The sequence below is a fragment of the Erinaceus europaeus genome, chromosome 4, assembly GCF_950295315.1.
Source record: "Erinaceus europaeus chromosome 4, mEriEur2.1, whole genome shotgun sequence".
Classification (NCBI taxonomy): Eukaryota; Metazoa; Chordata; class Mammalia; order Eulipotyphla; family Erinaceidae; genus Erinaceus; species Erinaceus europaeus.
The window spans coordinates 109,432,079-109,504,167 of NC_080165.1; positions in this window are offsets into that span (position 1 = coordinate 109,432,079).

Consider the following 72,089-nt stretch of genomic DNA (forward strand, 5'->3'; position numbering starts at 1 on the left):
AACATCAAAGCAACAGCTACTGTCTCTTTCAATAAGGAAGCAAAGCTAAAAGGGAGTTATTTCATGTTTAGAGGGTTCTAATACTGGTAAAAACTGTATTTAGAAGGTTGTAAACAGGTTTTCTATGATCTAATATTTGATTTATAAATAAAGAATCCTACTTCGTGTTAGAGTCTGGAGTTGAATAACCATGATAAATGAGGGATGACTGTACTACAGAACTATAAAAAGAAGTCAAACCTCTAAATATTTAGCTTCTAAGCAAGGGAACATCAAACTCAGAACTATAGATGAATCCATTTCTGGATTCTAAGAAGGAGTCTTACAGAAAGGGAAAAATACACTTTGCCTAAAAAAAAAATAATAAAAATAATACATTTTCTTGAATATGTGTGATCAGGTCTCTTGCAACAATTCAACACTGAAATTTTAGTAGAAAGTTAAAGACAGTTCATAACAAATATGTGTGGTAGTGTTCCAATGAAATCTTACTGGTACACTGTAAATCTCATGCCATTATCTTGTGATACAGTGAGAGTCATCTGGAACTACATGAATGCCACAATTCTCTATACCCTTTAAATTATTAGTCCCACAAAGAAATTTCCACAATAGGTACCCATTTTATAGGACTTCTAGTATAGGGCTTTACAACATGTGTTTCTTGGTAGGACATTAGGAGTCAGTAGATTGTATTACTTTGATCCCAATCCATCTTCTGGGTTTCTGTTTTATTGAAACAGGTTCATTTTCTTCAGACTAAGAAACTTGCTTTCCAGTATTTGTTTCTGTATAACTCACTTCATAATATGTATCTTGCATAAATTTATCTCATTAAATAGATCACTTGTTTTTTGACTACTCTATTGGTTGATTATTGAGACATATTATTTCTGACTGTCATCTGTATTTACCTAATTTAAATCTTCATGCTAATAACTTCTTTGACCTGTACATATAAAAGGACAACTTTTTAGGGACAGCTTTAGATTGATTGTGGGAATCAATCTAAACTTCACCTGTCAGTTTATTTGCTAAGGTTCTTAGAATGATTCCAGGAGTTTGACAGTTCTGAAACAATTATCACCCTGCTACATAACATAATGATTATATAATGGCATATACAATATTTTTCTCTAATTCTTCCTTCTTTTTTAAATTTTTATTTTTATTTACTGGATAAATACAGTCAGAAATGGAGAAGGAAGGAGAAGATAGGGAGAGAGACAGAGACACCTGCAGCCTTGCTTCACCACTCACAAAGCCTTCCCCCTGCAGGTAGGGACCAGGGGTCCGAACCCGGGTCCTTGAGCACTGTAACATGTGCTCTCAAACAGGTGCACCACCACCTGGCCCCTAATTCTTGTTTCTTTAAGATAAACATAATTAACCCATTTACATTATAGAATTAATGTGTTGAGTATCATAATATACCTGGTTAGCTACATGTTTCTGTTCATTTGCTTCCATTGCATATTAATTTACTATAAACAAATAAAACAGTACACTTTCATAATCTCATAAATTTCTCTAGGACAGAATTAGAGCATGGTGAGCTGGCCTCTTTTCTTTGGAATCCATCAGGCCACAATCCAGGTGTCAATTGGAAGTGAGGTTTCATCAGAGGCTACACTGAAGAATAATCTCCAAGTTATAAGAATTTGGTATCATAGCTCAATATTTTCCTACTGCAGAAATGAAGGTTCTACTTTCTTGGATAGGAAGGTGTTTTCTGCTCCTACAGTCACACTGAGTTATGGCTACTATTTTTAACATAACTCATATCACTTTCTTCTTCAAATTCAGTTATAGTGACAATATAACTTCAGCAGCAGTCTTTTTTAGGGTCAGAAGTCTGATAATTTACAACCAAGTTTTATGTACATAAGAATTTAACTGTAGCTGTTAAAAATCAGTCAAAATATCTATGTCCATTTATTTAGTTGAATCTGGAATAGGAATTTGGAATGTATCATTTAAATATAGATTTATAGTATTTTCATATAAATTATTGATAAAAAGCATATTTGAGGAACAATGAATATTTAGGTAGAATAAAACTGCTTGGAACTTTATATTCTCAATAAAATGTGTATTTAACTTTGTGCCAACATATGTTGAATAATGAATAAGAGATTATCAGAAGATATATAAATACATAGCTTATATCAACATCTCTTATTAATAAAACAGTCATTGTCAACCCACAGAAAATCTAATTGCTCTTTCTAATCTAACAAAATCAAAGAAAATGTCACTCTATAACACAAACAGTAGAAAAATGAAACAATATTGAAATGGGAAAACTAGAATATGTTTTGGTAGGATATAATTGAAAATGTATTTAAATGATGTGTAAACTATTAGTAAATTTCCTAGTCATAATAAAATAACTTTATACTTAATCAAATAAAATTAAACTATGTTTAAAAGCACTAATAAGAAATCAATCAAAGAACTTAAAACAAGGAAATAATTATCACTAAAGATCATAATCATATGAACAAAATACAGGACTATATTCTATACCTGATTATTCAGAGATATACTCAAAGTCATTATTATTGCCCTTTTATCTGACACAGTCAATAATCCTGTTATGTTTAATTTTATAATTTGGCAAGATGATCCATTTCAAGGAGGCCATGTTTCTTTTACTAATATTTTGAAAAGAAACAGATATAATTTAAAAATACATTGTTATCCATTTGGTGAGATATCTAATATCTTCTTCAAGACATTTATATGTAAGATTATGACTATATTTACTGTGCTTTTGTGAGAACTAACTGAGATAACTACATATTAAACTATATGGCTCATAATAAAGCACGCAAAAATATTAGCTCTTGATGGCCTTTCAACATTGTATTCTTCACCTCATGTATTTATCATAACTGGAAAATTCTGGTCGATTTTCACATGTGGTTTTTATTACCTAAAATGGACATTTCCTAACTTCAGTTCTCATCTATTTCTTTTCATTATTTAGTTATAAAATGCAGACTAATTTCTTGTGTATTTCTATCCATGTGAGAATTGTGATCTTGAGAGTTGCCAATATAGTTTCAAGTACTCATATGTACTTATGAGTGTCTAGCTTTATAAAGAAGATTTTATGTAAGATCAGAACCTGTTGAACGTAACAATATATTTGCACTATTTCGATCTAAATCAATGAATAATTGAGCATGAATCAATCAAGATAGCTAAAACAATTTTTTCTTCTGTATAGGATTATGCATATAAGGCTGAGATTATTCCCTGATCTCTGTAATGTTTGCTTATATTTCTAACTGCCCAATTATGTTTTCCTTAGCAATTCAGTACTCTTTTAAAGCTTAAGTTTTACAGTGTGTGTGTGTGTGTGTGTGTGTGTGAGAGAGAGAGAGAGAGAGAGAGAGAGAGAGAGAGAGAGAGAGGTGTAATACTGAGACTTTGCCACTCCAGGTAACAATATAGAGAAGGATGTAGAGAGAAAAAGAGAGGCCACACCATTAAAACTTCCTCCAATGCATTGTGTACCAGGGCTAGGATTATTTGTTACACACATAGCAAAGCAGGTGAACTATCTGAGTAAGATATTTTGTCATCCTGGGTTTTCCTCCACCCTTCTTTTTTCAAAAACACCTTAATGAGGAACTAGTGATTCACAAGACAGTTGTTATGTGAACACAACTTCCTGTTTACTCTTAATGATTTTTGTTCACTTCTTCCACCACTGCAGCCAGATTTTCCTCTGTCACCATGCATTGGGATCTATTTATTTATTTTTAATTATCTTTATTTATTGGATAGAGGCAGCCTGAAATCCTGAAATTGATAGGGAAGGGGTATATAGAGAGGAAGAGAGGCAGAGAAACACTTGCAGCCCTGCTTCACCATTGGCAAAGCTTTCCCTCTGCATGTGGGGCCCAGGGGCTTGAATTCAGGTTCTTGTGCATTGTACCATGTGCACTCTCCCAGGTGAGCCATCACCCAGCCTCTGGGATCTGTCATTTTTAAAAATATTTTATTTTTGAGAGAGATGGAGAGAGAGAGAGAGAGAGAGAGAGAGACTAGAGTACTGGTGGTGTGGGGGATTGAACTTGTGACTTTACAGCCTCAGACTTGACAGTCTGTTTGCATAACCACTATGCCATCTCCCCTGCCTGGATCTGTCATTTTTTTTTCCCCTACAAATCAGAGTCACTGTTCCACTGGACTGTTGGTTCAATTTACTGCTGGCTCCACTCTGATCTGGAAACTTCAAAAATTCAGATACCCAACGCATTCTGAAGATTCTTTGAACTGAGTTTCTGGGATGCATTGGATCGACCTTCCCGTGGTGCATCTCATGAGTACCCATTCATTGGGGAAACTGATGATCCTTCCAAGCCGACTGAATCCACATGGATCCCAGTCACTTTCAAAGCCAGCAACAAGCAGCTCCTGACAGCTTTCAAGCTGTTGGTCCTGCTCTTCGAGTCCTCCAACTTAATGTTGAGGGGCTGTCCTTTGCCAAACGTGTTCTTATTGGTCAATTGGTGATACAGCATCAGGCAGATGTTATCTGCTTACAAGAAACACATATAGCAGTCGATGAAGCTACTCAATTCACCATCAGTGGATTCGATTTAATATGCTATAATCTCCATCCTAAACACGGTCGAGCCATCTACGCCAAATCGTGTCTTGTGGACGTTTACCATATGGCCTCTTCGACCTTCTACGACTCCATTACTATTGGAACTATTCAGCTCGTCAATGTATATAAGCCTCCCAGTGCCTCATGGGATAATGAGGTCCTGCCTAGCCCGAATCACCCAGCCGTTTATGTTGGAGACTTTAATAGTCATCACCAAGACTGGGGATATTCCTCCACTCGTGCTGACGGCTCTATCTTAGCTGACTGGGCTTCAGCGAATGACCTCTCCCTATTATACGATCCCAAACAGCCAGGCTCTTTTCACAGTGCTAGATGGAATAAAGACTCGTTGCCCGACCTGTGCTGGATTAGCACAGTCAACGGCCAAGCCTTTCCCGCTACGAGACAAGTTCTCAAGATCTTCCCGCAGAGTCATCACCGCCCAGCTATCATCCACATTGGTCTCCAGCTCCCACTGATTATGTGCTTGAAGAAACTAAGATGGAACTTTCAGAAAGCAAACTGGCATCTGTTCAGTGATCTTACCAACAAATCTATTCCTGCAATTCCAATTAACTCTATCCCCTCTGAAGATTCCTACAGGCACTTCCACCAAGCCATCTTCAAAGCAGCTTCCCAAGCCATTCCTCGTGGGAGATGTGCTAACTATACGCCTTGTCTTGATGCTGAATGCGAGCAACTACTAAAGCAGTATGATGAGTCGGGCGACCCAGATGTGGCTGACCATCTCATTGCCTCCCTGGATGCAGCACGCCAAGCACGCTGGCAACAACTCACGGAAAGTCTGAACTTCACCCACTCAAGTAGGAAGGCCTGAAAGCTTCTTCACAGACTGGGTGCCGGTAGCCAACCCCCTCCCATCTCCCATCCTCCCGTATCTCCAAACTCAGTGGCCAGTCACCTAACTCAAGTTGGACGTGCTAAGATCAACCCAGTCTGGAAAAGAGAAATTTCCCACGAGGGGTCATCCCACTTCTGGTTATATTGTCCATCTCCAAAACTCTCTCCCTTTACACTGTCTGAACTGGAAGACGCTTTGAAGAGGGTTAAACCGGGAACAGCTGCTGGCTATGATAACATCACCCCAGAACTCATTCTTAACTTGGGCCCTGCGGCAAAGAAGTGGCTCACTACATTCCTGTCCCACATCTTGGAATCCGAATCTATGCCCAAAATTTGGCGTTGTGGGAAGATAATAGCAGTTTTGAAACCAAAGAAAGACCCAACACTGGCCGCCAGCTATAGACCAATTTCTCTCCTCTCTGTGTGTTACAAACTCCTTGAGAGGCTGCTTCTGTCACATATTTCTCATCTTACAGAGAAATTCCTATCACCCGCCCAAACTGGTTTCTGCCCAGGAAGATCTACCTGCGAACAAGCCCTGGCCCTCTCAACTTACATTGAAAATGGATTCCAGAAGAATTTAAAGACGGGTGCTGTCTTTGTTGATCTCACAGCAGCCTATGACACGGTCTGGCACCTTGGTCTCCTAGTCAAGATCTTAAGATGCCTGCCTCCATGGGTGGCCAACACTATATCGTTTCTTCTCCAAAACAGAAGATTCTGGGTGCATCTGGGTGACAAGTCTAGCAGATGGAGACTTGTCTCAAGTGGCCTCCCCCAGGGCTCTGTTCTGGATCCTACGCTATTTAATATTTACATCAATGTCCTCCCAGAAACTTCTTCAAGGAAGTTCATCTACGCCGATGACATCTGCTGTGCAACTCAAGCATCCAAGTTCGACATCCTTGAGGAAACACTCACGAAAGACATGTCTCTGATATCTGATTACTGTAAAAAATGGCGACTAATCCCTAGCACTGCAAAAACGGTATCATCTGTTTTCCATCTACACCATGCCTTGGCCTCGCGTGAGCTTAATGTGCAGCTTGGCAATACGAGAATCCGGCATGAAGCCCAGCCAGTCTATCTTGGCGTTAATCTTGATCGCACTCTGTCATTTCACAAACATCTCATAAAAGCTGCAGCAAAAGTGGGCGCGAGGAAAAACATCATTGCAAGACTGGCCAGCTCCTCATGGGGCAGGAGCGCTTCCACACTACAATCATCATCTCTGGCATTATGCTATTCCACTGCAGAATACTGTGCCCCAGTATGGTTCCGTAGCCCCCATGTCCACTTGGTCGATTCCAAATTATATTCCTCCATGAGGATAATTTCTGGAACCATCTGTTCCATGGCTGCCAGTTCTCAGCAACATCGCCCCACCAGATATTCGTCGGGATGCAGCATCATCTAAGTTCATTTCCCACGTCTACGCTCGACTGGACCTGCCAATATACGCGGATATCTTCGCCCACCCTGTCCAATGCTTGACGTCTCATCACCCAATCTGGTCCCCTATGCCTACACTGAACTTCTCTGTTCCAGACTCTGGAAACAGAGTTGCCAGTCAGCTGAGGTAAAGAACAAACACCTCATCACAGACCCCTGCAAGCATCAACCCGGCTTTGACCTAGCACGTTATGATTGGGCCCTCCTCAATTGCTATCAAACAGGCCATGGCCGGTGCGCCACTATGTTCCATCGCTGGGGAGCCAGAGACGACCCGAACTGCCCCTGCAGCTACAGACAGACTATGACCCACATAGTCAACGACTGCCACCTCTCCAGATTCAAAGGAGGTCTCGAAACTTTACATCAGGCTCAACCTGACGCTGTTGACTGGCTACGGAAGAAGGGCTAACCCTAGAAGAAGAAGAAATGAGTTTCTGCCTCATATTTTGGAAACAATTAATTGTAATCTATATATTTTAAGACAATTGTCCAGTTTTGTGACCTCTTTTTATACAAACTTTTTTTTTTCAACACCACTATGGCTTCTGACATTATTCCCATTTTTCAAACCATTATGATTTGAAATCTAATCTATAATATCTATTGTTAATCTTCTCAAATTATGCTCATTATTCCATTTTAATCCCCACAGATTGATAATAAGATTGATAATTTTATCCTAGTTATGGATAAAAATATGAAATATAGATTGGAATATTACTGAGTACCTGTAACAGTAATTATATTTAGAGGCAACAGGGTTTTCTTCTTGAATTGTATAAGCAGTTCTGACTTACTTTATTCTGTTGTGACCAAAGCTATTATTATAAAAGGCGGGATGCATTGGATCGGCCTTCTCGTAGTGCATCCCGCGAGTACCCATTCATTGGGAAAACTGACGATCCTTTCTAGCCAACTGAATCCACATGGATCCCAGTCACTTTCAAAGCCAGCGACAAGCAGCTCCTGACAGCTTTCAACCTGACGCTGTTGACTGGCTACGGAAGAAGGGAAAATGCTAGAAGAAGAAGAATTATAAAAGGCAACTATATTTTCCTGCATAAAAGATTTTTTATTTTGTAAAATAAAAAATATATATAAAATATATATATGAGGATAAAGTAAACAAAGTTTGAAAAATAAATTATGAAACAATGCAAGACAAAAATAGGAACTATTATGGTCATATTAAAATCTGTAACCTGAAATCTTTGGGTATTTTTATACACAAATGATATGTATAATGTTTTTTGCCTTTATTAATCTATTTTCACATGCTGTTAGTATAAATAATCTTTTCAGGACTGGGTGGTGGTGCCCACGTTACAATGTGCAAGGACCCTGGTTTGAGCTTCAGTCCCCACCTGCAGGGGAAAAGATTTGTAAGTGGTGAAGGATTGTTGTAGTTATCTATCTCTCTTCTTCCCTATCACCCCATTCCCTCTTGATTTCTGGCTATCTCTATCCAATAAATAAATAATGATAATAAAAAATAAATAATAATCTTGTCGGGAGTTGGGCTGTAGCACAGAGGGTTAAGCGCACGTGGCACAAAACGCAAGGACCAGCATAAGTATCCTGGTTTGAACCCGGTCTCTCCACCTGCAGGGGAGTCGCTTCACAGGTGGTGAAGCAGGTCTGCAGGTGTCTGTCCTTTTCTCCCCCTCTCTCTTTTCCCCTCCTCTCTCCATTTCTCTCTGTCCTATCCGACAACAATAATAGCGACAACAATAAAACAACAAGGGCAACAAAAGGGAATAAATATTTTTAAATAAATAAACAAATAAAATAATAAAAAATACTTATTAAAAAATAAAATAAATAATTAATCTTGTCATCTTTGTTTTTATAACCTGCATAGGCTTTTGTTAATGAAGCTAAATGATAGAAGTTTATGACATATACACCTAGTGTATTTTTATATTAAAATTTGGTTTCAAATATAATACTGAAATACTTTATATGTTATATTTAATAACTGGAAGACTGGTACTGTGACAAATCAATTTCTCTCAATATTCAAGGATAACCATGATTCAGATGATGTCCTTTCACTCCCAACAAAACCATGTCTTAACTAAACTGTTAAGATTATAGTGTGTACCATATAACTCCTTTTTACATTTTTAAAAAATATGTATATAAAATGTTACTTGGAATTAGACAAAAGTGTGTGACTAACTTTTTGGAGACTTCCTAATTTAATTTCTTTGGTGGACACATTTGAGTCTTAATCCTTTGCTGAGAAAATATAGACAATGGGATCAGGGGGTAGCACACCTGGGTGAGTGCACAGGCATAAAGACCCAGGTCCAGACCTCAGTCCTCATCTACAAGAGGAAAGCTTTGTGAGTGATGAAGCAATCTTGTAGCTCTCTCTCTCTCTTCTCATTTTAATTTTTTTATTATCTTTATTTATTTATTGGATAGAGACAGCCAGATATTGAGAGGGAGTGGGAGAGAGATAGAGAGAGAGAGAGCTGCAAACCTGCCTTACCACTTGCAAAGCTTTCGCCTTGCAGGAGGGAAGTGGGGGACTTGAACATGAGTCCTTGCACTGTCAATCTTCTCTACTTATACCCATTCTTCAATTTTAATTCCCACAGATTGGTAATATCTTCCTAGTTATGGATAAAATATGTATTGAAATACTACTGTGTACCTGTAACAGTGATTATATCTAGAGACAATAGGGTTTTTCTCTTGAATTGTGTAAGAAGTTCTGATTTATTTTATTCTGTTGTGAACAAATCTATTATTCTAAAAGGCAACCATATTATTCTACATCAAACGTGTGCACCCAATCAAGTGAGCCATCACCCAGCCTCCCTCTTTTTCCCTCTCTACCTCCCCCTTCCCTCTTGATTTTTCTTTCTCTATCCATATAAGTAAATAATATATTTTATTAGTTATTTAATGTTTATTTTTAAAATTATGATATAATAGATTTATATTTCCATACCATTCCCACCACCAGAGTTCTGTGTCCCCATTACATCCATTAGAAAATGCAGTAGTTCTCTCAAGGTCACAAGTATGGGTTGACTATTATTTTGGTAACTATCTATATTTATACATATTTACCAATTTTCCTATAGTATTGTGTTTTTTCCTTTCTAAGTCACACCTACATCTATTAGTATTTCTCAATGTCCTTCATTTTTGTCTCTTCTCTCTCTGGTTCCTGATGGAATGGGAGTTCAGAGCCCTCTAGTCATCTACTTTTAATATTCATCTCCCTTTTAGGGGTATGGACCAGAATTCATTTGGAGAGAGTGCAGAAAATGGGAGTTTTGGTTTCTGTAATTAATTATCCACTGTACATAAGTGTCCGTCAGATTGATCTATAAACCCAGACTATTTCTTAGCTTTTCCAACTGGAGTAGGACTCTGGTCAAGTGAGGTTCTGAAACACATTGATGAGATCATCTGTTTAGCGAAATCAGGAGAAATAGAAATATAAAAATAAATAAAGAGACAAAAACCATTACGGTATATATTTTTAAAAGTAGTAAATTTAAAATTCCTAATCTTTGGTAAGTATTGACCTCATACTTTAAATAAATAGTATTATTAAAATTTAAATATGCTTTTAAAAATAAGAATGCACTCAACTTAAAATTTTATTTTAACATACTCTAAAATATTAATTTGAATAAAATATTCTTTAAATTATACAACATTAAAAAATCATAGCCTCACTAGTAGGATTTGTCATCAGTTCTGAAAAATACTCTTAGTAGTGAATTTTGTTCTGCTAGATCCAATAATGAAATATATGACCTTGTTTCAGCAAACATTTGGTATTATATGACTGTTTTCTTCCTAAACATTAACTTTTAATTTGGTCTTAGGTCCCATATCATTATCTTACTCTATATTCTTTCTTCTCAATATCAAAAATGATCATGCAAATTACAGAAGTAAAATTTAAAAAAATCAAGAGTTAAATTCTATCTACTCAGAAAGAATATACTTCCTATATAAACTTTTCTGAATTTTCATAATTTAGTTGTTTATATACTCATACATTTCTTTTCTAATATTCTTTAAAAGGAGGATTCACACTGCTAATCAATGACCATGTCTTTTCGCTATGCACTAGCTTATTATGTTCTTACCAACTATCAGGACATTCATCAGAGGAATATATAAAGAAAGCAGAATCTAGGAGAATTAGAAGGAACATTGCTGAGAAATTGCTTAGGGATGGTAAAAATATATTTTCTTACCACTCATTTTCAAATTCTAAGTATATTATTCATCTTAAAAGGTTATAAGAATATCACAAACTTATGAATCCAATTACAAAGAAGACTAGAACAAAAATAAACCAATGGGACTACATCAAATTAAAATCTTCTGCACAACAAAAGAAACCAATACACAAACAGACCTATAGCAAAATGGGAGAAGATATTTACATGCCATACATAAGACAAGAGGCTAATAACCAACATATATAAAAAGCTCACCAAACTCAGCAACAAGAAAACAAATGACCCAACCAAAAAAATGGGGAGAGGACATGAACAGAATATTCACCACAGAAGAGATCCAGAAGGCCAATAAACATATGAAAAAAATGCTTCAGGGCAGGGGTAGATAGCATAATGGTTATGCAAAGAGACTTTCATGCCTGAGGCACCAAAGTCCCAGTTTCAATCCCCTCCACTACCATAATCCAGAGCTGAGCAGTGCTCTGGAAAAAAAAAAAAAGTTCCAAGACATTGATGGTCAGAGAAGTGCAAATAAAGACAACAATGAGATACCACTTCACTTCTGTGAGAATGTCATACATTAGAAAAGGTAGCAGCAACAAATGCTGGAGAGGTTGTGGGGACAACAGAATCCTCCTGCACTGCTGGTGTGAGTGTCAATTGATCCAACCCCTGTGGAGAGCAGTCTGGAGAACCCTCAGAAGACTAGAAATGGAGCTACCCTATGGCCCTGCAATTCCTCTCCTGTGGATATATACTAAGGAACCAAACACAACCAACCAAAAAATTTGTGTATTCCCATGTTCATAGCAGCACAATTTGTAATAGCCAGAACTAGGAAACAACCTAACTGTCCAACAATGGATGAGTGACTAACTGTGGGTCACTCTCGGTCCTCTGCCTCCTTGGCCACTGGAGATGGAGGTCAAAATCATCCCTGGATGGTCCAAGGAGAAGACCTGAAGGATGGGGGTGAACAGGCAAAGGAAGTAAGACCACACCTTTGGGAGATGTTTCATGGAACAGCCCATTTATTTGGAGGTACAAGCAGGTAGATATACTCAAGGGTTAGGTTAAGATAATCATCAAGCCATACACACAATACTGTTAAATTGTGATTTATCAGGTGAAATTACCATATAAGGTCTGGTCATGAGCTCACCATGCATAGACAGGCTTCTCTCTAAAGGTAAATCACCAGCACCTTAGGGAAAGGGGGAAAGGGGCAGTTGAGCAAGACCAGGTTATGTGCAGTGGGTTGCAATTGGCCATATACAGTAATTCATGGCCTTTGTTCAGAAAGGAATGAGGAAGCATGTGCATGAGAGTCCCCAGCCTGGAAAATCCCATCATCAACTATGGCTGTCAAATGGGGACCTGCCAACCACCCCTCCTGTTAGGATGGGGCTTGAGGTTGACCCTCTCAGAGTCTTATGGAGATAATGGCCTGGATTTTCCAGATACTGGGCCTTTCCCCACAACTGAGCAAGTTGTATCACAACTGAGTTTTATGCATTTGAAAGTTTGAAACAATCTATTTTCCCCTCTCTTATTGATTATACAGTGATTTATAAGACTATAAGTTAATAGGCATGTATATTAATACCATTCCAGCAACCAAAGGTTTGTGTTTCTATCCTCAGTTCCCTACAGTGGAGCTGAAAATATACCCTCCCCTTCTCCTCAGTTTTTTTTTTTTACTTTGGTGCAAACTCAGTCAAATACTTTCTGCTTTGCATTTTCCTTTCTGTTCTTCTTTCTCAACTTCTATTTATGATAGAGATCATCCCATACATGTCTTTCTCTTTTTGACATACCTCATTTAACATAAATTTTTGGATAAGTGCTTCAATTTTCTTCAAATATGCCATTGGGATTTTGATAGGGATTACACTCAATCTATAGATTGCTTGTGACAAGACAGCCATTATAATGATAATTAGTCTTTCAATTCATGAACAAGGAATGTTCTTACATTTCTTTGTGTCATTCTCTATTTATTTTAGCAATGTTCTATAGTTTTTCATTGTGATAGTCCTTCACCTCCTTTCTAGATTCATTTACTGATTCATTTTAGAGTCTCTTTTTCAGTCCAACTGTAAAATAGGACTGCTTACTTCAATTCTCTTCTTCAGATTCATCATTTGTGTATAGAAGTGCTACAGATTTTTAAATATTTATTTTTATATCTTTTTACTTAACTGAGCTTATTGATGTCCTGAAGTAGGCTTTTGCTTTTGTTTGTTTTAGGTATAGTTTTTGAGGTCCTCTGGATATAATATGCCATCTATAGATAATAGTATTTAACTTCTTTATTTTCATTATGAATTCCTTTGATAGCTGTTTCTTGCCTGATTGCACTGATGAGGATTACTTGGACTATGCTGAATTTTCCCCACTGAGTATGAATGGCATGTGTTTGTCATATATATAACTTTTTTATTAGGTTGAGAAATTTTTCTTCCACTCACAATTTGAGGGTCTTTATCATATATTATTTGTATCCTGTCAAATGCCTGGCCTGCATCCTGATGACATCTGGAACCTGGTGACTGAAAAGAGAGTTAACATACAAAGCCAAACAAATTGTTGAGCAATCATGGACCAAAAGCTTGGAATAGTGGAGAGTAAGTGTTAGGGGGGTACTCACTGCAAACTCTAGTGTACTTCTGCTTTCAGGTATATATTTTGTAGTAGTTTACGGATACGTGTGAATATATGCTCTCTCTCACAGAAACTGGTGTATATCTAAATTTTGGGAATTTGTTAGAAAGTGAACCACCTGATATGAAATTAGAGTATACTATGAAAGGAAAGGTCTCACCCGAGTAATGAAGTAGAAGGGTTGTCATTCCACACGTGAAGTTTCTGGACACAGTCTGAAGTGAAGCATGTTGAGGTGGCATCATTGTGTTGGTTAGGCTGTGATCAGCAGATGCAATATTATTTGATATGGATTGTAGAGGCATACGGGAAAGTGGGCCCTATCCAATGATTCAAGGACTGGGGGAAGTAGAGGCTCTATAGCGGAGAGGTGAGGTTCCTGCCATCTTAGGGTTCAAAAAGAGAATGGATAGTTAATGTTATCATCACATTATTTGGTAATTGGGTTACCTTTGAAAAGTCCTTTTGTAAGGGTTTTCTGTATAGTACCCAGTATCTTGTATATAGCTGTGCTATTGGTTGCTTCTGATCTACTTGATCTAGACTTTTGAGAGAGTCTGCATATCAATTACACAGCCTATATATTGAAAAGATTCAGTTTGTGTTTTGAAAAACTTCGAGACGTACAATTGATTTTCCCCCTCTCATATTAATTAACTAGTGATTTATATGACTACATTTTACTAGAGTGTACGTAAACACCGTTCCCACCACCAAAAGACTGTGACCCATCCCTCCCAACACTCCCATACCCCACTGTCCCAGGAAGCTGCATGTCTACCCCTCACCACTGGGTTTTTACTTTGGTGTCCTACTTACAATTTGGTCAGGTCCTGCTTTTAGTTTCCCTTTCAGATCTTCTTAGTCAACTTCTGTTGATGAGTGGGATCATCCCATACTCATCTTTATCTTTCTGACTTAGCTCACTTAACATAATTCCTTCTAGCTCTGTCCAAGATGGGTCAGAGAAGGTGGGTTCATTGTTCTTGATAGCTACATAGTATTCCATTGTGGATATATACCACAGCTTTCTCAGCCACTCATCTGGTGTTGGGCACCAGGGTTGCTTCCAGGTTTTAGCTATTATGAATTGTGCTACTATGAACATAGGAGTACACACTTCTTTTTGGTTGGGTGTTATGGAGTCCTTGGGGTATAACCCCAGGAGAGGAATTACTGATCATATGGAAGGTCCATGTCTAGTCTTGTGTGAGTTTTCCAGACTACTCTCCACAGAGGCTGTACCAATTTACATTCCCTCCAGCAATGTAAAAGGGTTCCTCTGTCCCCACAACCTCTCCAGCATTTATTGCTGCTGTCCTTTTTGATGTATGCCATTCTTACAGGAGTGAGGTGGTATCTTAGTGTTGTCTTAATTTGCATTTCTCTGACAATCAGTGACCTAGAGCAGTTTTTCATATGTTTGTTAGCCTTTTGGATCTGCTCTGTAGTGAATGTTTTGTTCATATCCTCTGCCCATTTTTGGATGGGGGGATTTGCTTTTTTGGTGCTAAGTTTGCTGAGCTCTTTATATATTTTGGTGATTAGTTTCTTGTCTGATGTCTGGCATGTGAAGATATTCTCCCATTCTGTGAGGGGTCTTCTGTTTGTTTAATAGTTTCTTTGGATGTGCAGAAGCTTTTCAATTTGATGTAGTCCCATTGGTTTGTTTCTGCTTTAGTCTTCCTTGCAATTGGGTTAGATTCATCAAAGATGTCCTTAAGGTATAGGTGGGAAACTGTTTTACCAATGTTTTCCTCTAAGTATTTGATGGTTTCTGGTCTGACATCCATGTCTTTGATCCATTTGGAGTTAGTTTTTGTTTCTGGTGAGATAAAGTGATTCAATTTCATTCTTCTGCATGTTACAACCCAGTTTTCCCAGCACCATTTATTGAAGAGAGCCTCCTTTTTCCATTTAGTGCTTTGGGTGCCCTTATCAAAGATTATATGTCCATAGGTGTGGGGATTTATTTCTGTACTTTCAATTCTGTTCCACTGCTCTGTGTGACTATTTTTGTTCCAGTACCATGCTGTTTTGATGATGATGGCTTTATAATATATTTTAAAGTCTGGGAGTGTGATGCCTCCATTTCTGTTTCTTTTCCTTAAGATGGTTTGGCAATTCTAGGGGTTTTCATGTTCCAGATAAATGATTGTAGTGTTTGTTCTATTCTCTTAAAGAAGCTTGGTGGAACTTTGATGGGTATTGTATTAAATTTGTATATGGCTCTGGAGAGAATATTCATTTTGATGATATTTATTCTTCCAATCCATGAGCATGGGATATCTTTCCATTTCTTGGTATCAGTTTCTATTTCCTTGAGTAGCTACTCATAGTTTTCAGTATATAAGTCTTTCACTTCTTTGGTGAACTTTATTCCTAGGTATTTGATTGATTTTGCTGAAACAGTAAATGGGAGTGATTTCTGGATATCTTCTTCTGCAGATTTAGTATTTGCATAAAGAAATGCCACTGATTTTTGTACATTGATTTTGTAGCCTGATACCTTGCTATATTGCCTAATAATTTCCAGTAGTTTTCTGCTGGATTCTTCAGGTTTTTCTGTGTATAATATCATATCATCTGCAAATAGTGAGAGCTTGACTTCTTCCCTTCCAATCTGTATTCCTTTGATTCCTTTCTCTTGCCTGATTGCTATAGCTAGAACTTCCAATACTATGGTGAAGAGTAACAGTCACAGTGGACAGCCTGTCTAGTCCCCGATCTGAGGGGGAATGCTTTCAGCTTCTGTCCATTGAGTATGATGTTGGCTGTAGGTTTGCTATATATAGACTCCACTATCTTGATGAATTTCCCATCTATTCCCAATTTTTCTAGAGTTTTGAGCATGAATGGGTGTTGGATTTTGTCAAAGGCTTTCTCTGCATCTATTGAAATAATCATGTGGTTTTTGGATTTGCTTTTATTGATGTGGTGAATGACATTGATTGACTTACAGATCTTGAACCAGCTTTGCATTCCTAGGATGAATCCCACTTGGTCGTGATGAACAATCTTTTTGATATGTTGCTGTATCCGGTTGGCCAAGATCTTGTTTAATATTTTGGCATCTATGTTCATCAGAGATATTGGTGTGTAGTTTTCCTCTTTTTGTTCTGTCCCTATCAACTTTTTCTATCAGGGTGATGTTGGCTTCATAGAAGGTGGAAGGGAGTATTCCTGTTTCTTCATTCTTATGGAAAAGCTTAAGAAGTATGGGTACTAACTGTTTCCTGAAAGTTTTGTAGAATTCGTTTGTGAAGCCATCTGGTACAGTACTTTTGTTGTTGGGGAGGTTTTAATAACGGTTTCAATTTCTTTGTCTGTGATTGGTGCATTTAGATTTTGTAGTTCTTCTTGATTCAGCTTTGGAAGGGCATATGCTTCTAGGAATTGTTCCATTTCTTACAGATTCTCTAGCCTGTGGTGTATAGTTCTTTATAGAAGTTTGCAGGATTCTCTGGATTTCTGTGGTGTCAGTTGTGATATCTCCTCCATCGTTTACAATTCTATTAATTTGAGTCTTCTCTCTTTTTTGTTTGGTGAGTTGGCTGGGGGTTTGTCAATTTTGTTTAATCTTTCAAAGAACCATCATTTGGATTCATTGATCTTTTGTATGGTTCTTTTATTTTCGATGTTGTTTATTTCTGCTCTAACTTTTCTGTCCTTCTGGTTGCTTTAGGGTTCCTTTGTTCCTCTTCCTCTAAGTCCTTGAGGTGTGCAGTAAGGTCGTTCATTTGAGCTTCTTCTTGGTGTTTAATATGTGATTGTATGGCTATAAGTTTCCCTCTCAGTACTGCTTTAGCTGTGTCCCAAATTATTTTGATAGGTTGTGTCTTCATTTTCATTTGTTTCCAGTAACATTTGAATTTACTGCTTGAGTGTGTCTCTGACCCAGTGGTTCTTTAGGAGTATGTTGTTTAGTTTCCAAATTCTGTGACTTTTAATGATTTTCTGTTTGTTGTTAAATGTTAGTTTTACTCCACTGTCGTCTGAGAAGATACTTGGTATGATTTCCATGTTCTTGAATTTATTGATGTTGTCTTTGTGGCCTAACATGTGGTCTATCCTTGAGTATGTGTTGTCCGGATTTGAAAATAATGTGTATTCCTGTTTTTTTGGGGTGAAAGACTCTGAAAATGTCCAAGACGTCTTGTCTGTCTATCTCTTCATTCAATTCTCTTGTATCTTTGTTGGTTCTCTGCTTTGTTCTGTCTAAGTGTGAGAGTGGGGTATTGAAGTCTCTCACTATTATTGTATTACTATTGATGTATTTTTGAAATTCTTTCAGTAAGTGCTTGACGTATTTAGATGGTCCTTCATTGGGTGCATAGATGTTAATGATTGTTAAGTCTTCTTGGCTGATTGATCCTCTAATCATTATGCAATGTCCTTGCCTATCTTTTATTACTTTATTTAATTTAAAATCTATCGTGTGTGAGATGAGAATGGCTGTTCCTCCCTTTTTTTTTTTTGTGGTCCGTTAGCCTGTATGATAGTTTTCCATCCATTCACTTTAGGTTGTGTTTATCTTGTTGTGACAGATGGGATTCTTGCAAACAGCATATGGTTGTGTTATGTTTTCTGATCCATCCCCAACTCTGTGCCTTTTGATGGGTGAGTTTAAGCCATTGACATTTATTGTTACTATGGATTTAATGTATCGTAGTGCCATTGTAGGGATGCATTGGATCGTCCTTCTCGTGGTGCATCCCGTGAGTACCCATTCATTGGGGAAACTGACGATCCTTCCTAGCCGACTGAATCCACATGGATCCCAGTCACTTTCAAAGCCAGCAACAAGCAGCTCCTGACAGCTTTCAACCTGACCTGTTGACTGGCTATGGAAGAAGGGCAAACGCTAGAAGAAGAAGAAGTGCCATTGTAAATAAAAAATTTTTTTTTGTTTGCCTTGATATATTGCCAGTATTATAGTAATGTTCTTGTTTATAAGAGGTCTTTTAGAACCTCTTTCAGGGCTGGTTTGGTGATGGTTGCCTCCTTCAACTGTTGTTTGTCTATGAAGGTTTTGATCCCTCCATCTAGTTTGAATGAAAGTCTAGCAGGATATATTATCCTTGGTTGAAACCCTTTTTCATTCAGGGCTCCATAGATATCTTGCCATTCTCTTCTGGCTTTCAGTGTTTGAATGGATAAGTCTGCTGATAATCTTCTGAGTTTTCCCCTTATGTGACTTTTTGTCATTACCATGGTAGTGGTCATCTTATCTATTGTGGGAGGAACGTGTCTCCTTACTCCTAACTCCTCTACAGACTCTCCCCTTCCTTCTCCTCCTACCTAATTAAAAAAATCAAATTAAATTAAATTAAAAATAAAGTAATAAAAAAAACCTTTCCTTTCACTGATCTTTAATTACAGCTATTTTTCTTATCTTTTCCCTTTTCTCTCACTTGTCTCTTTTTTTCTTTTTTTTTCTTTTTCTTTTTTTTCTTTTTTTTTATCTTGTCATACAATTCTTCCTTCCTTCTTCTTTACCTTTCTGAATTGGTGAATTATTTTGGGGGAGAAATGTGACTCAGAGTGGACTCTCTATGTGTGTATCTCTGCTCTACTTCCCTTTCCCATATTGTTACCCCTAGAATATACAGTCGATAGTAGATTTGCATAACTGTCTATTCTTGCTATCCCTTCTTTCTTTTCTCTTTCTTCTTCACTGGGATTTGGTTACTATTTTTGGACTGGAGAAATTGTTTGGCTAACTGGTAGTGATTAAACTGCTTCAATACTTGCTTCAGTTGCTACTGTAATTCCTGAGGTGGGTGAGTGAAATTGTCATAAAGGAATTTAGTACAGTGTTGCTTGTGCTCAAGACACAACAACTGAGGAAAAACAGAGCATAAAAAAAGAAACACATAAATTAAAAAAAAATGGGTAGATCAAAAACAAATAAAACTGCTACTCCAGTGAATGAAGACAAGAGCCCAGAAGAAACTACAAATCAGCCAGAAGTAACCATAGATAAGAAAAGTATGCAAGCAATAATAAACTTATTAATCACAGAAATGAAAACAACATTGGAGGAAAGGAATGGCAGTAAAAGAGAAACAACAGTTGAGACACCCAAGGAAAATACTGATTATCTTGAGGCAATTAAAGAACTGAAAGATACCCTAAGAGTTAATTCTGATCAACCTAAATGGGGGGGGGGGAGATATATGCCTTTATATAATATTAATAATAAAATAGAGCCGGGTAAAAAAAAAAAAAAAAAACCCTGTCACAGATTACCTCGAACCTTGTGATCAGAGGCAGCTGATTGTTAAGAATGAGGAAAAAAAAAAAAAAACCTCAGGACTAGACAAGGATAGCTGAAATAGACAGTTATGCAAATGTACTATCCATTGTATATTCTAGGGGTGGCTAAACGATGAAAGGAAGTTGAGCAGAGGTGCTCACAGTGAGAGTTCACACTGAGTCAGAATTATTCCCCAAAATAATTCCCAAATGTGTATCAGTGAATTCAAAAAGCATACTGTGTGGTGATGTGTGGGCTGGGGCCTGTGGCTTTGGAAGCTGTAGGATTAAGGAAGAAGGGATGACAAGAATGAGAAAAAGAAAAAAAAAAGAAAGAGAGAGAAAAAAGAAAAAGATAAGAAAAAGAACAGTCATAAAAGAGCGGTGAAAGGAGTTTATTTATTTATTTATTTTTAGTTATTTAATTAGGTATGCGGGGTGAGGTGGGGGGGTTGGCTACTTAGAAAGAAAAAAGGCCATAGGTTTCAGAAGGGTATAGACTTAGAATGAGTGATACTCCCTGGTGGGACAGAAAGTCGTTAAAGAAAGAGGCTCCTAGCAGGGGAGCCTGCTAGGAGCTGGTCCCCAGGGACTAGTTATTTTTTTGGGGGGTAAGGGGGCGGAGGTGTGCTTAATAATTAAAAGGAAAGAATTTTTCCCCTTTTTTTCTACTCTATTTCTTAACCCAAATTAAGTTATATTCACCTTCTTGGTGTCACCGCTAGGACCCCTTATTGACTGGCCTACTAAAGGCAGAAAATCCTACCGTTTCCAGATGATGTGGTCAGAGCTCAAGCCACTAGCAGCTTCTCAGTCCGCCATCTTCCGGGAACCCCCTGTCCTTTTGTTTTCTATTTAATTTTTTTTCTGTTCTGGTTTTAACTATTTCCTACCTCTATTTCTATTTTCTGAACACTTTGTTGTTCTTTTCTAATTTTTTCAGGCTTTTAAATGTTGTGACCTCTAGTTGTGACCTCTCTTCTTCTTTATTGTGGAGTTGTATCGCTATGAACTTCTCTCTCAAGACAGCTTCTTCTGCATCTCATATGCACAAGAAATATGCTTGCATATTTTTCTATTTTCATTGATACTGAAATAATTTTAGTTCATTTAGCTCATGTATTGTTCAGAAACATGTTGTTTAATCTCCATGCTTTTGAAATGCTACTTTCTAAGTTTTTGTGCTTGATTTTTAACTCATACAATTTGAGAAGATTTTTTTTATGGTTTTAATATCACATATTTGTTAATGCTTTCTTTATGACCAAGTGCATGGTTAATCTTTGTGAATGTTTCATGTGCACTTAAGAGCATGTATTCAATGGGATAATCCCACTCAAACAGAAGTTGAGGAATAAGAACAGAAAGGGAAAGACAAAGCAGAACTTTTACTGGGTTTAGAGAATTGCATGGAAGTAAAAGACCATGGGGAGGAGGTAGATTCTTAGGTGCAACATACAGGGGTGGGGACACAGACGTTTGGTAAGCCTGGTATTAAACTATGTTTCTATTAGTTTATAATATTATAAATCACTATTCATTCAAAATCTCACAGGAAAAGGAGATTGAGTATATCTCAAGTTTGTTAACTTCCTAGAGCTCATATATATTTATATGAGTATATATATATATATATATATATATATATATATATATATATATAACTCATATATATATGTGAGTATATATTTCTTTAGTTTAAGAACTTAATGTTCAAATTGGTAAACTGAATTCTGACACTGGGATTAAATTATTAAAGCATTTTTAAAAATAACTTTTTTCTTTTTTCAAATTGAGTTGAATTACCTACAACCCTAGAATAGATAGATCAGAATCATATGGTCCTGTCAGTATTTAAGATTTAGTTATTAGTAGAAAATGTTAAATTATATAAATAAAATACAGTAAAATATATGTCAAGTATAGTACAATAAATCCTAAACATGGGATTTCCAAACTAAACTAATCTCCCAAATAACTTGATTATAATAAAAATCATATATTGCCTTTTTAAACTCTAAGGCAGTAAGAAACCATTCCTATTCTCTTTAAAATATTTATTTCTCCCAGTCCTGGAAACTCTGGGACTTTGTTTGTAATGTTTGATACCTCTTCTCTTGACCTCTTACCCTGTTGTACTATCTCTTTTGTTCTTAACTAAATCAAAGCATTCTGTGCAGCCATGTTACTTTATACTGCCACTGCTTTTTCACTTTGGATTGTATTTAGAGATGTCAAGACTGATATGCTGACCTTCCATCTCCAATAATCTGAGGAGACATTGGGCTACCTTGTTCCATTTTAAAACACAAACACTCTAACAAAGCTACAGACCCTACATATAGGCTAAAGCTCACGGGACAGGGGCAACTATATACCTCAAAGTAAAAGTGCTTAGTACTACTCTGTGATTAGACTTACACCTAATAAGTTTGGCAACAAAGTATAAAAGTCTAAGGAAGGCACCAAGGGCTGGGCAGTAGTGTACTGGGTTAAGCACACATACATTGTAAAGCACAAGGACACATCCCAGTTTGAAACCCAGTGCACCACCAGTCAGCCCTCCTTGGGTTTCTTTGCTTTCCTCTTTCTTTGAGCCTAAAGTCTTTCTTATTTCTTCCTCTTTTTATAAGGAAACCGGTTTTATTTAATTAGGGTACTGCTTTTATAATCTCACTGAAACTTATTTACCTTTCTAAAGTACTATTCTAATCAGTCAGTGGGTTGAGCGCACATGGCGCGAAGTGCAAGGACTAGCTGAAGGATCCTGGTTCCAGCCCTAGGCTCCCCACTGGCAGGGGGTAACTTCACAAGTGGTAAAGCACATCTGCAGGTGTCTATCTTTTTCTTGCCTTCTCTGTTTTCCCCTCCTTTCTCCATTTCTCTCTGTTCTATCCAACAACAACAGCAGCAATGGCTACAATAACAAAGGCAACAAAATGGGAAAAATGGCCTCCAGGAGCAGTGGATACTTAGTGCAGGCACTAGTGAAAACCCTGGAGGCAAAATAAATAAATAAAAGGCAAAAACTAACTAAACTAATTTTGAAGAGATTATGTTGATACAGCTAAATATGATCTCAAAGTAAAAAATAATACTATCAAAGAAAAGAGAGGTTGTTTAATAGTGATAAATAAGTCAGTGCATTATTAGGACAATAATTTTATGTCTTAATATTTTTATGGCTTAAGGTATAGATTTTAATGTTTAAAATAAAATTTCCAGGACTACACAAGTTACAAGAACATCACAGTTGTATTAGAGAATTTGATACCCCCTCCAATAATTAATAACACATATGGCAGAAAATCAGATATGACATAGAAATTCTGAGCAATACCATAGACCAGCCTTGCCAAATTGACATCTATAGAACATTTCACACAGTACTGAAATGAAAATTTTTTTCAAATGCACATGGGACACCTATTAAGAGAGACAAATTTGTGTCATAAACAAGTCTCAATAAGCTTAAAAGGACAAAATCATAAAAAGCATGTGCTCTCATTATAGAGGAAATATTTTAGAAATCAATAACTGTCAGCTCTCTAAAAAAACACACACAATATTTGGAAATTAAATCACATAATTTGGAGTAACTCATATATCAAAGAAAAGTTAAATGTACATCTAAAGTTACCACATATTTAAATAAAGAAAAACAAAATATGTCAAAATTCGTGTAATGCATAGAGGAGTTTGGGGAATGTCACCACCTCAATAGAGACAAAAGACTTAAAATAATGATTTTGTTTTGCATTAAAGATATCAATAAGAAATAAATAAACCTAAATTAAATAGTAAATTATAGAAATAAGTTAACTAAGGAACTCAAAAATATTAAGAAAATTGAGTGGAGCAGCAAAGTAAAAATCTCTGGGTAGAGGATGAGGGTAGATTTTTGACTTCACTGGGTTGGGGGGGAGCATGGGATGGGACACAGTCTTTTGGTGGTGGGAATGGTATTTATGTAAACTCCTATTAACTTATAGTCTTATAAATCACTATTTAATTAATATGAGAGGGAGAAAATTGATTGAATATCTCAAACTTTTTAATGTACAGACTATAGGCTCAGTCTTTGAAATGCTGAGTCTCTTAAAAGCTTAGACCAGGGAGAACAGAAACAACTGGTGGCATTACTCTATAGGACATAGCTATATACAAATAATGTCACAGGACATAAATTATGGTGATGTTGTGTATGATACAGCAATTCCTAACAAAGGGATTTTCAAAGTTAACCCAATTTCCAAATAATGTGATTATAGCAATAACTATCTATTGCCTTCTTAAATCCTAAGGCAGTAGGAACCTCCCACTTCCTCTATAGAGCCAATATTTCCCCCAGTACTGGAACTTCTAAGGTGGGGCTCACTTTCCTACATGTCTCTCTCAATTCATACCAAATGATTGCATCTGCTGATTCCAATCTAATCAATGCAATGTGTACTACCTAGGCATGCTTCATGTCAGACTGTGTCCAGAGACTTCAGGCATGGAATGTCAACCCTTCAGCTTCATTATTTGGTGAGACATTTCTTTCATAGGATTCTTTAATTCCATTTCAGGTGATTCACTTCCTAACAAAGTCCCAAAACCTGAATATAGACCAGGTCCCGTTAGAGCATATGTTTACATGTATCCATAAATTAGGGCAAAATATATATCTGAAAGCAAAAGTGCACAGTAGTCTGCAGTGAGTCAGTATATGCACCAAGCAAGTAGAATGATCTAAAAAGACACCATAAAGTTCATAATAAATTAGTTTCTACTTAGACTTAGATACCCTCCTCACCTACTTCCTACTACACTTCCCTCAGTCACTCCAAAGTTAACCTTATCAAAGTAAGGGCTACAAAAGTTGAATAAGGGGAAGAGACTAGAAAACTTCACTATCAGGCCACCCCATCAGCTGGGGAGTCCTGAGATTCCCAAAGAGACATGATGGACCTAGATGTTGAATAGATACCGCTCTCCACTGTTAACTGGACATCTCTATCAGGAACAAAACAATAGACCCCTTTGTGCCCATAAAGTCCCATAGGACTTGCTTTTGATATGGATCAACAAAGGTAGAGAATGTTCCATCTTCCAAAGGGAGGCTGGACAACATACCTTTTGTTCCACCTGCGGAAGATGGGTCCTGAAATTGGGGCAACTTGAAACATTTTTACTCATGACCACAGAATGTGAGCTCAGATCTACAGGGATGCAGAAGTCACATAGACTCCTAAGGGGAATATGGGCCCAAGATCACATCAAATCCATGGGTTTTACAGTCAACAATATTTATACCCTTTTGTTGGATAGTATGCCAGTTCCCCCCGGCTAAAATACCAGTATGTCTGTATAAGATTAGTTTGATCCCACTCAAAGCTGCAGTCTATTTACATAAATCACTTTTACATTTACATAAAGCACCACCTTCCCTCCAGGGCATTGGTGGTTCAGTGGTAGAATTCTCACCTGCTCCGCCCCCTCTCCTTGTCACACCCTGATCTTCCACCAGTCACTTTTCACTCCACCCTCTCTATGTCACATCCTGTTTCCACCCTACTTGGAGAGTATAAATACAGCTGCTCTTCTGATTAAAAACACTTGGAAATTGCTTTCCGGCTCCGAGAGTTCCAGAGTGTATCTCCTGCGAAGTTAGTGCTGCACGAATTCCTGATCCCTCTCCCATGAAGCAGCCTAGATCGGCTCCAGTTGAGTTCTCTCCAACCCAGAGAGCACTAGCTCAGGAAGAAGCTATCCCGGCACCACTTCCCATATTAGGGAGCTATTCTTTTCCCTGATCCAGTTTCATGACATCATCTCCCCAGACAATAACTTGGATTCACCTGCATATCAGATGTCAGGCTCAGGGGAAGAAAAAAAAAAAAAAGAAAAACTAGTATGGACACAGGCCCTTTGGAATATAACTAAAATATGCCTACTAAGTATTGACAAAACGGAAGCCCCCCATCCCAACTCTTCATATGAATCATTCCAGCCTTTAGATTCATGATTAGTCAACAATTTGTTTGGTTCTATATGTTAACTCTTTTTCAGCCACCAGGCTTTAGATGCCAGCATGATGCCAACTGGCCTTCCCTGTCAGACAACCCCACCAATATGTCCTGGAGCCCCACTTCCCCAGATCCTTGACCCACTAGGGAATGAGAGAAACAGGCTGGGAGTATGGATAGACCTGTAAACACCCATGTTTAGCTGGGAAGCTATAACAGAAGCCAGACAGTCCACCTTCTTTACCCTATAATGACCTTGGGTCCATACTCCCAGAAGGATAATGAATAGAAAAACTATCAGGGGAGGGTATGGGATATGTAGTTCTGGTGGTGGGAATGTATGGAGCTATACCCCTCTTATCCTATGGTTTTTTTCAGTGTTCCCTTTTTATAAGTAAAAATTAAAATATATATTAAGAAAATTGGAATTATTTTTTAAATTGATCAGAAAAATTGTTGAATCTATAGAGAGTTATAAGAAAAAAGATGAAAAAAAATCAATATCAGGACTGAGAGAAGTAACAACATAAACTAAAAATTATAGTATGTAAAATAAAAATATATTTTCAATAGATCCATATCAATAAAGGCAATGCCTTATATGAAATGAACATAATTAAAGACAAAAATACTAAAGTTAACAAATATTATATAATAGTTTTATATTAAAATAATATCTAATATCATATACTACATATGACATTATATATAATTATATATAATATATATAAGAATATATATAAGTAGAACATATAATAATGTTTATAGCAAAATTATTACTTATATAGAAAATTGTTGAAATACATGAAATGTTCTGTAGCGTCAGTAAATGAGTTTGTGAAAGATATAAGGGGGGCCAGGTGGCAGAGCACCTGGATGAGTGCACGTTACAGTGAGCAAGGACCTGGGGCTGAGCCCCCAGCCCCACCTGGATAGGGAAAGCTTCACAGGTGGTGAAGCAGTGTTTCAGGTGTCTCTCTATCTCTCTCCCTCTCTATCTCCCTTGTCCTCTCAATTTCTGGCTGTCTCTGTCCAATAAGAAAATAAAGATAAAAAATAAAATAAAAAACAACAGTGTCTTATTAATAAAGATATAAGGCATAAAATTAATATAGAGTATTTTTATAAATATTAATGAAGAAAATTAAAACAAGATTTTAAAATATTCTTTAAAGTAATAATATCAAACTTTTAGGGATATTTGGCAAATTTATGAAACCGCTACAATGAAAACCATAAATTATTACTGAAACAAACTACATGACAGAGTAAATGACAGAGTAAATGTTTAGAAGACTTGATACTGTTACCAATTAATCTATAAATATAATCTAACCCTATCAAAATCTATAAATATTTTATTGGTATTATTGTTTTGAAACTCATATAGAAGGATAAAAACATTCTTCAAAAGCATCACGTTGGAGGAATAAATCTACTTATTTTAAAGACTTAGTCCATAACTATCCTAATGATAGTTTTTTTTTAAATAAACATATTAGTCAAGGGAAGAGAAAGTAGAGAGGGGGCTGGGTGGAGGTGTACCTGGTTGAGCACACATGTTACAGTGCTCAAGGACAGGGGATTTAGCCTCTGGTCCCCACCTGCAGCGGGAAAGCTTTGCAAGTGGTGAAGCACTGTTATAGGCATTTCTCTCTCTCCCTCTCTATCTCCTCTGCCCTCTAAATTTATGGCTGTATCTATACAATAAATAAAAATAATTAAAAATTGAAAAAAGAAAGTTGATAGATAAATTCATTTATCTATGCATAACTCTTAGTTGCATCATGACACATTAATACCTAAGTTGAATGTGATTTTTTTTACAAATAACTAGTGTTAGATCATTTGAATAAATGGAAATTTAACAAGAAATTTCATATATATATATATATATATATATATATATATATATATTACATCACAAACTACTTAAAATTGACTGCACAGTTAAACTAAAGCTTAAATATAGAAGGGATAAACCCTATAAAATAGAAGAAAACATAATTTTCTGGGATAAGACAAAAATGTATAAGATATTATGCTAAAGTGCAATTTTTAAGAGAACAAATAACTAGCTGTTGGGGGGCAGGCAGTGCCATACCCAGTTAAGTGCACACATTACAGTATACAAGGACCTGGGTTCAAGCCCCAAGTCCAAACTTGATGCAGGGGAGCTTCAGGATCAGTGAAGCAGTGCTGCAGGTTTCTCTCTCTCCCTCTCTATTTCCCCTTTCCTTTCAATTTCTATCTGTCTCTACCCAAAATAAATAAACAAAGAAAAATTTAGAAAAGAAAGTAAAAAAAGTCAAATTTACAAAAAAATAATTAGCTCTATTTCTTTTAATTTATGTTTTAAGTCTAATCAAATGAATAATTTTCATGTTCCTAGAGACTCTTAAAATTTTGCATACTGCTGATAGAGACTCTTAAAATTTTGCATACTGCTGATAGGAGTGTAAGATGGAAAAAAAGCACTTGAGAAAACCTGAAAATTCCTTTAAAAAATCATTATGCATTAAACATTGATACCACTAACTTCTTTTCTAAAATTCTAATGAAAAAAAGGTAACACTTGTACATAAAAAGTTTTATGCATAATTATTTATAAAACTTGTTTATAACAGGCCAAGGTTACACCATTTTTTACTATTGATGTAAATCATTCTTTTGGTTTGGGAGAAAGTATAGAGAGGTTAAGAGGATAAGTCTTTTCATGCCCAGGCTCCTAGGACCCAGGTTTATTACACAGCAACAACATATATCGGAGCTGAGCAGTTCTATGGTTTAAAAAAAATAGGTTTCATATTTTTCCATTCTTTTAGAGCTATGCATCAAAAAGAAAAAGAGAATTCAGTATAATGATCTGCAAATTTAAATTAAAAACATATCCCCTATTTTTAAAATAATTAAGCCTACAATACTTCAAAGCTGAGACTTTATGAGGACTGTTGTGAGTGGAAGTGATATAAAATAGTGGCAGCATAACAGTGAAAGTTAATTCATATACTTCACAGAAGAGAAATCTCAAGTGTTAAGTTTTTTATATTGTACAAATATTTCAGAAAGTTGCAAGAGATGGATACTTATAAATTACACTGTATATTGCATAGCTTCCTTTTTGAGCAAAGTCTAAATGAATAAAATGTATGACTGGGAAAAATAAGCTTGAAATAGATATCTTTCAAAGTATGGAAGTAAGGCATGCCTGACATATACTAAATTAGGATATTTTACACAGCAAAATAATGGGTATATAGACTGTCATGAATATATTAGTATGAAGAGTAGCATTTCTTCTCAGTGACCGTATAAGCAAATATAAATTTTGATTAATGTATTCTAAATATATTTACTTTAAATATTGGTGCTTAGAAGAAAAATATATTACCTTGAAATTCAAGAACTTACATGGTAAGAATGGCTACATAACTTCTAATTTCATGTTAAAAATTCTCTTCAAAAGAGAAAAATGTGTTTGATGATAAATTGAATTTAACATGATGGTCATTTTGCAATATTTACCTATTTGCTATGCCTGAAGCTAATCTTATGTGTCAGTTGTTGGGTTGACAGAAAAATAATGGTTCAGTTTTTTCATAGGAAAAAAATAGATAGTTATAGAAATAATAGTCAGGGGGGCAGGCAGTAGCACAGCGGGTTAAGCGCATTTGGCACAAAGTGCAAAGACAGGAGTAAGGATCCCAGTTTGAGCCCCTGGATCCCCACCTGAAGGGGCGGGTCACCTTACCAGCAGTGAAGCAAGTCTGCAGGTGTCTATCTTTCTCTCCCCCTCTCTGTCTTCCCCTCCTCTCTCAATTTCTCTCTGTTGCATCCAACAACAATGACAGGGATAACAATAATGATAGTAACAACAACAACAAGGGCAAAAAAATGGCCTCCAGGAGCAGTGGAATTATAATGCAGGCAATGAGCCCCAGTAACCATGGAGGAAAAGAAAAAAGAAAGAAAGAATAGTCAAAACATATTTTTAGTGTTATTTCCAGTGAAGGGAGTGGGGACACGGAACTCTGGTGGTGGGAATTATCTCATAATTTTGTAAATAAAATGTTAAATCATTAATACAATTAATAAAAATAGAAAAATATGTAGTGATTTTTCTGACATTAAAAAAAAGATGTATGTTGGTTTGGTCTGGGAGGTGACACAGTGAATAAAGCATTGGTTTCTCAAGCATGAGGTCATGAATTCAATCCTTGACAGTACATGTACTAGACTAACGTCTGGTTCTTTTTCTCTCTCTCCCTACCTTTCTCATAAATAAATAAATGAATCTTTAAAAAAAAGATGCATGTAATCAAGTCATAGAAAGTTCATCATTACCACTACCACCACATCAGCAAGTTTATCATTCTTGCTAGACCATATAGTAACTTTAGGTCTTTAAAAAAAAAAAGAAATTATTAGGGGTGAGGTGGTTGCACAACGGGTTAAGCGCAGTGTCAGGATCTCCTTGTTTGAGACCCCCCCAGGGGAGTTGCTTCACAAGTGATGAAGCAGGTCTGCAGGTGTCTTTCTCTCCCCCTCTGTCTTCCCCTCCTCTCTCCACTTCTCTCTGTCCTATCCAACAACAACAACATCAATAACAAGAACAATAATAACTACAACAAATAAAACAACAAGGGCAACAAAAGGGAATAAATAAATACTATAAAATCATCTTTATTTATTTATTTGATAGAGACAGCCAGAAATCAAGAGAGAGGAGGTGATAGGGAGAGAGAAAGTAAGACACCTGCAACATTGCTTCATCACTCAGAAAGCTTTCCCACTATAGGTGAGGACCTGGGACTCGAACCCAGGTCCTTGTATATTGTAATATTTGTGTTCAACCAGGTGAGCCACCACAAGGTCCCATAAGTTTAGGTCTTTACACACCAAACAACCGTTATTTCTTGAATTTTATGAACTTTATTAACATCTCTAATTAAAGAGGATTGAGTCCCAGAGGAAGTTCTTGAATTAAAGTTTTTTGGTTTATTTACTTTTAATTGTCACAAGGATTATTGCTAGGTTGGGTGACAATAGGACAAGTTCACTGATCCTAGTGGCCATATTTTTTCCTTTTATTTTGTTTGTTTTTATTTTGCTTATTGTGATTCATAGGACAGAAAGAAATTGAGAAAGGAGATCGAGATAAAGATGGAAAGTGAAATAACACATGCAACTCTTAATGCTTATGAAACCCCCCGTCCTTCACAGAGAGGACTGGGAAGACTGAAAGCTGATCTGTATTCTTGCTTATGGGATAACATATGCACTCAATCAGATGAACAACCACTTGGCCCTGATAATTTAATTTGATTTAAAGATCAACACCTGGTTAGGATAGATACAGTGGTGAAAAAGAAAGAAAGAAAGAAAGAAACAAAGAAAGAAAGAAAGAAAGAAAGAAAGAAAGAAAGAAAGAAAGAAAGAAAGAAAAAAAGATCCAAGGAAGAACTAAACTTCAACATGAAATTAAGCCTGAAAATAAACAGTAGTTTATTTCTTGTGTTCATGCAAAACTGAAAATTGTCCTTCAGTATTTTTTATTGTTTTTAATTGAGGAGGTTTATACTTTACTGTACAGTAAAGTATAAAGACATATGAGTGAAACTTCATATGCAGTAGTACCCTAAGGCTCTCTTCCATGCTTCCTTCAATTTCTCTCCTTCCCCAGAGTCCTTTGCTTTGATGAAATATACCATTTCCTTGGGGTGTCAGACAGTAGTGCAGTGGGTTAAGCGCACGTGGCGCAAAGCTCAGGGGCCAACGTGGAGATCCCCTGTGGAGCCCCAGCTGCCCCCCTCCCCACCTGCAAGAGGTCGTTTCCCAGGCAGTGAAGCAGGTCTGCAGGTATCTTTCCTCCTCTCTGTCTTCCCCTCCTCTCACCATTTCTCTCTGTCCTGCCCAACAGCAACAACAGCTATGACAACAATGATAACTACAACGAGCACAACAACAAGGGCAACAGAGTGGGAAGCAGTGGTTTCGTGGTGCATTCACCGAGCCCCAGCAATAACCCTGAAGGTAAAAAAAAAAAAAAAAAGAAAGAAAAAGAAGAAAATATATACCGCTTCCATTACATGTGTCTCTTTGTATTTTCCCTCTCTGTCCCTATTTTTTTAAGTCCCATTTATAGGTGAGATCATTTGGTATTTCTAGTTTCCCTTTTTATTACCTCACTTAAAATGATATCCTCTAGTTCCATTCAAGATAACACAAATAGAAGACAATAATTTTTATTAGCTGAGTAATATTACATCATATATATATATATATATATATATATATATATATATCCATTTGCATTTGGCATCTGGATTGCTTCCAGGTCTTGGCTATTACAAATTGTGCTGCTGTGAACATTTCTTCTGATATGTGCCTTTGTTTCCTATGAGTAAATCATCAAGAGAGTAATTGCTTGGGTTATAGGGTGTGTTTGTCGTGTTGAATTAGGTGGGATTCCTGCAGACAATATATGGTTGGGTTGTGTTTCTAATCCATTTTCCTACTCTATGCATATTAATAGATGAATTCAGGCTATTGGCATTTATTGATATCGTAGATTGAAGATATTTTAATACCATTATTGTAAATTTTTAGAGTGTTTGGATATATGGCATGTTTATTGTGAGAACTTCTTTAAGGGAAGGCTTGGTGATAGTTCATTCCTTAAACTGTTGCTTGTCTGAGAAAGTTTTATGCCTCCACCTAGTCTGAATGACAACCTAGAAGGATATAGTAGCCTTGGTTGAAAGCCTTTCTCATTGAGCTCTCAATAGATATCCTGTTATACCCCGCTGGCTTATAGTGTATGTGGAAAAATCTGCTGCTAATTTTATGGGTTTTCCCCTGTAGGTGACTCTGTTTTTCTCTTGCAGCCTTCAAGATCCGTTATTTATCCTTATTCCTTTCCATTCTAAATATGATGTGTCTTGATGTCTTTAAGTCTGAGTAAATTATGTTTGGGACCCTTTGGGCTTCTTAAACCTTTATGTCTATTATGCTGTCTCGACTAGGGAAATTCTCACCTATTATGTCCTGTAGAATGCTTTTTTCCACTCCCTCTCTTTCATCCTCTGGTAGGCCTATAATGCATATATTATTAATTTTGAAGTCATCCCACATGTCTCTGTTGTTTATCTTTTTTTTTATTTATTTAAGAAAGGATAAATTAACAAAACCATAGGGTAGGAGGGGTACAACTCTACACAATTCCCACCACCCAGTCTCCATAACCCACCCACTCCCCTGATAGCTTTCCCACTCTCTATCCCTCTGGGAGGATGGAACCAGGGTCATTGTGGGTTGTAGAAGGTGGAAGGTCTGGCTTCTGTAATTGCTTTCCCACTGAACATGGATGTTGACTGGTTGGTCCATCCTCTCAAGCTGCCTCTCTCTTTCCCTAGTAGGGTGGGTCTCTGGGGAAGCCGAGCTCCAGGACACATCGGTGGGGGCTTCAGTCCAGGGAAGCCTGGCCGGCATCCTGATGACATCTGGAACCTGGTGGCTGAGAAGAGAGTTAACATACAAAGCCAAACAAATTGTTGAGCAATCATGGACCCAAAGGTTGGAATAGTGGAGAGGAAGTGTTAGGGGGATACTCACTGCAAACTCTAGTGTACTTCTGCTTTCAGGTATATATTTTGCACTGGTTTGTTGATACATGTGAACATATGCTCTCTCTCACAGAAACTGGTGTATATCTAGGATTTGGGACTTTGTTAGAAAGTCAACCACCTGAGATGGAATTAGAGTATACTATGAAAGGAAAGGTCTCACCCGAGTAATGAAGCTGAAGGGTTGTCATTGCACACGTGAAACCTCTGGACACAGTCTGAAGTGAAGCATGTTGAGGTGACAATCGTTGTGTTGATTAGGTTGTGATCGGTAGATGCAATATTATTTGATATGGATTGGGAGAGGCATACGGGAAAGTGGGCCCATATCAAAGGGTTTCAGGACTGGGGGAAGTAGAGGCTCTATATTGGAGATGTGAGGTTCCTGCTGTCTTAGGGTTCCAAAAGACAATTGATAGTTAATGTTATCACCACATTATTTGGTAATTGGGTTACCTTTGAAAAGTCCTTTTGTTATGGTTTGCTGTACAGTACCCAGTATCTTGTATATAGCTATGCTATTGGTTGCTTCTGATCTACTTGTTCTAGGCTTTTGAGAGAGTCCGCATATAAAATACACAACCTATATATTAAAAAGATTCAGTCTGTGTTGTAAAAAACTTTGAGACATACAATTAATTTTCCCCCTCTCATATTAATTAACTAGTGATTTATATGACTACATTTTACTACGAGTGTACATAAAAACCATTCCCACCACCAAAAGACTGTGACCCATCCCTCCCACCCACTCCCACCCCCCACTGGCCCAGGAAGCTGCATGTCTACCCTTCACCACAGGGTTTTTACTTTGGTGTCCTACTTACAATTTGGTCAGGTCCTGCTATTAGTTTCCCTTTCAGATCTTTTTAGTCAACATCTGTCGATGAGTGGGATCATCCCATACTCATCTTTATCTTTCTGACTTAGCTCACTTAACATAATTCCTTCTAGCTCTGTCCAAGATGGGTCAGAGAAGGTGGGTTCATTGTTCTTGATAGCTGCATAGTATTCCATTGTGTATATATACCACAGATTTCTCAGCCACTCATCTGTTGTTGGCATCTGGGTTGCTTCCAGGTTTTAGCTATTATGAATTGTGCTACTATGAACATAGGAGTACACACCTCTTTTTGGTTGGGTGTTATGGAGTCCTTGGGGTATAAACCCAGGAGGAGAATTACTGGATCATATGGAAGGTCCATGTCTAGCCTTGTGAGAGTTTTCCAGACTGCTCTCCACAGAGGCTGGATCAATTTACATTCCCACCAGCAATGTAAAGGGTTCCTCTGTCCCCACAACCTCTCCAGCATTTGTTGCTGCTATCCTTTTTGATGTATGCCATTCTTACAGGAATGAGGTGGTATCTTAGTGTTGTCTTAATTTGCATTTCTCTGACAATAAGTGATCTAGAGCAGTTTTTCATATGTTTATTATCCTTTTGGATCTCCTCTGAGGTGAATGTTTTGTTCATATCCTCTGCCCATTTTTGGATGGGGTCATCTGCTTTTTTTGTTGCTAAGTTTGCTGAGCTCTTTATGTATTTTGGTGATTAGTTTCTTGTCTGATGTATGGCATGTGAAGATCATCTCCCATTCTGTGAGGGGTCTCTTTGTTTGTTTAATAGTTTCTTTGGCTGTGCAGAAGCTTTTAAATTTGATGTAGTCCCATTGGTTTGTTTCTGCTTTCATCTTCCTTGCAGTTGGGTTTGATTCATAAAAAAGATGTCCTTGAGGTGTAGCTGGGAAACTGTTTTACCAATGTTTTCCTCTAACTATTTGATTGTTTCTGGTCTGACATCTTTGATCCATTTGGAGTTGATTTTTGTTTCTGGTGAGATAAAGTGGTTCAATTTCATTCTTCTGCATGTTACAACCCAGTTTTCCCAGCACCATTTATTGAAGAGAGACTCCTTTTTCCATTTAATCCTTTGGGCCCCCTTATCAAAGATTAGATGTCCATAGGTGTGGGGATTTATTTCTGGGCTTTCAATTCTGTTCCACTGGTCTGTGTGCCTATTTTTGGTCCAGTACCATGCAGTTTTGATGATGATGACTTTATAATATAGTTTGAGGTCTGGGAGTGTGATGCCTCCATTTCTGTTTCTTTTCCTCAAGATGGTTTTGGCAATTCTAGGTGTTTTCAGGTTCCAGATAAATGATTGTAGTGTTTGTTCTGTTCTCTTAAAGAAGCTTCTTTGAACTTTGATGGGTATTGCAATAAATTTGTATATGGCTCTGGGGAGAATATTCATTTTGATGATATTTATTCTTCCAGTCCATCAGTGTGGAATAACTTTCCATTTCTTGGTATCAGTTTCTATTTCATTGAGTAGCGACTCATAGTTTTCAGTATATAAGTCTTTCACTTCTTGGTGAACTTTATTCCTAGGTATTTGATTGATTTTGCTGAAACAGTAAATGGGAGTGATTTCTGGATGTCTTCTTCTTCAGATTTAGTATTTTCATAAAGAAATGCCACTGATTTTTGTACATTGATTTTTGTAGCCTGATACCTTGCTATATTGCCTAATAACTTCCAGTAGTTTTCTGCTGGGTTCTTCAGGTTTTTCTATGTATACTATCATATCATCTGCAATGGTGAGAGCTTGGCTTCTTCTCTTCCAATCTGTATTCCTTTGATTCCTTTCTCTTGCCTGATTGCTATGGCTAGAACTTCCAATACTATGGTGAAGAGTGACGGTGACAGTGGACTGCCCTGTCTAGTCCCCGATCTGAGGGCGAATGCTTTCAGCTTCTGTCCATTGAGAATGATGTTGGCTGTAGGTTTGCTATATATAGACTCCAATATCTTGAGGAATTTCCCATCTATTCCCATTTTTTGTGGAGTTTTGAGCATGAATGGGTGTTGATTTTTTCAAAGGCTTTCTCTGCATCTATTGAGATAATCATGTGGTTTTTGGCTTTGCTTTTATTGATGTGGTGAATGACATTGATTGACTTACGGATGTTGAACCATCCTTGCATTCCTGGGATGAATCCCACTTGGTTGTGATGGATAATCTTTTTGATATGTTGCTGTATCCGGTTTGCCAAGATCTTGTTTAATATTTTGGCATCTATGTTCATCAGAGATATTGGTGTGTAGTTTTCCTTTTTTGTTCTGTCCTTATCTGCTTTTGGCATCAGGGTGTTGTTGGCTTCATAGAAGGTGGAAGGGAGTATTCCTGTTTCTTCAATCTTATGGAAAAGCTTAAGAAGTATGGGTACTAACTGTTTCCTGAAAGTTTTGTAGAATTCGTTTGTGAAGCCATCTGGTCCAGGACTTTTGTTGTTGTGGAGATTCTAAATAACAGTTTCAATTTTTTGTCTGTGATTGGTGCATCTAGATTTTGTAGTTCTTCTTGGTTCAGTTTGGAAGGGAAAATATTTCTAGAAATTGTTCCATTTCTTCCAGATTCTCTAGCTTGCTGGCATATAGTTCTTTATAGAAGTATGCAGGATTCTCTGGATTTCTGTGGTGTCAGTGGTGATATCTCCTCCATAGTTTACAATTCTATTAATTTGAGTCTTCTCTCTTTTTTGTTTGGTGAGTCTTGCTAGGGGTTTGTCAATTTTGTTTAATCTTTCAAAGAACCAACATTTGGCTTCATTGATCTTTTGTAGGGTTCTTTTATTTTGATGTCATTTATTTCTGCTCTAATTTTAGTTATTTCTGTCCTTCTGGATGCTTTAGGGTTCCTTAGTTCCTCTTCCTCTAAGTCCTTGAGGTGTGCAGTAAGGTCGTTCATTTGAGTTTTTTCGTGTTGTTTAATATGTGATTGTATGGCTATAAGTTTCCATCTCAGTACTGCTTTAGCTGTATCCCAAATATTTTGATAGGTTGTGTCTTCATTTTCATTTGTTTCCAGGAACATTTGAATTTCCTGCTTGAGTGACTCTCTGACCCAGTGGTTCTTAAGGAGTATGTTGTTTAGTTTCCAAATTCTGTGACTTTTAATAATTTTCTATTTGTTGTTAAATGTTAGTTTTATTCCACTGTGGTCTGAGAATATACCTGGGATGATTTCAATGCTCTTGAATTTATTGATGCTGTCTTTGTGGCCTATCCTTTAGTATGTGTTATGTGGATTTGAAAAGAAGTTGTATTCCAGTTTTTTGGTGTGAAGGACTCTGAAAATTTCTACGAGGTCTAGTCTGTCAATCTCTTCATTCAATTCTCTTGTATCTTTATTGGTTCTCTGCTTTGTTCTGTCTAAGTGTGAGAGTGGGGTATTGAAGTCTCCCACTATTATTGTATTACTATTGATGTATTTTTGAAATTCTTTCAGTAAGTGCTTCACTTATTTAGATGTTCCCTCATTGGGTGCATAGATGTTAATAATTGTTAAGTTTTCTTGGCTGATTGATCCTCTAATCATTATGTAATGTCCCTGCCTATCTTTTATTAATTTATTTAATTTAAAATCTATTGTGTCTGAGAGGAGAATGGCTGTTCTTGCTTTTTTTTGTGGTTCATTAGCCTGTATGATAGTTTTCACTTTAAATCTGTGTTTATCTTGTTGTGACAGATGGGATTCTTGCAAGAAGCATATGGTTGGGTTATGTTTTCTGATCCACCCCCCCACTCTGCCTTTGATGTGTGAGTTTAAGCCACTGACATTTATTGATATTATGGATTTTATGTATTGTAGTGCCATTGTTCAAAAAATTTTTTGTTTGCTCTGATATATGGCAAGTATTATAGTGATGTTCTTGTTTATAAGAGGTCTTTTAGAACCTCTTTCAGGGCCGGTTTGGTGATGGTTGCCTCCTTTAACTGTTGTTTGTCTAAGAAGGTTTTGATCCCTCCATCTAGTTTGAATGAAAGTCTAGCAGAATATATTATCCTTGGTTGAAACCCTTTTTCATTCAGGGCACGATAGATATCTTGCCATTCTCTTCTGGATTTTAGAGTTGAGTGCAGAAGTCTGCAGATAATCTTATGGGTTTTCCGCTATATGTGACTTTTTGTTTTTCTCTTTCATCCTTTAAGATCCTTTCTTTATCCTTACTCCTTCTCATTGTGACTATGATGTGTCTCGGTGTCTTCAGTTCTGGGTTGATTCTGTTTGGAACTCTCTGGGCCTCTGGAATCTTGATGTCCTTTCTGTTATTCAGGTCTGGAAAGTTTTCTTGTATTATTTCCTCTAGAATGTTTGCTTCCCCTTCCTCTCTTTCTTTCTCTGGCAGGCCAATTATACGAATGTTACTTCTTTTGAGATCATTCCATATGTCTCTGTTGTTGTTTTCAGTGTCATTCTCTTTTTGAGCTCTTTCACCTTCTTAATTTTCTCTAACTCATCCTAATTTCTGACTAATTTTGTTTTCTGCTTCTGTTAGTCTTTTTTCCCTTTCCTCAGCTTCTTTCTTCATTACAGGTATTTCAGCTTTTAGTTCTCTAATTGTCTCAAGATAATCAGTATTTTCCTTGGGGGTCTCAACTGTTGTTTCCCTAATACTGCCATTCCTTTCCTCCAATGTTGTTTTCATTTTTGTGATTAATAAGTTTATTATTGCTTGCATACTTTTCTTATCTATAGTTACTTCTGGCTGATTTGTAGTTTCTTCTGGGCTCTTGTCTTCATTCATTGGAGTAGCAGTTTTATTTGTTTTTGATCTACCCATTTTTTAAATTTATGTCCTTTTTTTATGCTTTGTTTTTCCTCAGTTGTTGTGTCTTGAGTACAAGCAACACTGTACTAAATACCTTTATGACAATTGCACTCACCTACCTCAGGAATTACAATAGCAACTGAAGCAAGTATTGAAGCAGTTTAATCACTACCAGTTAGCCAAACAATTTCTCCAGTCCATGAAAAAATAGTAACCAAATCCCAGTGAAGAAGAAAAACAAAAGAAAGAAGGGATAGCAAGAATAGACAGTTATGCAAATCTACTATCGACTGTATATTCTAGGGGTAACAATATGGGAAAGGGAAGTAGAGCAGAGATACACACATAGAGAGTCCACTCTGAGTCAGATTTTTTCCCCAAAATAATTCACAAATTCAGAAAGGCAAAGAAAAATGTAGAAGTGTATGACAAGATATATAAAAAAAAGAAAGAAACAAGAGAGAGAAAAGAGAAAAGATAAGAAAAAGAGCTGTAATGAAAGAGCAGGAAACGAAAGTTTTTTTTTGATTACTTTATTTTTAATTTAATTTAATTTTAGTTTTTTAATTTGCTAAGAGGAGGAGGAAAGGGAGAGTCTATAGAGGAGGTAGGAGTAATGAGTCAAGTTCCTCCCACAATAGATAAGATGACCACTACCATAGCAATGAAAGATACCCTAAGAGTTAATCTGATCAACCTAATGGGGGGGAAATATATGCCTTTATATAATATTAATAATAAAATAGAGCAGGGTAAAAAAAATACCCTGTCCCAGATTACCTCAAACCTCGTGAGCAGAGGCAGCTGATTGTTAAGAAAGAAGCAAACAAACAAACAAAAAAATAGAAAAAAAAACATCAGAACTAGACAAGGATAGCTGAAATAGACAGTTATGCAAATCTACTATCCACTGTATATTCTAGGGGTAGCTAAAGGAGGAAGGGAAATTGAGCAGAGATACTCACAGTCAGAGTCCACTCTGAGTCAGAATTCTTCCCCAAAATAATTCCCAAATGTGTATCAGTGAATTCAGTGAAAGCACACTGTTTGGGGGATGGGGCCTGTGGCTTTGGAAGCTGTAGGATTAAGGAAGAAAGGATGACAAGAATGAGAAATAGAAAAAAAGAGAGAGAGAGAGAAAAGAAAAAGATAAGAAAAAGAACAGTAATAAAAGAGCGGTGAAAGGAAAGAGTTTTTTATTTATTTATTTTTAATTATTTAATTAGCTATGCGGGGTGGGCTTGGGGGGGTTGGCTACTTAGAAAGAAAAAAGGCCATAGGTTTCAGAAGGGAATAGACTTAGAATGAATGATACTCCCTGGTGCGACAGGAATCTTGGTAAAGTAAAAAGCTCAGCATGGGAGCCTGCTAGGAGCTGGTCCCCAGGACTCGTTATGGGGGGGGGGGAGGGAGGAGGTGTGCTTTGGGATTAATAATTTAAAAGGAAAATTTTTTCCCCTTTTTTTCTACTCTATTTTTTAACCCAAATTAAGTTATAGTCACCTCCTTGGTGTTACCACTAGGACCCCTTATTGACTGGCCTACTAAAGGCAAAAAATCCTACCGTTTCCAGATGATGTGGTCCAAGCTCAAGTCACTAGCAGCTTCTTAGTCAGCCATCCTCCGGGAACCCCCCTCTGTTGTTTATCTTTTAATCTCTTTTTGAGCTTGCTTCTTTCTTAGTTTTCTTAAATTTGTCCTCAATCTTCCTAATTCTGTTTCTGCCTCATTAATTCTATTCTCTCTCCCCTCTGTTGTTTATTGTAGCTCAGCTGTTTTGTTATCCTATTCTTATACTATTTTAGCTTATCTAGCTATTAGTGCTTTTAGCTTAGCTATTTCAATTTCGGCTCTCTAACTCCCTCAAGATAGTGATTTCTTTCAGAGTCTCATTTTTGCTTCTGAATTTCTGATGACAATTCTTTCAAACTCTTTCCTCACTTCTCATTTGCATGTTGATCTCATTCTTCTGTGCTTCTACCTTTGGGGGGATTTTAGCTGGACTTCTCTCCTGGTTCTTTTCTGCAATGCTTCTCCTTGGTTTAACCATTATTATAGTGTGTTATAAGGTCCTCTCAGTACTTTTCCATCCACTGGTCACTCTTGCCTGGACTGACTTGTGTCTAAGTAAGGTACACTGACTTGGTGGGTTCCCAAAGCAGTCCCAGTCTTGTCTCATTGCAGTCTCAGGTAATCTTTGATATTCCCTGTTCTTTAGAGAAGTTTCTCAACTGGGTAGAGCTGAAGGTCTTGGCAGAATTGCTGTCTATGGATGCTTTGGTGATTTGGTCGGTTCCCAACCTAGTTCTAGTCCTGTCCTTTTGTGGTCCCAAGTGGTCTCCTCTGGTTCTCAGACTTTAATGTGTCATGGATGACTTTATGTGAAAGCTGATACCCATTTTTATTTACTCCTAAGGTCCTTCCTTCACTTGCCCTGTATTTTGGTTTTTATTCCTTTATCTGCTATATGTTGTATAAAGATCTTCTATCACATTTTAGGGTATCTATGTAGGTGGTGTTACCCTTTGATGTGAACAAAATTTTCAGGTTGATGTAGTCCCATTGATTTGTTTTTGTTTTTGTTTTATTTGCTATAAGATCTTAGTCTTTGAATACATTTTTGAAGCATAGGTAGTGAAGTGGTCAGTCAGTGTTTTCTTCTATATATTTGATAGCTTCTGGGCTAATGTCCATATTTAGGGTTATCATCAAAGAGAAGTCATTTTAATTCAAATTTTTCTCAGCTTTTGTTCTCATTACTCTTCTTTTACTACTTTAGTTTTGACATATCTAATCTATGCAAAGTCCTGAAATAAGTTTTAAAAATAAAGAAAAACATTGTAGATTTTTCTTTTCCTTCACTATACTGATTCTGTTCTTTAAAAAAGAATTTCACAGATCTGAGAGATAATTCAACAGGTTCAACACTCAATTGGCATTGTGAAAGGAGGTGAGTTTGAGTCTCACGCCACTCCATGGGAATACATTCAAGAAGGAAGTCCAATAACAATGTAACAGTGCTATGGCAATGTTTCTTTTCTGTTTCTCCCTCTCTCTCTCCCCTTACCCTTCCACTTTTACTCAATTATATCTAGACTTTTAGGGGAATATTTTCCTTCAAATTTACTTTCAAACTAATAGTCTACAAAGGTTGTTTGCATATTTATCTTCAAATATGGGAAAATTTTTGTTTGCAATATTTATCTTCAAATATGGGAATTTGATATAAAATATGAACAGGATAATTATGGTTCTGTTTTTAATTTTCAAAATGAAATGTATACATGTGTTTAAAACATTTACAGTGTTAAGACTTTCCTTCTTTCCTGTAGGATTTAATCCTGTGATGTAAGAATTTCCAATCCAATGTTCTATGTTTGATCTGTATCCCTAGGCGTGGTAACTTATCCCATTTAACATGTTTCCTTAAAGTTCCACCCAGGATGTGGAGAAAGAAGATTTCTTCATATCTTACAGCCGAGTACTATTCCTCTCATTTGTTAGATATGTAGGCTGATTTTAGGTTTGCACTATTGGTGCAAATCAGTTGTATCTCGTTATTCCCTTTATTTACATTTATCTAGTAATCAGTGACTTTAAGCATTTCTTAATATGTCTGGTGGTCATGTAAAAATATCCCATTGGGATTCGGGCAGTGGCACAGTGGGTTAAGTGCACGTGACACAAAGCACAAGGACCAGAGTAAGGATCCTAGTTCGAGCCCCTGGCTCCCCACCTGCAGGGGAATCGCTTCACAGGCGGTGAAGCAGATCTGCAGTTGTCTATCTTTCTCTCCCCCCCTCTGTCTTCCCCTCTTCTCTCCAATTCTCTCTGTCCTATCCACCAACAATGACGTCAATAACCACAATAATGTTAAACAACAAGGGCAACAAAAGGGAAAATAAATAAATCAATATAAAAATGTAAAAAATCTCCCATTTATTAGGGTATTTTCTGTTTGGTGATGGCCTCTTTGACTATGCAGAATCTTTTCACTTTGATATAGTCCTATTGGTTTATTTTTTATTTTCCATGATGTCAGACTTAATTTTTCTTTTTTTCCCTTTTTTTTTTTAATTTAAGAAAGGAGACATTAACAAAACCATAGAATAAGAGGGGTACAATTCCGCACAATTCCCATAACCCGATCTCCATATCCCCTCCCCTCCCCTAATAGCCTTCCCATTCTCTATCTCTCTGGGAGTATGGATCTGGGGTCGTTGTGGGTTGCAGAGGGTGGAAGGTCTGGCTTCTGTAATTGCTTCCCTGCTGAATATGGGCGTTGTCTGGTTGATCCATACTCCCAGTCTACCTCTCCCTTTCCCTAGTAGGGTGGGGCTCTGAGGAAGCAGAGCTCCAGTACACATTGATGGGGTCATCTGTCCAGGGAAGTCTGGTCAGCATCTTGCTGGCATCTGGAACCTGGTGGCTGAAAAGAGAGTTAACATACAAAGCTAAATTGATGAACAATCATGGACCTAAAGACTGAAATAATGCAGATGAAGTGTTGGGGGCAGTACTCACTGCAAACTCTAGTGTACTTATGCTTTCAGGTATGTATTTTTCCTCTAGTTTATGGGCAGGGGTGAACCTATGCTCTATCTCAGGGGACCTGGACTATATCTAGGTTTGGGGACTTTATTGGGGAGTGGAACACCTGGAATTAGAGAATACTATGAAAGGAAAGGTCTCACCCGAGTGATAAAGCTGAAGGGTTGTCATTCCACACCTGAAGTCTCTGGTCACAGTCTGAAGTGAAGTATGCTTGGGTGGCACGCATTGTGTTGATTACGTTGCGATCCGCAGATGCAATATTATTTGATTTGAATTGAGAGCAGCATGCAGAAAAGTGGGCCCCACCCTAAGGTTCCAGGACTGGGGGAAATATAGGCTCTATAGTGGAAATGTGAGGTTCCTGTTGTCTTAGGGTTCAAGAAGACAATGGATAGTTATTGTTATCATCACATAATTTGGTGATAGGGTTAACTTTGGAAAGTCCCTTTGTTAGAGTTTGGGGTATAATACCCAGCATCTTGTATATAGCTGTGCTACCAGTTGCTTCTTTTCTCCCTGGTCTAGGCTTTTGTTGGGAGAGAACATATCAAAGACAGCCTATGTATTAAAAAGACTCAGTCTGTTTTTTAAGAAGTTCTAGACATATGATCAGTTTTTTGCCTCTCATATTAATTAAATAGTGGTTTATATGTTTACACTTTAATAGAATTGTACATAAACACCACTCCCACCACCAAAAGACTGTGTCCCATCCCCACCACACCCCCCTCCCCCCCCCACCCCGCCGTGCCGGGAAGCCCAATGGCCACCCTCCCCTTCACCACAGTGTTTTTATATTGGTACCCTGCTCTCCATTTAATCAGATCCTGCTTTTAGTTTCCCTTTCTGTTCTTCTTTCTCAACTTCTGTTGATGAGTGGGGACATCCTATACTCATCTTCATCTTTCTGACTTAGCTGACTTAACATAATTCCTTTTAGCTCTTTCCAAGATGGGTCAGATAAGGTGGGCTCATTGTTCTTAACATATAGTATTCCATAGTATTCCATTGTGTATTGGTACCACAGCTTTCTCAGCCACACATCTGTTGTTGGGCACCTGAGTTCCTTCCAGGTTTTAGCTATTATGATTTGTGCTGCTGTGAACATAGGAGTACACACATCTTTTTGGTTGGGTCTTATGGAGTTCTTGGGGTATATCCCTGGGAGAAGAATTACTGGGTCATATGGAAGGTCTATGTCTAGCCTTGTGAGAGCTCTCCAGACTGCTCTCCAGAGAGGCTGGACCAATTTATACTCCCACCAGCAGTGTAGAAGGGTTCATCTATCCCCACAACCTCTCCAACATTTGTTGCTGCTGTCCTTTTTGATGTATGCCATTGTTACAGGAGTGAGGTGGTATCTCAATGTTCTCTTTATTTGCATTTCTCTGACAATCAGTGACCTGGAACAGTTTTTCATATGTTTGTTAGCTTTTTGGATCTCCTCTGAAGTGAATGTCTTGTTCATATCCTCTGCCCATTTTTGGATGGGGTCATTTGCTTTTTTGGTGCTAAGTTTGTTGAGTTCTTTGTATATTTTGGTGATTAGTCTCTTGCCTGATGTTTGACATGTGAAGATCTTCTCCCATTGTCTGAAGGGTCTCTTTGTTTGTGTGATAGTTTCTTTGGCTGTGCAGAAGCTTTTCAATTTGATGTAGTCCCATTGGTTTGTTTCTACTTTAGTCTTTCTTGAAATTGGGTTTGTTTCATCAAAGATATCCTTGGGGTTTAGGTGGGAAAGTGTTTCACCAATGTTTTCCTCTAAGTATTTGATAGTTTCCAGTCTGAAATCCAGGTCAGACTTAATTTTTCAAAGAAGGTTTTGAGCAAACTTAACAGAGAGTCTTGTTGATTTTTCTTCTATGTATTTTATGGTTTCTGATCTAATTTCCCCATCTTTGATCCATTTGGAGTTTAATTTGTGTATGGTTATATGTGACAATCTATTTTATTTTCTCTGTTCTTTTCAACTCATTTTTTCCCCTAGTGGCCTTTGTTGAAGACTCTTTTATTTTAGGTGTTCTCATTACCTATCATGCCTAAATATGACTTAACTAATCTATTTTACTTTTCTATCATTTGATATTGTCTGTGACAATTATGTGAAGTTATATTAATGTACTACCTACATTTTTTAGATTCAATATTCTACGAAATAAAATTACCTGCATTTGGAATTTTTTTCACTATCTTTTTAAAAATTTTATTTATTATTGGCTAGAGACAGAGAAAAATTGAGAGGAGAGAGGGAGATGGGGAGAGAAAGAGACACATGCTGCTCTGTGTCACCACTCATGAAGCTGTTTTAATTTCTTTATAAGAAACACTTCTTATAAATACTTCTTTCCATTTATAGGAATAGGTTCAAAAGCAGAATCATGTTATACAAAGAAATAAACAACAATTTTAACTCCCTTAATACTACAATTTGAGGAATAAGATATTTTTTTTCTGATACAACAAATTATTTGGGCATCTCATATTACTTATGTTCCCATATAACTGAAATGTAAGGGTAAAACATGAAAAAAACATGTAGTATGTAATATATGTATTTTAGCATCTTTTCTTATTATTTCATTACTGCTGTGACTAATTATTAGACATTCACTGTTTTGTAGCAGCTCCAAAACATCACATTTTTCTACAGGACAAAATATAAGGTAGGGAATGCTAATTTCCTTGATTTGATACACATGAGGTACAAATTGATGTTATCTAGTCTGAGCACTTACCCAGAGATTAGGAGAAAAAAAAATGGTTTGTCAACTCTTACAATGTTTGGATAGAACTTAAATTCTTCTTGTAGGACTGACCTTCCTTTTTAGTTTCTAGCTGTCATCTCAGAAGCGCTCTCAATCACTTCAAGGCAGTCTGGGTTTTTTTTCATTCTGCCTGTACATCTTCACACCATTAATGCTGGTAGAGCCCTTAGCATTCTCTAAATCTATGACTTCTCCTTTTGCCATATTTCTTACTCTAGTCACAGAATATTCTCTACTTGATTAAGTCATGCCCACAAGATAGCGCAGCATAATTTCGCTTTTTAAAGATTCATGACTTTAATAATATTTGAATATCCTTTAAACCTATGAATTCTGATTCTGAGAAATATGATGTGGAGGCTATCCTATAACCCATGTGACTTTTTAAATATTCTTTATAACTTAATGCAATTTCTTTATAGGTCAGATTTTACATGAAAACACATAAAACCTTCAAATAATATAGATACTAAAATGCAGATAAATATGTAATATGTGTATCAGTAGCAATGAGAATAGAATATTTTTCTACTGAATGAATCTAGACCATAATCTATTATCAACTTTTTTACTGAGTTTTATGATGGATTGATGACATCTAATTTAAAAAAGTAATTGATATATATATACTTGACTTGTCAGAAGAGGCATAACTAATTTTGCATTGAAAAAAATTCATGGCTTTTCTGACCGCCTGATATAGATACACATATATATTAAAAATAAGTCTAAAATATTTTTCTAAGTAAAGGTAGAAACTTATAACACACATGAAACTAAAAAATGTGTAAATCTTAGGAATTATAAAAGTATATGTGCTCTATAGTTACAATTTTCAAGGTTAATAATATTTTCTTTGGAAATGTTAATTTTTCCTAAAAATTTCTACATAATATAGATAGAGATAAGGAGATCATTTAACTTGTTGTGATATAAAGTAAGTTATTGATATGCTATTGCAATGATAATAGGTGATGATGGTGATAGATTGACAGACGATAGATGATAGATAGATGATAATAGATGATAGATATATGATATAATAAGTAGATGGATGATAGATAAATATATGATAGATAGATGAGAGACAGACAGATGATAGATAGATATGGAGAATATTGCTGAGCTTTGGCTTTGAGATTGAATTTGGGATCTCAGAGCCTCAAAACTCGATGTTATTTTTGCATCACCATTATACTGTATTCATGGGCTCCTCTTTTGTTCATTTTTACTCTTCATAGTTGTTTGACAATTAGTATTCCTCACTGTGGAATACTTACTTTCACTTTCTAAGTTGCTTCTTTGGCTGTAATTACAAATTTAGTTTTGAAAAATATAAAATAAAATGTGAGAGTGTAATGTTTTACATGTGAACCAGTAGAATTTATTAGACAAAACAAAAACAACTGTCTTAAGTCAATGTTTTCATGCCAGCCAATTCAGTTCTGACTTAAGTGATATGTTGATGAACTGAGGCTTTGGGAACATTTTTAATATGGAGAATTCTTTCTGTGGTATTTCCACTAAAATTACAGCAAAGCTCTTGATAACTCATTTTTATTTTATAGTTATCTGTTATTTCAACAACTGAATATAAACATTATTGCATGATGAAAAATATTTTCTATTCCCCATAATTTTCAGCATTATTCAAAAATACTGATAGATTCTATGTGCCAAATACTCTGTTTTCTGTTAATATTTTGGCAGTTGCAACAAGTTTTACACTGGCACATTTTAACTTGGAATCATAATTGTGGTACTATATTCATGGGCTTAAAATTATGCAGACGATTGTAGATAAAATATATCAGGAGGGTTTCATTAAATTTTGTTCTAAAAGCATAATTCACATGATTTTCTTCATATTACTAGCAGGGAACCATTTCACTAAGAACATCTTTTTAAAACAAACTTTTTGTGTGTGAGATTATACTTAATTTATTTTTTAACTTTCACTGAATGAAATTTATATATGACCTATGAAAGCATAATTCTTCCAACAAGCTTCAAGCAACATCTGAAACAGACTAAAGTCACTGAATTTAGTGACTGGAGTAAAAAAATTGAAGTAATACCAGCAGTTATGCTCACAATACAAAACAATAGTTTTAAATTTAAAAAAAAATATTATATGAATAGTAAATAGACGTTGTTTCATTTACATTAAATTTGGAGAAGAAAAATAAACAGCTTATTTTAAAAAATATTAAAATGTTTATGAAAAGCAAATAGAGTCCTATGATGTAGTAAAATAAACATTATCTTAAGTACATAAATATATTTCTAGGTATACATGTTCAAGTTCAGTGAGTGAAAAGTATTCATTATATGTTAAAAATAATATTTTGAATTTAATTTACTATTTACCATTACTTTGGCAATCAAGTCAATTGCACCATCATATTATTTCTTCCACAGTGACCTAAATGTGAACAAAGTTCTGGATTTGTAATGCAGAGTGGAGAGGACTCCAACTCAAGAAGACATGCATTCAAGGAAGCATAGTTTTTGGCACCAGTGGGTACTCACAGGTGTGCATGCTTTCTTAACTTCAGGGGACTACTTAGAAGAGGAAGGGGGACCTGAGGTATCCATTGTTTTGCTTAGTGTTTATATTATCTCGAAAAAGTGAAATCCTTAGCCTAAGGGCTATCTCATATTTGATGCTTAATAATTCTCCTGACATTCATTCTTCTCTAAAATTTTAACTCCAGAAGTCAAGCAAGTTAGATCAATATCACCACTGAACAATAAACTAAATTTTTCTGGCCTTAAGGGAATGTCCACTGTTCATTATTTTTATTGGTTGGTTGGTTTTGTCTTTTGCTTTTCTTTTTTTTTTTTTCTCCCAGCAAGTTTTATTACTGGGGCCAGGTGCTTGCACCACAAATCCCAGTGGCCTTTTTTTTTTTTCTTTCAATTTTTACTTGATAGGGCAGGAAAGGTAGCGAGGGAGAGAGAAAGAGGCATCTGTAGCATTGCTTTACCACTCATGAAGTTTCACCACTGAAGCTGGGAAGTGGGAGCTTTAACTTGAGTCCTTCTTCATGATAATGTCTGCATTACCCAGGCATGACACAACACATCCCCTTCACTATTATTTTAATTACAATATCCTCAAAATTGAATCGCAAATGTTCTTTAATTGATGTTTAATTAATGCTTCATTAATATTGTCTCTAAACTTGCAAATTCAAACTTCAGGCAAAAGAATATGAAATACGTTAAGAAAACATAAAATAATAGCTGAGATACAGCTTTGTTTTGACACTATTTTGATCTGTTTTTCATCTGATTTTATACCATTACACTTTACATGTATATTTTCATTTTTCATATGCCACTCTTTTCAGAAGAAAACTGATAAATTATTCATTTTTATTAAATAAGTTTCTAAACTAAGACAAAAATTTAGAAATTTTTCACATTTGCATATACAGAACCCCATCCAAGTATCACTGACTTACAAAGAGTTAACAAGGACAAATTGTGGCAGTAATAGATGAGCCTACTAAGAGTATTTACTCTTAGAAATGATAACCATAATGGTGGAAAATTATCATTGCACTTTTTATTTCTTTTTGCTTTTTAAAAAATATTTATTTATTTCCTTTTTATTGTCCTTATTGTTTTCATTATTGTTGTAGCTATTATTGTTGTTGATGTCGTCGTTGTTGGATAAGACAGAGAGAAATGGTGAGAGGAGGGGAAGACAGAGAGGGGGAGAGAAAGATAGACACCTGCAGACATGCTTCACCACTAGTGAAGCGACACCCCTGCAGATGGGGAGCCGGGGGCTCGAACCGGGATCCTTGGGCCGGTCCTAGCACTTTGCACCATGTGCACTTAAGCCACTGCACTACCGCCCGACTTCCTTGCACTTGTTTTTTTCTATTGTTCTTTTTAAGAAATGAAAAGTATCAATGATGATAATTGGGTTCCAAATTTTAAATACAATTTCACCCTCAAACATTAAAATTCCTGGTTACTTCTTTACATAGAGCAAAACCAGCTTTATTTGTTCTTAAATAAAACAACTTATTTTATTTTTAAAAACAACTTTTTTTATTTTTTAAAACAACTCATTTCTTCCTTAAAGTAAAATTGTACTCAAAAATGTTTCTCATGAATAGTTTTTTATTTTTTTTTAATTGGGATCATCGATGGTTTACAGGCAACAGTAAATAGTTTGCACAAAAGTAAGTGTAACATTTCTCATTTTTTTGTATAACACTCAAACCCCCACATTAGTCCTCCTCCACCATCATATTCCCCACATGATGGTAAAACCACTGCCTCCCCACAGAGTCTATTACTTTAGTGAAATACACCAACTCCATTCCAAGTTCTGCTTTGTGTTTTCCCATTTGCACTTAATTCTCAACTTCTGTCTATACATTGTCTCTTTCTGGTTTATCTCACTTAAAATGATTCCATTAGTCTCCATCCAAGATGAGATGAAATTGAATTAACCATTTTTAATAGCTAATAGAATTTCATTATGTTTATGTACAACTTACTCAGCCACCCATCTGTTGTTGGGCACCTAGATTGCTTCCAGGTTTTCGCCACTACACATTGTTTTGCTTTGAACATAGGTATCCACACAGATCTTTCTGAATGGGTGTGTTTAGTTCCTTAGAATATATTCTCAGGAAAGAAATTGCAGGGTCATAAGGAAGGTACACTTTTGAGAGTTCACTAGACAGCTCTCCAAATTACATTCCCACCAGCAGGGCAGGAGGGTTCCTTTGCCCCTGTAACCTCTCCAACATTTTTGTCGACATCATTTCTAGTATATGACATTCTTCCAGGGATGAAGTGGTATCTCATTGTTTTCATTTGGATTTTCCTAGCAATCAATGACTTGGACCATATTTTAATGTGTCTGATTCCCTTTTGGATCTCTTCTCTAGTGAATATTGTGTTCATATCCTCTTCCCATTTTTGGATGGGTTATCTGGTGTATTGTTGCTGAGTTTGGTCAGCTCTTTATATTTCAGTTATTAGTCTCTTGTCTGATATAAAACATGTAAAGATCTTCTCCCATTCTAAAAGGAAAGTAGTTTGTTTGGCTGTGCAGAAGATTTTAAATTTTGTGTAGTCACATTTTTTTTTCTTCCTTGCAGATGGATTTTTATCATTGAAGATGACTTTAAAATTTAGATGTAGGGAGTCTGGCGGTAGCGTAGGGGGTTAAGCATACATGGCAAAAAGGGCAAGGACCAGAGTAAAGATACTAGTTCAAGCTCTCAGCTCCCCACCGGCAGGGCAGTCACTTCACAAGAGGTGAAGCAGGTCTCCAGGTGTCTAGACAGGTGTCTCTCTCCCTGTCTTCCCCTCCTCTCTCCTTTTCTCTCTTACCTATCCAACAATGACATCAATATCAACAACAATAAAAAAATTTGATGTAAAAGGGTTAATCCAATATTTTCCTCTAAGTATTTAGTAGTTTCTGGTCTAACACTCAAGACCTTGATTCATTCAGAATTTACTTTTGTGTTTGGTGAAATGTAATGGTTCAGTTTCATTCTTTTTTATTGATGTAATACTAATTGACAAGATTGTAGGATAAGATACAATTTCTACAACCAGTATTCTGTATCCCATCCTCTCCATTGGAAGTTTCCCTTTTCTTTATCTCCCTGAGAGTATGGACCCAGGATCGTTATGGGATGCAGAAGGTGGAAGGTCTGGTTTCTGTAGCTGCTTCTCTGCTGGACATGGGAATTGGTAGGTCTATCCACAATCCCAGCCTGTTTCTATCTTTCACTAGTGGGGCAAGTCTCTGGAGAGGTGGTGTTCCAAGACACAATGGTGAGGTTGTCTTCTGTCCATGTAAGGCAAGTTGGCATCATGGTAGCATCTACAACATGATGGCTGAAAAAACATTAAGATATAAAGCAGAACGAATAGTTTAATAATCAGGAGCCTGAAGGTATGGATAGAGCAGATGATATCTGGGGTCTCCATTTTGGAAAAGTTAGAAAGTCTATTTTAGGTATATTTCTTTTATTTATTTATAAAAAGAAAACTGACAAAACACAGGAAAACAGGGTACAACTCCACACAATTCCCACCACCAGAACTCCATATCCCATCCCCTCCCATGACAGCTTTCCTATTCTCTAGCCCTCTAGGAGTATGAGCCCAGGGTCATTATAGGGTGCAGAAGAAAGGGGAAGGTCTAGCTTCTATAATTGCTTCTCTGCTGAACATGGGTGTTGACAGGTGGATCCATACTCCCAGCCTGTATCTCTCATTCCGTAGTGGGGCAGGGTTCTGGGGAAGCAAGACTCCAGAACACATTGGTGTGGTCATCTGCCTAGGGAAGTTCAGTTGTCATGTTAACATATGGAACCTGGTGGCTACAAATAGAGTTAATATATAAAGGCAAACAAATTTTTGACTAATTATGAACCTAAAGGCTGGAATAGTTCACATGATGAGTTGGGGGGGTCTCCATTTTGTAGATAGTTAGTAGGCCTATTTTAGTTGTATCTCAAAGGGTCCATAACTATACTAGTTTTTATTTTTCTCCCGAGCCTGACATCTGATATGCAGGTGGATCCAAGTTATTGTCTGGAGAGATGATGTCATGGCTGGAAAAAGGACTAAAAAGTTGGATCACAGAAGTGAGTAGTTCCCAAATATGGGAAAGGTGAATAAATATTATTGACTGTAAACCCCATAAGTTTTAAAATTCTTATTCATTGTGTTTTATGATACCTTGATTGAAAGTTAGTTGGCTTTGGAAATGAATTATTCTAGCATGTAATTTACTAGATTCATGATCATAATTCTTGATGAAATGAGTTTATATCCATGCATATGTTACTTAAATACCTTCCCCATAGAGATTTTTCTCCACTCCTTTTATTTCAGATGGAATGACAGAGAGAGGTGAGACCACAATACCATGCCATCATCTGTGGAACTCCTCCTGGTGAAGGTTTGTGAACCTATGCCCTTGATCATGGTAAGACATGCTATCCTACACAAGGGGAACTATCTCCTAGTATCTCTTTTTTTCCATAAACCCTAATAAATAATTTATAAATCTTACTCACAAGTACCTCATAATGATATTTTTATCATAAATGGGATTTTAAAATGTGTGCTCGGTTATTAGATGGAAATTTTTGAGCACTTTTAAAAATCAAGTTCTAATACCTAAAATTCTGTTCATCCCTGTCTGTGTAAAATTTTAAAAGCTAAGACAGTATTAAGATAGATATTGTAAATTAAGGAATTTATTGCTATACTAATGTGTTTCTGATTTAACATCAAACACATTATTTATTGAGGTTCAATTTTTTCCACATTTATCCATGTAGGAAGTTGCTTTATAAGCTAAATTAGTGTAAATTTTTATGATTAGTTTTTGAACTGTTCTTTCTGATTGCTAATGTAGCATTTTATGTTTAACTTTTTCATACAGTGGCACAGTGGTAAGCCTTTTCACTTCATTACCATTTTACCTAAATGTATTTAAATGGCAATATGACATGATCATAATTTAGAAATATTATATGCTAGTTATAATGACTTCACAAAAATACAGTGCAGGTGCAGATCTTCTTGATGAGTCAAATACAGAAGATAATGACAAAAACAATATTAAATTAGCAAGGGGATAAGTTTGATCTATCTTGCTAAATGTTTTTCTAAATTAAGTTTATAACTTCTTAAAAATTATGAATTATATTTTCCCCTAGATCATTCAGTTTGCATCGAATTATGGGTAAAGTTTAGGCTTCAATATTATATCTCATTATTTTGTAATAATATAACATTTAATAAATCATGGCACATACATTGCAAACATATCTCTTGCACATCTCTAAATGTTGTGTAGTGCATACCTCAAAAGTAGGGAAGGTGATTATTTTTTTAATGTTCTTTTTAGCAGATTAATGGTTTACTGTTGACAATAAAATAAATAGTTTGTATATACTTAACATTTCCCAGTTTTCCACATAATCATTCACTCCCCACTAGGTCCTCCTCTGCCATCATGCTCCAGGACCTGAACCTGCCTCTCTCCATCAGGGTCTTTTAATTTGGTACAATACACTAGTCCAACTCCAGTCCAAATTCTGCACAGGGTTTTCCGTTCTGTTGTTTTTAAACTTCTGTCAAAGAGTAAGATCATCCATATTTACCCTTCTGTTTCTAACTTATCTCATTAGCATGATTCCTTCAAGCTCTATCCAACATGAGGTGAAAAAGATTAATTTACTATTTTTAATAGCTGAATATATATATATATATATATATATATATATATATATATATATATATATATATATATATGTTACAACTTGCTCAGCCACTCTGAGCAAATGTCTGTTGTTGGACACCTGGGTTGCTTCCAGGTTTGGGTTATTAAAAATTGTACTGCTGTGAACAAAGGTATACACAAATCTTTTTGGGTACGTGTATTTGGTTCCTCAGGATATATCCCCAGGAAAGGAATTGCAAGGTCATAGGGTAGGTCAATTTCTAACCTTCTGAGAGTTCTTCAGACTGCTTTCAACAGGGATTTGACCAATTTACATCCCCACCAGAAGTGTAAGAGGGCTCCTTTTTCCCCACAACCTCTTTAGCATTTGATGCTGCTACTATTTCTGATGTATGCCATTCTCACAGGGGTGAGGTGGTATCTCATTGTTGTCTTTATTTGAATTTCTCTGACCAACCATGACTTGGAGTGTTTTTTTTTTTATATGTTTATTGACCTTTTGGATCTTTTCTATGGAGAATATTCTGTTCATAACCTCTCCCCATGTTGGGATGGGGACATGTGTTTTCTTTTTGTTGAGTTTGGTGAGCTCTTTATATATTTTGGTTATTAGCCTCTTATCTGATGTATATGGCATGTAAAGATCTTCTCTCATTCTGTGAGTGGTCTCTTTGGGTGGTGGTTTCTTTTGCTGTGCAGAAGCTTTTTAATTTGATGAGTCCCATTGTTTTATTTTTTATTTAGTCTTTTTTGAAATTGGATTTTTATTATTGAAGATGCCTATAACATTTAGATGGAAAAGAGTTCTGCCATTATTTCCTTCTAAGTATTTGATAATTTCTGCTCTAACATCCAAGTCCTTGGAATTTACTTTTATATTTTGTGAAATATAGTGGTTCAGTTTCATTCTTCTGCATGTTTCAACCCAATTTTTAAACACCATTTGTTGAAGAGACGCTCTTTTCCTGTATCCCTTTAATTCTTTGCTCCTGCCTGATTGCTATGGAAAGAACTTCCAACACTATGTTGAATAGTAATGTTGACAGTAGGCAGCCTTGTCTAGTACCTGATCTCAGAGGGAATGCTTCCAGTTTTTCTCCATTCACTATGATGCTGACTGTAAGTTTGCTATATATGGACAGCACTATCCTGACGAATTGGGAAAATGATTATCATTATGCTACTTTGTTATTATTGTCAAGGAAAAATTAATAGAACAATCTCAAAATTCTGATTTGTGTTTTTTTAAAATGTTCCCAGAAAATAAATTTATCTACTTCTACCTCTAAGATAGGTTAATTTTTTAATGTTACAGTCCTTTCCAGACACTTAATAAGTATATATGCATATATATATATATATATATATATGTATATATATATATATGTTAAAAGTCTTAGAAATACTTTTGCTTTCCTCAATTTCAATTCATTTTGGCCACATAAACTTACCAAACTTTCATTGTCTGTGAAAGCTCATAGAACTCTTTATGAATATAGAAAGTTTCTATAGTCTTCATAGTGCAATATAATATTCACTGGACATTTAAAATATTAAAATTGGGGCCAGGCAGTGGCACACCTTGTTAAGTGCACACACCACAATGCACAGGGACCCTGGTTCAAGCCCCTAGTCCCCATCTGCAAGGGGAAAGTTTCATGAATGGTGAAGAACGGCTACAGTTGTCTCTCTGTCTCTTTCCCTCTCTGTCTTCCCCCTCTCCTCTCAATTTGTCTCTGTCTCTATGCAATAATAAATACAATTTTTAAAAAAGTAAAATGGGCCAGGTGGTGATCTACGCGGTTGAAAACATACTTTACCAAGCTCAAGCACCTGGGTTTAATTCTCAGCTGCTCACCTTCAAGGGGAAACTTCATGAGCGGTGGAACAGGACTACAGGTGTCTTATCTTTTTTTCTCCCTCTCTGTCTTCTCCTTCACTCCCAGTTTCTCCCTGTCCTACCAAGTAAAATAGAAAGAAAATATAGAAAAAATGGCAATTGTGAGTGACAGATTCTTGGTGCCATCACCATAATAGACTTGATGAAACGCATACATATACACACACTAATTAAACAGTTGAAGTGTGCCCAATGCTGTTGATCATTTTATTTTACTTTATTTTGTTTTAATTAAATACAATCTAACTTCTGAAAAAAATAACTCATCATTGGAACATATAGTTTGCATGACTGAGACCTTAGGCTCAAACCACAAAAACACCTGTGATAAAATGATACTGAAGTCTCTGTTCTCTCTCTCTGTCTCTCTAAACAAATCTTTAAAAAATATATTTAATTTATATTCCAGTAGTCAACTGCTGATGGTGATGCTACATAAAAATCCGTATAGGTGTTGAATGGTGTCACAGGAAGGAGCATACATGTTATCAGATGTAAAGACCTGGTTCAGTCCCTGGATTCCATTTTCCAGGAGAGAGCTAAATGAGTGGTGAAATACTGCTGCAGGTACTTGTCCTCCATCTATATTTTCTCTGTCTCTTACTCTCTCTCTTTTAAAAATATAGATATTTTTATCTTTAATTAATTAATTTATTTATTATTGTATAGAGACAGAGAGAAATTGAGAAGGGAGGGGACATAGAGAGGGAAAGAGACAAAGAGACACATGCAGGCCTGCTTTACCACTTGTTAAGATTTCCCCCTTAAGGTGGGAACCAGAGCTTGCACTTGGATCCTTGTGCACTTAACCAGATGTGCCACTGCCTGGGTCCTATCACTCTCTATAAAAGAAAAAGGGAAACAAATAATAGAGTAACCTGACATATTATGTATCAACAATATCTAATGTGAACAAAGTTTATTTAAAAATATATAGCTTCTTTTAAGTTTTTAAACTATATTTAATTTGATAGAACAAAGACAAAATGAAAGGGGGGATGATAGAAATAGAAATGGAAAGTGATACAGAGAGACATCTACAGCACTGCTTCACCCCTCAATAAACTTTCCCACTGCAGGTAGGGACTGGGGGTTTAAACTCATGTCTTTTTGCATTGTAATATGTACACTTAACCAGGTGTGCCACTACTAGGCACTGTGAACAGGTGTAATCATGTATAACACACATTGCAATACAAATACAAATACTTAGAAAAGAAACTGATATATATCATTTCATACATTTATTTGAAATTAATGGAAATTAAAAATATTTTTTAAATAAATCATACAAGTGTTAGACAATGAGCATTTGGTAGAGCACACATATTCCCATCTACAAAGACCCAGGTCCAAACCCAGGATAATTAACATGAGGGTGAGGTAGTGTTGCAGGTCTCTCTATCTCTCTGTCTCTATCTCAATGGCCTCTCAATTTCTCTCTTTCCTATAAAAATAAAAATAGAAAGGATGAAATTAAATTGGAGTGGTGAATTCATTGTATAGGCACTCTACAATAAACCTGGTGATAATAATATAAATACTTTTAATAAAAATAAATTATTGATAAATTTGCAGGTAAATTAAAAATAAATGAGTAAGTTATTCAATTTAATCTTAAAGAAGTTTTACTGAAATAGCATTAGTTTCAAATACTGTACAGGCTGTAGATTTATATTTTTATAATTTGGCATCTGCATATACTATATTATCAAAAGACTATTTTCCTTTTACTATCATATAGATCCCTTTAAATACTACTTATATACATTTGTCTACTTTCCTATCAGGTAAACTTACATTTTTTCTTATAATTTGAGACCTTGTTCCTGTTCTGCTGTCAGTTCGACATATGAATAGAAGCTTAGGCTACTGGAACTAATAAATAAAGACACATATCAATGGAATAGTTAGTATTGAGAACTCAGAGATAAAACCTAGTACCTACTGTCAGTCAATTACTAACAAAATGGTCCAGTATACTAAGTGGGAAAAGGGGAGTCTTTTCAATAAATGGTGCTAGGAAAATTTGGTTCAGATATGAAGAATAAAATAGGACCATCACACCTCATTGTGCACAAAAGTCAACTTAAAATGAACCAGAGATTTTGATGTTAGATTGCAAATAATAAAAAATATAGAACAAAACAAAAATGGGACACTCCATAATGTCTATTTGAAAATAGCTTTAGGAATTTAGCTCCAACAACTGGGAAAACAAAAGCAAAAATAAACCAGTGGGAATATACCAAAGTTTCTGTAAGTCACAAGGAATCATCACCAAAATAAAGGCACTCTTCTGGATGGGAGGGATCTTTAAGCACACTAATAGCACACAAATGGCTAATAATAAGGATATATAAATAACTCACAAAACCACATAACAAAAACAGCTCCATTAGAAAATGGGGAGATGGTATAAACAGAAGCTTCACCAAAGACATTCTAATATCTGCTGAACCTCTCAAAAAATGCCCAGAGGGATAAAGAATAGGGAAACTATCAAGGAAGGGGATTGGATACAGAGTGGAATTGTGTGGAAATGTACCCTTCTTATCCTATAGTCTTGTCATTTCCATTTTACAAATAAAAATTAAAAAAAGAAAAGCTCATAAATAATGCTTGAAGTTACTGATTATCAGGAAAATGAAATTTAAGACAAAATGAGATATTACCTATTTCAAACCTGTAAGAATTTCATGCCTTAAACAGGTCAGAAACAATCGGTTCTGAGACAAAAGGCGATTTTCTACACTGCGGGTAGGAATGTAAATTCATTCAGCAACTATGGAAAACAGCCTAGAGATTCCTGAGAACATTAGGGCAGGAATTTCTTTCCTAAGATTTAGGTAAAGAACACAAAAATACATATCTGAAGAGGTCTATGTTATGAGATATGATAATTGTAGTATGGTTTGTAATAACTAATGTAAAAACAATTTAAATGTCTAACAATAGTAATTAAGGAAGTTGTGACATATATACACAATGAAGTACTACTTATATATAAAAACATTATGTAATCTTTTTGGCTATATTTTGATTCAACTTCAAAGAATCACATAATGTAAAATAGGTCAGAAGAGAGAGGAAGAATACCTGATAACCTCACACACAGGTGGTATTTAAGAAACAAGCAAACAACCAAAAAAACCCAAATACTAGTTGTCGTCTTTTGTAGATACTCAAATACTCTTTGAGTACAGGTGGGAAAGGATTGAAACAGACTTGTGGGTAGACCGAAGTATGGAAGAAAATAATGTCAGCTTGTGTCTTTTGAGGTGTGCAAACACCTATCAGTGTGAGATGAGAGAAAATAAGAAACTGTATATATATGATAACTACTTTATAATTATCCCCACCAATAAAATGATTAAAAATAGAACATTGACTTCTGTTATCAGTAGTATTGTTCTTGATTATAAAGTGACAACGTTGCTAAATATGTCTATTTTCATATCTAAAAGCTTTAACTTACTTAGAATTTATAGCAGTCAAACATTTTGAATAGTCAGCTTGACTTTGAGAGAGACACTGAGAGACAGAGGCAGAGAAAAAGAGTGAAAGAAATCACAACACCAAAACTTCCTCAGTGCTTTCAGTGTTAGGCTTAAACATGGTTGCACATATGGCAAGGCATCATACTATGCAGGTGTGCTATTTCATTGTTCCTCTTTGTTGTCATTCAACAATAGCTATAGTATTTTCACCAGGAAAAATCCTATTCATGTATTCAGATATTAAATTTGTTTGCTCATCATTAAGAAGCAAATAGACATATGCTAAGTAAGATAGGCCAAAAAAGGACAAATACCAGAATTTTCTCACTTATAGGCAAGGCAGTATTTAAGAAACAGAGACAGAAAGGGAAATCATAAAGTAAAACTTGGACTGAATTTAGTGTATTGCACCAAAGCAAAGTATTTTGAGAAACAAGAACAAAGGAGAGAGTGCAGAAGCTTTGGTGCATGTTGGTGGAAAGGAACATAAGTTTTGCAGACACATATCACAGGGAAATAAATTTTTCCCACATATCAACAATGTTCTGTCATCCATTAACCTTCCAATAAAGCAATTAAAAAAATAGCAGCGATCTTTCATTCATTAAAATTTCATATGCTATTTCTTCAATGCAGTGACATCTCTATATAAAATATAATTCTATTTATGTATCTAATATATATAATTATATATATATACAATATATATATAAGTCTAGTGATTCTGATTCTATTATGCCACATTTGTAGATAATTTCTCTACTTAATACTTTAATGCTTCTTAATAATTATAAAAATTAATCCAGTGACAATGGAAACTCTGAGACAATGCATGACCTGAGCTCTACAAAGAGGCTGCTTCAAAACTGGGAAGTTTGGGGGGTGAGGGTAGGAATTCTGGGTCAGTAGTGGGTTAGGGGTGCACTGGGTGGGCAGACAAGAACTAAAGAAGAGTCCTATAATTCAAATTTGGGCTGGCAAACAGAGGCCAAAAAGAGACAAAAGAAATAAGGAGATTGATTGGGTGGGAGTTTTCTGTTTTGCTAGTTCCCAACTTGCACACCAGCCACTCCTGGTGGGACTCTTGTGGAGGGAATTTCTTTAACAAGATTCCTGGATCAGCAGGGGTCTCTTTCAAATGTGTGTCATCCAAAACACTTTGAAGGTAGCAGGAACTACCTGAGTGACAGAATACCTTACCAGTCAAGGCCTCAGTGTTACCTGAGTTATCATTTCAGGGTGTTTTTCAAAATACATTGAAGGTAGCAGGAACTCTATCTGAGTGACAGAATACCTGAACAATCAGGGCTTTTGTCTTTCCTAGGGTAAGGTACCTGTGTTATTCTGCTAACACTTGAGTCTGGCCAATAGTTACCTTTTATAATTGCTTATTTTCAGCTTGGCCTAGGAAAGATACTAGCTGTGTGGAGCCAATCTGTACTGGTTCAGTCTGCAGACTGACTGTTAGGGAACAGTATTCAATTTTATTCTATTATCATTATTACTTGTTCTTGTCTCATTTCCTTCCTCTCCAACTTGAGCAAAAGTAGCCATTGCTATTTTTTTCCATTGATAGGTGATTGGGTGTGTTACACATTCTGGGAAGGATTTTCCCATCTTTCTCTCTCTCTCGCTCTCTCTGTCTCTTTTATCTGCTTCTCTTTTTCTTTCCTTAAAGCTGATCTGAAAAGTCTCTTTCTTTTCAATGCTTTTCATTTTTCTTTTTTTTATTCATTGACACTGGTTCTTGAATTATCTTGTAGAAGAAGTCTGACAGAGAGTAGATTCTCTCTCTCTCTCTCTCCTCTCTGTCTCTCTATCTTTCTGTCTCCCACTGTGGCTCTTTCCTCTTTCCTTATCTCTCTCTTCCCACTATCTCTAGAATGTATAGTTGACTACTTTTTTATATTTGTTTATTCTTACTTTCCCTTCTGTCTTTTCTTTCTTTTCCTTTTTATTTCTCTTTGTACTGTTGTTTTTTGTTTTTAGAGTGGAGGTGTTTCTTGGCTACCTGGTTTCAGTTGAACTGCGTTAATCTTTGTTTCAGTAGCTAGTGTACTTTCTGAAGTTAGTGACTTCATCAGAGAAAAGACTCTAGTGTGGCCTATATTCACACAACACAACTGAAGAGCAACAGGACATAAAAATATAAACAACACCAACTTAAAAAAAATAGTCAAATTGAGATCAAATAAATGGCTAGCACAATTAATGAGTATAGGACCCCAGAAGAAATACCAAATAAGTCAGAAACAACTATAGCTAAAAGAACTATCACAACAGAATGGAACTATTAGCAACAGGGGTAAAACTATTGAAGAAAAGGTTATCAGAAATAGGGTAAAAAAAAAAAAAGAAAAAGAGAGACCCTAAAGGAAAATACCAGCTTTCCCATGGTAATTAGAGAATTGAATAGCTGAGCTAAAAGGACAAGTAACATAACAAGCTAATTCTGTAACTGAACTGAAGAAGGAAGCTTAAGGAAGGGAAATCAGATCAACAGAAGCAGAAAATAGAATTAACCAGATAGAGGATGAGCTAGAGAAAACTAAGAAGAAGGCAAAAGAGCTCAAAAAGAGATTTTAATGTCTCTCAAAAAGAGAGACATTAAAAACAACAACAGAGATATATGGGGTGATATCAAAAGAATTGACATTTGTATAATTGGCCTACCAGAGGAAGAAATAGAGAAAGGGGAAGTAAACATCCTAGAGGAAATAATAGAAGAAAACTTCACAGCCTCAAACAACAGAGAACATTAAGATTCAAGAGGTCCAGAGAGTCCCAAACAGAATCAACCCACACTCGAAGACACCAAGACACATCATAATTACAATGAAAAGAAGTAAGGATAAAGAAAGGATCCTAAAGGCTGCAAGAGAAAAATGAAAAGTTACATACAGGAGAAAACCCATAAGACTATCAGCAGACTTCTCAACTCAAACTCTAAAAGCCAGAAGAGAATGGCAAGAAATTTATTGAGCCATCAATTAAAAGGGATTTCAACAAAAGGTAATATATCCTGCTAGACTTTCATTCAGGCTAGATGGGGGGATAAAATTTTCTCAGACAAGCAACAGTTAAAAGTGGCAACTATCACCAAGTCAGTCCTGAAAGAGTTTGAAAGGTCCTCTATAAAAAATAACATCACCAAAATACTTGCCATATATCAGAGTAAATTAAAAAAAAATGTTGACTAGTGGCAGGCACTACAATACTTTAAAGCCATAATATCAATAAATATCAATGGCTTAAACTCACCCATTTAAAAGCACAGAGTAGGAGGATTTATAAAAAAACATTACTCAACCATATGCTGCTTGCAGGAATCCCACCTGACCCAACAAAACAGACATAAAATTAAAGACTGGAAAACTATCATACAGGCTAATGGACCACAAAAAAATGGCAGGAACAGCCATTACCATCTCTGACACCATACTCTAAATTAAATAAAGTAATAAAAGATAAGCAAGGCCAATACATAATGATTAGAGGATCAATCAATCAAGAAGACTTAACAATTATTAACATCTATGTACCCAATGAGGGACCATATAAATACATCAAACATTTACTGAAAGAGCTATAAAAATACACCAATAGTAATATAGTAATAGTAGGAGACTTCAACATCCCACTCTCACACTTAGATCAGCGAAGCAGAGAATCAATGAAGAAACAAGACAATTAAACAAAGTGATGGACAGACTATACCTCTTGGACATTTTGAGAGTTCTTCACCCCAAGAAACTGGAGTACATTCTTTTCAAATTCACATAACAAATCATCAGGGATGGACTACATATTAGACCATAAAGACTGTATCAACAAGTTCAAGAGCATTGAAATCCTAACAAACATCTTCTCAGACAACATGGAGTAATGCTAACATTCAACAGGAAAGAAAAAAATACTAAAAGCCACAAAACATGGAAACTCAACAACATACTGCTTAATTACTGTTGGGTCAAAGAGATACATAAGCAAGAAATTCAAATGTTCCTCAAACAAATCAAAATGAAGTCATGAGCTATCAAAATATTTAGGACACAGTCAAAGCAGTACTGAGACGGAAACTCATAGCCATACAAGCATGCATTAGAGAACAAGAAAAAGCTCAAGTAAATGACCTTACTACATGCCTTAAAGACTTAGAAATAGACAAAGGAACTCTAAAGCATCCAGAATGACTAAAATAACCAAAATTAGAGCAGAAATAAATAACATCGAAAATAAGAGAACCATAAAAAATATTAATTAAGCCAAATATTGATTATTTGAAAAATAAAACAAGATAGACAAAACCCTGGCCAGACTCACGAAAAAAAAAAGGGAGAAAACTCAAATCAATTGAATGTAAACAATACAGGGTATATCACAACAGACATCACAGAAATCCAAAAAATCATGCGAAACTTCTACGAACAACTATAGGCCACAAAGCTAGAAAATCTGGAAGAATTGCCAGAAACATATACCCTTCCAAAACTGAACCAGGAAGAACCACAGAACCTAAATTCATAAGTCACAAACAAAGAAATTAAAACAGTTGCTAAGAATCTTCCCTGTGGTCTAGGAGGTGGCACAGTGGATAGGGCTTCAGGCTCTCAAGCATGAGGCTCCATGTTCAATCCCCAGCAGCACATGTACCAGAGTGATGTTGGTTCTTTCTCTCTCTCCTATCATTTCTCATGAATAAATAAATAAAATCTAAAAAAAAAAAATGTTCCAGACAACAAAAGTCCTGAACCAGATGGCTTTACAAATGAATTGTAAAAAACTTCAGGAAACAGTTATACCTATGCTTTTAAAGCTATTTTAAAAGTTACAATAAACAGGAACAATCCCTTCTACCTTCTATGAAGCCAACATCACCCTGATACCAAAAGCAGATAGGGACACAACAAAAAAGGAAAACTACAGACCAATATCTCTGATGAACATGAATGCTTAAAATGTTAACTAAGATCTTAACCATCTGGATAGAGCAGTATATCAAAAAGATTGTTCACCACAACCAAGTGAGATTTATCCCAGGAATGCAAGGCTGGTTCAATATACGTAAATCAATCAGTGTCATTCACCACATCAATAAAAGCAAAACCAAAAACCACATGATTATTTCAATAGATGCAGAAAAAGCCTTTGACAAAATCCAACACCCAGTCATGCTCAAAACACTATGAAGAATGGGAATAGATGGGAAATTCCTCAAGAGAGTGTAGCCCACTTATAGCAAACCTAAAGCCAATATCATCCTCAGTGGATAGAAGCTGAAAGCATTCCCCCTCAGATCAGGGACTAGACAGGGCTGTCCACTGTCACCATTACTCTTCAACATAGTACTGGAAGTTCTTGCCATAGCAATCAGGCAAGAGAAAGGAATACGGATTGGAAGGGAAGAAGTCAAGCTCTCACTATTTGCAGATGATATGATAGTATACATAGAAACATCTAAAGAATCCAGCAGAAAACTCCTGGAAATTATTAGACAATATATCAGAGGTATATATCAATATATATATCAAGGTATCAGACTACAAAAATCAATGTACAAAAATCAATGACATTTCTTTATGAAAACACTAAATCTGAGGAAGAGGACATCCAGAAATCATTCCCTTTCACAGTCACAACAAAATCAATAAAGTATCTAGGAATAAACCTAACCAAAGAAGTGAAAGACTTGCATATTAAAAACTATGAGTCACTATTCAAAAAAATATAAAACAATATCAAGATGTTGAAAGACATCCCAAGTTCAAGAATTGGAAGAATTAATATCATCAAAATGAATAGTCTCCCCAGAGCCACATACAAATTTAATGTGATACATGGCAAAGTTCTACCAAACTTCATTAAGAGAATAGAACAAACATTACAATCATTTATATGGAACCAGAAAATCCTAGAATTGCCAAAACAATTTTAAGGAAAATAAACAGAAATGGAGGCACCACACTCCCAGATCTCAAACCATATTATAAGGCCATCATCATCAAAACTGTCTGGTACTGGAAAAAAAAATAGGTACACAGATCTGTGGAACAGAGTTGAAATCTCAGAACTAAACCTCAACACTTATGGACATCTAATTTTTGATAAAGGGGCCCAAGGTATTAAATGGAAGAAGGAGGCCCTCTTCAATAAATGGTGCTGGGAAAACGGTGTTGAAACACTCAGAAGAATGAAACTGAACCACTTTATCTCACCAGAAACAAAAGTAAACTCCAAATGGATCAAAGACCTGGATATTAGACTGGAACTATCAAATACATCAAATACTTAGAGGAAAATATTGGTGGAACACTTTCCCACCTAAATCTCAAGGACATTTTTGATGAAACAAACCAAATTGCAAGAAAGACTAAAACAAAATAAAATGGAAAAAATCAATATAATCATATCAAATTGAAGAGCCAAAGAAACCATCACATAAAAAGAAACCATCATATAAAAAGAGACCTCTCACAGAATGGGAGATCTTCACATGCCATATATCAGACAAGAGACTAATCACCAAAATATACAAAGAGCTCAGCAAACACAGCAACAAGAAAGGAAATTACTCCATACAAAAATGGTTAGAAAATATGAAAAGAATATTCACTACAGAAGAGATCCAAAAGGCTAACAAACACATGAGATATTGCTCCAGGCCACTGACTATCAGAGAAATTCAAATAAAGACAAGTTAACCCAATTACTAAATAATATTATTATAGCAATATCTATTGCCTTCTTAAACCTAAGATAGCAGGAACCTCCTGCTTCCTCTATAGAGCCTATATTTCCCCCACTCCTGGAACATCTAGGGTGGGGCTCACTTTCATGCAAGCTTCTCTCAATTCATACCAAATGATATTGCATCTGCTGATCCCAACCTAATCATTGCAAGGAGTACCACCTCAGCATGCTTCACTTCAGACTGTGTCCAGAGACGTCAGGCATAGAATGCCAACTCTTCACCCTCATTACTCAGGTAAGACCTTTAATTTCATAGTATTCTCTAGTTTCATTCCAGGTAGTTCACTTCCTTACAGTGTCCCAAAAATTAAATATAGACCAGGTCCCGTGAGATAGAGCATGTGTTCACATGTATTCATAAATTAGGGCAAAATTTATACCTGAAAGCAAAAGTACACAATAGTCTTCAGTGAGTCCGTATAAATTTCCTATGGAAATAGTATCTAAATTGACTTAGATACCCTCCTCACCTACTTCCTATTACAGTTTTCTCACTCACTCCAAAGCTAACCTTATCAAAGCAAGGACTGCAAAATCTGAATAAGGGCAAGAGACTGGCATACTTTAAACATGATTCTTTAGTCACTATCAGGCCATCCCATCAGCCAGGGCCTGATTCGGGAAGTCCTGAGATTCCCAAACAGATATAATGGGCCTAGACCTTCAATAAATCCCTCTATTTATTATTACCAGTCATTTCTATCAGGAAAAACACAATAGACCCCTCTGTGGGCCCACCATAGCACCTTGCTCTCAACTTGAAACAACTATGGTAGAGAATGTTCCATCCTCCTAAGGGAGGTTGGACAACATACTCTATGCTCTATGGATTGATATTGGGGCAGCTTAGAATGCTCCAACTCATGACCACAGAATGTGAGCTCAGATCTAATGGGGTGCAGAAGTCACATAGGCTACTAAGTTGAATATGGGCCCCAGACCAAATCAAATCGATGGAGTTTACAATCATCAATATTTATATCCCTTTGCTATATTAGGGAGCTACTCTCTTCCTTGATCCAGCTTTGTGTTCCTTTTCTAGCCATGACATCATCTCCCCAGACAATAACTTGGATCCACCTGCATATCAGATTTCAGGCTGTGGCCAAAAAAAAAAAAATCTAGTATAGCCATTGGCCCTTTGGAATTTAACTAAAATATGCCTACTAGCTATCTATAAAATGGGGGACCCCTGCAACTCTTCATCTGCACTATTCCAGCCTTTATATCCATGACTGTTCAACAATAGCCATGACATCAGCTCCCCAGACAATAACTTGGTTCTACCTGCATATCAGATTTCAGGCTCTGGCCAAAAAAAAAAAAAATCTAGTATAGCCACTGGCCCTTTGGAATTTAACTAAAATATGCCTACTAGCTATCTATAAAATGGAGGACCCCTGCAACTCTTCATCTGCACTATTCCAGCCTTTATATCCATGACTGTTTAAAATTTGTTTGACTTTTTATGTTAACTCTCTTTTCAGCCACCAGGTTCCAGATGCTAGCATGATGCTAACCAGTCCTCCCTGGACAGATGACCCCATCAATTTGTCCTGGAGCTCCACTTCCCCATAGCCCCGCCTTATTAGGGAAAGAGAGAGTCAGGCTAGGAGTATGGATTGACCAGTCAAAGCCCATGTTCAGCAGGGAAGCAATTACAGAAGCCAGACCTTCAACCTTCTGCATCCACAATGACCATGGGTCCATACTCCCAGAGGGATAAAGAATAGGAAAGCTATCAGGGGAAGGGATGAGATACGGAGATCTGGTGGTGGGAATTGTGTGTTGTACCCCTCTTATCCTATTTTATTTTAAATTTTTTAAAATCATTTTATTGGGGGATTAATAGTTTAAGGTACAGTTGTTGGCATACAGGCTACTGAAAATATATGTTTTCAAGTTACTATTGATCATATGCATCATTGGAATTACTGTTTGTATCAGTTATAGACTGACAAAAATTTATAAATGGAGATACATCCTTAATTTATAAAATGCAGATTGCATATTGTCTTAGTAGGTACGAAAACATAAAACAGAATTAGTACTGCATACCTCCATCAGAACTTGTTGGCAACCAGATATATTAATGATGAGTAACAATAATTATGTATGGGAACAGCCATAGGTCACAATAGGTGGTTCAGTATATTTAGTAAACTTTGTTATATGTGGATATGCTATTACTTGTGTTTTGGCTCACTTATAGAACACAACCATAGTAAATTTAACAAAATTATTAAGAGTGCTAGGATTCTTTTTATAATAAGAATAGGCTTAGGTTATAAGTTTCATGGTTCTTTAACAAGAATCAGCCTATACTCTGAACTTTGATGACATTGACATTTCATCTCCAGATATAAAAATCCTCCTACATGCATTTTTCTCCAAGGTAATAATCTTTAGTGTAGTCACCTTCATTAATTAACTTAGCTTTCTGGATAACTTGCCAAAGATTATATTTAGTACTCATTATATCACCTTGCATTTTATGTGTCTTCTATTAACTTCATGAACCAACCTCTGATAACTTTAAATGCATCTTCTGCCATTTCACTTCTGTTGTTTTGTTCTTGTTTTAGATAAAGCTTCACTATTCAGGACAGATTGATTGATTTATTTATTTATTTATTTATTTATTTATTTCAGACAGAAAGAAAAGATAGAGATACCAACCACTAGATCTCACCAGAGACAAAAAAATAAATTCCAAATGGATCAGAGACCTGCATGCTAGTCCAGAAACTATTAAATACTTAGAGAAAAATATTAATGAAACTCTTTCCCATCAACTCTCAAGGGCCTCCTTAATTATATGGACCCAATTGCAAGGAAGATGAAAAGAAAAATAAACCAATAGGACTATACCAAATTAAAAAGCTTCTACACAGAAAACAAACAAACAAACAAAAACCACCCAAAGAGTCTCCTCACAGAGTAGTGCCTCATAATTTTCAATATACAAAGAAGTCTTTCACTTCTTTTGTTAGGTTTATTCCTAGATATGTTATTGTTTTTGTTGCTATAGTAAAAGGAATTGATTTCTGGATTTCATCTTCTTCTAACTTAGTCTTTGCACAGAGGAATGTTACTGACTTTTGTATGTTAATTTTGTAGCCTGACACTGTATTGCCTGATGATTTCCAAAAGCTTCTTGCTGGATTCCTTAGATTTTCGTATGTATACTATCATGTCACCTTAAAATAGGGAGAGTTTGACTTCTTCTCTTCCAGTCTGTATCTAGGTTCCTGATTATTAAACAAAATTTTCTTTTTTACATCTTAATGCTTTCCAGCCACCAAGTTGCAGAAGCTACCATGATGCCAACCTGGCATCATGAGCAAACAGGCTCATCAGTGTGTCCTGGAACGCTACCTCCACAGAGTCTTACCCCACCAGGGAAAGATAAAAACAAGGGGTATGGATTAACTTGTCAACACTCATGTCTAGTGGAGAGACAATTACAAAAGCCAGACCTTGTACCTTCTGCTCCCCATAAAGATCTTTGGTTCATACTTCCAGAGGGATAAAGAATAGGAAAACTTCCAATGAAAGCAGTGGGATACGGAACTCTGCTGGTGAAATTGTATGTAATTGCACCCTTCTTATCCCATGGTCCTGTCAATAATTATTAAACTACTAATAAAAATAACTTTTCCATTGTATTCTCTTTGCTAAATATCTGGCACAGAAAGCTAGCTTATGGGGAGCATAATCCAGTAAAAAAAAAAAAGAAAGAAAGAAAAAAGTAAAGAAAATGTATGACTATTATGAAATTCTACATTATTAACCAGTAAAACATTGAATATCTGTGAATTGGCTTGTTTTAATATTAATTAACAAAAAAATAAGACAGTAAACATTCTAAGCCATTAGTTTTGGCTAGCTCAATAAGATGGTGAAGGGAAGTAGAGGAAACTAGTTACTTTGAGCTTTATACATTTTGTATTAACTTATTTCACTTGTTGAGAGAAGCACATATTAATGTTCTATGTGTAAAAGATAAATATAAGTTCCCTTGGGAAAGAATAGACAACTATGTTTATTATATAATGCATATTAGAAAAATAAGGAAATTATCTATATATTGTATTTTGAAAAAAAGATAATGGTGTGGATATAAACCTTATAGCATTTGAAAGTGGACATTATTATCACCATTTGTCAGAAAGTTTGAAAAGCAAATAGAAGAAAAATACAGAACTATAGCAGTGCAAGTTTGTGACCTTTCCCTGCTATTCCTAGAAAATACGGGCATTAATCTATCTATGTTAAAGGAAAGAGACAAAACATTTGGATCAATTATAAGTCTGAGTATCTATGAACCAAAATGAAAAATAAAATGTGCTTTATATATTTTTATAGCTGAGTAGTATTCCACTGTGTAACTATACTACAATTTTCTTAGCCATTCATCTGTTATTGGATATTTGGGTTGCTATCTGTATATTGTGCTACTATGAACATAGGTGATATAGATTTTTTCTTTTGGATGTATTTATTTACTTTGGATATATCCCCAGAAGAGGAATTGCTGGGTCATAGGATAGATTCCTTTCTAGTGTTACCTTTAAGTATTTATACTTTTTTTAACTTAATATTGTGAGCTATGAGAGGGATATAGCAGTGGATAGAAGGGGTTACTTGGTGTAAAATAATGCCCAGGATTAAACATGTAGTCTCTGGGCTCTCAAGCATACAAGTTGGTGGTCTAACAGTCTGAACTATTTCCCCATTTCTAGGACATATTTTAATGGTATTTTATATCATCTTCCAGGTAGGCTATAATAAATAATTTTACAGTTTTCCAGCAAAGGCCTTACTACCAACCCCACTCTTCCTACTCCTTCTAGCAATCACAGATTTGCAACACTGAATATTTCTTTTTTTTTTTTCCTAGATAGAAACAGAGATAATTTGAGAGGGGAGGACAAGACAGAGAGACAAAGAGATACCTGCAGCCCTGCTTCACCACTTGAGAAGCTTTCTCCCTGCAGGTGGGGACCAGGGGCCTTGAACAGTCTTGTACT